This window comes from Muscardinus avellanarius, assembly GCF_963383645.1.
Source record: "Muscardinus avellanarius genome assembly, chromosome: 21".
NCBI classification, from domain to species: domain Eukaryota; kingdom Metazoa; phylum Chordata; class Mammalia; order Rodentia; family Gliridae; genus Muscardinus; species Muscardinus avellanarius.
This window is the reverse complement of record NC_137807.1, coordinates 16,485,310-16,554,953: the sequence shown is the minus strand read 5'-3', so window position 1 is coordinate 16,554,953 and position 69,644 is coordinate 16,485,310. Positions and strand designations below refer to the sequence as shown.

The 69,644-nt window shown below is 51.5% G+C and overlaps 3 protein-coding genes across 8 annotated transcripts in view; 1 reads left to right on the top strand and 2 right to left on the bottom strand.

Moving 5' to 3' along the window:
* SELENOM (selenoprotein M) overlaps positions 1-2,861 on the bottom strand; it is a 3,077-nt gene extending 216 nt beyond the window's left edge. The window contains exons 1-4 of the mRNA XM_080717693.1: positions 2,662-2,861; positions 1,265-1,300; positions 1,112-1,146; positions 47-125 (exon numbers count right to left, since the gene is read on the bottom strand). Of these exons, the coding sequence (XP_080573819.1) occupies positions 47-125; positions 1,112-1,146; positions 1,265-1,300; positions 2,662-2,790 (279 nt within the window). The 5' untranslated portion in view covers positions 2,791-2,861. The remainder of the gene's footprint in view (positions 1-46; positions 126-1,111; positions 1,147-1,264; positions 1,301-2,661) is intronic.
* Positions 2,862-14,718: 11,857 nt separating this feature from the next.
* On the top strand, positions 14,719-28,563 carry INPP5J (inositol polyphosphate-5-phosphatase J; the record flags this gene model as incomplete). 6 transcript variants are annotated; one of them, XM_080717468.1, is made up of 13 exons in its annotated part: positions 14,719-14,956; positions 17,172-18,307; positions 18,633-18,746; positions 18,838-18,946; positions 19,611-19,727; positions 19,976-20,151; positions 20,478-20,589; positions 20,746-20,855; positions 20,966-21,149; positions 26,443-26,580; positions 26,744-26,821; positions 27,805-27,909; positions 28,057-28,563. In XM_080717468.1, 13 exons carry the CDS (start codon positions 14,852-14,854, stop codon positions 28,561-28,563), a joined length of 2,991 nt encoding a protein of 996 aa, XP_080573594.1. The 6 variants fall into 6 exon arrangements, with proteins under 6 accessions (XP_080573594.1, XP_080573595.1, XP_080573596.1 ...); XM_080717469.1 differs by having other exon boundaries at positions 14,746-14,956; positions 17,190-18,307; XM_080717470.1 differs by having other exon boundaries at positions 14,852-14,956; positions 17,172-17,233.
* A 1,392-nt stretch (positions 28,564-29,955) lies between these two features.
* Positions 29,956-35,058, bottom strand: PLA2G3 (phospholipase A2 group III; the record flags this gene model as incomplete). Its single annotated transcript, XM_080717565.1, has 8 exons — positions 29,956-30,166; positions 30,983-31,099; positions 31,205-31,392; positions 31,496-31,532; positions 32,463-32,729; positions 33,024-33,158; positions 33,361-33,493; positions 34,542-35,058. 8 exons carry the CDS (start codon positions 35,056-35,058, stop codon positions 29,956-29,958), a joined length of 1,605 nt encoding a protein of 534 aa, XP_080573691.1.
* Between the last annotated feature and the right edge of the window lie 34,586 nt (positions 35,059-69,644).

The following is a 69,644-nucleotide window of genomic DNA, read 5'->3' as shown; positions in this document are numbered from 1 at the left end:
CGAGGCCCCGCCCCCGGCCCGCCCGGCCCCGCCCCCGCGCTCTCACCTCCAGCTCCTCATGGCGGTGGCCCAGCAGCACGAGCTCGGGGTCGGCCCCAGGGAGGTGTTTCATCACCAGGTTGTGGCTGCACGGAGTGTTAAGGAGTTTGTATGGTGGTGGGCAGAAAGAGGCGAGGGCCCCTGGGGCCTTGTAGAGGAGGCCACGCTGCTTTCTTTGCGGAACGCTTGCTTTGTGCCCAGGTGGGGCCGGGATCCCCAAAGGCCCGTGAGGAAATTAGGGAGGTCCAGGGCCCTTCTAAGTCCACTAGTCCATCTAACTTGCCTACCCAATTTGGAAACCACTTTCGAATTCTCCCAACAGTCAGTATCAGTCAATTCTACCTGTCCAAGAAAAACGAGTGGTGGCACACACCTGCAATCCCAGTGCTGGGGAGGCTGAGACAGGAGGATCACAGGTTTGCCACCAGCCTGAGCAACTTGGGCCCTACGCACTTAGTGAGACTCAGTTTCAAAATAAAATAATAAAGTAGGGCTGGGGGTGGAGTTCAGTAGAAAAGCCTCCAGCTGGGTGTGGTGGTGCATACTGGTAAACCCGGTACTCGGGAGGCTAAGACAGGAATATCCAACATTCAAAGCCAGCCTCAGCAACTTAAGCAAGACCCTGTTTCCAAATTTAAAAAAAATAGGTCTGAGGGTGTAGCCCAGAGGTAGAAGGCCCCAGTACACACACACACACACACACACACACACACACACACATGTAGAATGCCTCTGGGTTCCATCCCCAGTAACACACACACACACACATTATATATATGTAATATAATATATAATAAAAAAAACTTGGAGATAGAATGCCCCACGTTCAATCCCCAGTACCTAAAAAAGGAGGGCCAGGGTGTAGGTCAGAGGCAGAATGATCCTAGGTTCAATCCCCAGTGCCAAAGTAAAAATAGGGCTTGGGGTATAGCTCAGAGGTAGAATGCCCCTGGGTATAATCTCCAAAGAACCAAAGGACAACCACTGGCCATCTCTACCTGTGGAGTTAAGTGACAGGAAACTCTCCCCGGCCTCCTCACTTCCCCTTCCCAGACCAGGGGATGAAGGATACTAGAGTGGAATGTCCTGAGTGACGAAGGCCTTCACCTGAGAAGGAACCAGAGCATCAGAACGTGACCACATCCCCCCACAGCCCTGCACCCAGCCGTCATCTGGACCCTGCTGCTCACCGCCCCGGGGCTCAGGGGCCTTCCTTCACACTCACCTCCTTCAGGCGGTTCAGCTGTCATCCTCCGCAGGTCTGGAGGGGCACAAAGTGGAGGAGGTCAAGGAGCCCCTCACCTCTCACCTCAGTCACACCCCCAGGTGTGACCCATCCCCCCCCTCCCTGAGTTGACTTGCACAGTTGCCAAGGTATGAAGGAGATGAAGGTCCCTTGTGGGCAGAAGAAACTGTACAGGTGAGAAAGTCAGGTCTGGATACACGAGGAAAAAGGAGGAACAAGCCTGGGGACCCAGGGGCTTGCCAGCCTGGGGCCGTGCCTGAACACCCTACTGATGGTTAATTCCCAACACTCAGGAAACAGAAAAGCTAGCCCTGCCCCTCTCGGAGACCCAGGCCTGGCCTTTCACCCCGGAAACCTCAAGGCAGAGCCTGACCAGGAGAAAACAGCTCCTAACTGCCCTGGGGGCCCCATTAGTGGCACCTGCCATCTGGTCCCTACCCTACCCATGCAGAGCTGGCTCTGCCAGCCACCTGCGGCTCAGCCCCACAGACCATCTGGTTAATTCCGGAACACAGGAGGATGGGTGAGTTCCTCCAGCATCCCTCAGGAAAGGCCTCCTCCCAGAGAAGTCGGACCCAGGACTACCATCCCAGTCTCCTTATTCAGCCTTTTTTCTTTCCTTTTTTTTTTTTTTTTCAGGGTCTTATAAGATGCCGAGGGTCTGGCTAAAATGCTGAGGCCGGCGTCAAGTCTCTGATGCTCCTCTCAAGTACAGGTATTACAGGTGTTCACCATGACACCCAACTCTATTCCCTTTTTTTTTTTTCCCAGACAGAAAACTTAAGGCTCAGAGAGAAGCTGTGCTTGTCCAAGTCACCGTAGCCAGTAGAACTCCAAGGGGGAATTTTGTGGTGGGGAGGAGGAGGGCTATTGTGTAGTATCAGCAAATCCCAGCTCCTTTCCCTGGCTTCTGCAGAGTGAGAGGGGAGATACCCAGAACTCCCCTCCTTCAGGAAAGGGAAGGGTGACTCCCTGGAGCCCCAAGCCCAAGCATTGAAGGGGGGGGGGGATTCTAGGAAAAAGTGGTCTGATGGGGGGCGTGAAGCTGGAGCTTTTTCAAGGAGCAACTTTGGGAGTGTCCGTTTGGACCAGAAAAGAGTCAGGGGCCTGGGCCACCGTGTCCAGAGGCCGCTGTCCAGTGGATGGGGGCAGAGCAGGGCTGGGAACGATGCTAGGCCGCAGGGTGGATGTCTAGGGCTGCCACGGTGGGTGCTGGGCATCCTGGCGCCGGGGAACAGGAGGGATGGACCCGGGGCCATCGGGAGAAAAGGGAGTGGGGGGCTCGGGGCGCTGTGTTTCTGGAGCCGGTGGGGGCCGTAGTCCCGAGGCTGTGGGCTGCAGGCTGGCGGCGGGGGGCGCGGGGCGGGCGCACTCACCTCCACCCGGGCCCGAGCCAGGCCGCGCAGACGGTCCCAGTCCGGCCGGTAAGTGGCGGCGGCGGCGGCGGCCGGGGCCACGAGCGCCGCGAGGAGCAGCAGCGCCGGCAGCGGCGGCCGGCGGCTCATCGGTACCGGGCAGTGATGCGCAGGACGGACGGAAACCACCCGGCCGCTGCGCCACGTCTGGCCCGCCGAGCCGGCTGGGTCCCCGCCGGAGGCCCCGCCCCCGGGCTAGGGCCCCGCCCCGCCGGAGGCCCCGCCCCCCGGGTTAGGGCCCCGCCCCGCCGGAGGCCCCGCCCCCGAGCTAGGGCCCGTCCGCCTGAGGCCCCGCCCCGGGTTAGGGCCACGCCCACCCGGAGGCCCCGCCCCCGAGCTAGGGCCCCGTCCCGCCGGAGGCCCCGCCCCGCTTGAGGCCCCGCCCCCGAGCTAGGGCCCGTCCCGCCGGAGGCCCCGCCCCCGGGCTAGGGCCCCGCCCCCGGGCTAGGGCCCCGCCCCCGGGCTGGCGCAGGGCCTGAAGATCCTCCCCGCGCTGTTCAGCTCGCTCCTGGCCGTGGACCACGCCGCTTCCAGAGTCCCAGGAATGTCCAGGTTCCTTCTGCTTGTGGACACTGTGGACGGTCCTGCAGGGTGCGGCCAGCAGAGGGTGCAGGCGGGGCGCGGACAGACAGGTTTCTGGGTCAGACCCTCCAGTTGCAGATAGGGACACGGAAGCCTTGTTTGTGCATCTGATGTCTGTGGGTGAAATTCCGATGGAGGCCTTGATTCCATGGTAATGGTGCCCACTCCCTGGGAGTTGTGAGGGTAAACGAGTTAACAGACACAAAGCCCGAGAGGAGGGTCGGTGGTCGGGGCTGGCTTTCATGATCAGGCCGTCCTCACCTCGTCCTTGCCGGCCCCAGGAACTGCGGCGCACGGGGTAGGGAGTAGGCTCAGTCCATTTAGTTATGGGTGTGGAATTTAAGCCCCAAACATCTCTAGCCTCGTCTCACCAGATTAAAGATAACTAGATCGGGTTGCCCTTTCCCCTTTACAGGCCGTCAACACACGGAGCAAATACAGGCAGCCCTTTGTCAACTAATCCCGAGTTGAAAATATTTGGAATTGGGCCTGGTGGCGCGTGCCTGTAATCCCAGTACTTAGAAAGCTGAGACAGGAGGATTGCAGGGCCAGGGCCACCTTCAGCAATTTAGTAATCTCCGGGGAAAAAAAATGAAAGAAAGAAAGAGAGAAAGAAAGAAAGAAAGAAAGAGGGAGGGAAAAAATTTGTTTTGTTGTTCATACCTGGGATTGAACCCAGGGGCGTTCTAACTCAGAGCTACACCCCAGCCTGATGTTATTCTTATTTTGAAACAGGGTCTCACTGAGTTGTGGAAAGCCTCACTAAGTTACTGGGACTATCTGGGAACCTGCCATCTTCCTGTCTCAGCCTCCCAAGTACTGGAATTACAAGCATGCACCACCACACCTGGCTTAAGAAATTTTTTTTTTTTTGGTAGTACTGGGGGTTGAACCCAGGATCATTCTGCCATCATGCTACACCTTGGTCCTATTTTTATTCTTTACTTTGAAATAGGGTCTCACTAAGTTGCAGAATACCTTACTAAGTAGCTGAGGCTAGCCATGAACCTGGGATCCTCCTGTTTCAGCCTCCCAAGTACTGGGATTGCAAAGCATGATCCACCACGCCTGGCAAGAAATGATTTTTGCAAGCAAAAATTGCACCTGTACTGAACATTTACAAATTTTTGTGGTTGATGTTATTCCACTATTTACTTATTGTTTACATTGTATTAGGCATTATAAGTCATCTAAAAATGGAGATTGAATTTAGGATTACTCTACCACTAAGTCACACGCCCGGCCCTTTTTATTTTTTATTTTGAAACAAGTCTCATTAAGTTGCTGAGGCTGGCCTCGGATTTTCAGATCTTCCTGTCTCAGCCTCCCAAGTATTGGAATTAGAGGCATGAGCCACTGCACTCAGCTACAGATGGTTAAAGTATACAGTGGAGCCCGGCAAGCGGTGCACACTTGTAATCCCAGTACTGGGGAGGCTGAGACAGGAGGATCACAGGTTTGAGAAATACCTCAGCAAGTAGTGAGACTCTCATCAACCTATTGATTGAGGTCTTGTTTTAAAAATAAAAATAAAAAATAAGGCTGGGGTTGTATCTTGGAGGTAAAATACCCCTGGGTTCAATCTCCAGGAACACACACACACACACACACACACACAGAGTATATGGTACTGGGCATGGTGGCACACATCTGTAATCCCAACATTTTGGAGGCTGACATAGGAGGACCATAGGTTCAAGGCCAGCATGTGGTATCTTAGTGACATCCTGTTTCAAAATAGAAAATAAAAAGATCTGAGGGGGTGTAGCTCAGTGGTAGAAACCACGGTGTTCAATCTCCAGTACCACATACAAAACACTGGATTTTACATAAATAAGTAAATAATTGAATAGAAAAAGATAGATTTATTATGATGATGATGTTTTCTTTCCAATAAAGAAATTACAATTATTAATTTTTTTTTAGTACTGAGAATTGAACCCAAGGGCATTCTACCTCCAAGCTGCACTTCCAGCTCTATTTTTTTTTTTTTTTTTGCGGGTCTGGGGATGGAACCCAGGGGAATTCGACCTCCGAGCTACACCCCCTGCCTTATTCTTTTCTAATCTTTATTTTGAAACCAGGTCTCACTGAGTTGCAGAGGGCCTCATTAAGTAGCTGAGGCTGTTTGCAAACCATGATCCTCTGGTCTCAGCCTCCCGAGTGCTGGGATTACAAGCGTGCGCCACCACGCCTGGATATTTTTATTCTTTTTTTTTGTGTGTGTGGTACTGGGGTTCCTGGAAGCCCTTCTACCTCCGGGCTACACTCCCAGACCTATTTTTACATTTTTATTTGGAAACAGGGTCTCCTAAGCCAGCGCGTGCGGCTGGCTTCGAACCTGCGCGATCCTCCTGTCTCTGCCTCCCAAGCGCGGGGATTACAAGCGTGCGCCACCACGCCCGGCCTATTTTTATTCTTTCTTGTGTGTGTGTATGTGGTACTGAGGGTGGAACCCAGGGGCTTTCTACCTTTGGACTATACTCCCAGACCTATTTTATACTTGATTTGGAAACAGGGTCTCACTAAGTTACTGAGACCTCACTAAGTAGCTGAGGCTGGCTTCGAACCTGTGCGATCCTCCTGTCTCAGCCTCCCAAGTGCTGGGATTACAAGTGTGCGCCACCACGCCCGGCTCTTTATTCTTTATTTTTGAAACAGGATCTCACTAAGGTGCGGAAGGCCTCACTTACAGAACCTGAGGCTGTCCGTGAACCCTGATCCTCCTGTCTCAGTCTTCCAAGAACTGGGATTACAAGCATGCACCACCATGCCTGGCTCATAATTCAAATACTTTCAATGGCCGGACATGTGGGATTACACCTTGTAATCCCAGTACTTGGGAGGCTGAGACAGGAGGATCACAGGTTTGCAGCCAGTCTCAGCAACCTCATGAGTCTCTGCAACTTAGTGAGACCCTGTTTCAAACAAAACACTGAATAGGGCAGGTGTATAGCTCAGAGGTAGAATGCCTCTGGGCTCAATCCCCAGTACCACAATATACATATAATTTTCACTGACTTCTGAAGTTATCCTGGGCCCTAGACACTATGCCTACCTCTGCGCTGTGGGTGAGTCAGGCCTGCACCGAGTCCTTTGCTTGCATCCTACAGTTCCCTAGACTCTAGGGGAAGTATAGTCTATGGCTAGACTATAAAGACATAAAAATAAAACAGGTGTGGCGGTGCACACCTGTAATCTCAATACTTGAAGGACTGAGATAGGAGGATCACAGGTTCAAGGCCAGACCCAGAAATTTAGTGAGCCTTTGTTTCAAAATTAAAAGTAAGGGTTTTACCCTCTCTGGGAACCCCCTCCCTTTGGGAAGCTCCTCTCTCTCTCTCTCTCTCTCTCTCTCTCTCTCTCTCTCTCTCTCTCTCTCCCTCTCTCTCTCTCTCTCTCTTTTGCAGGTAGCGTTAGCCTTGAGAGAAGGCAGAGTGCAATTAAAGGCACGTGGCCCGAGCTACACTCGGGTAGTGACCTGGTGGCCTCTGCTGGACATCAAGGCCGACCAGGGCCCCTAGGGGTGACCTGCACTTTTCTGGCAGATCGCGTAGACTCTGGGAGAAAGCAGTTTGCAACTGATGGCACGTGGCCCGGGATACACTCGGGTAGTGACCTGAAGGCAGCTACTGGACACCAGAGTCCCGACAGCCCTTAGAGGTGTCCTGCCACTTTCCCTATTCCTTTCTGGCAGATCACGTGGACTCTGGGAGAAAGCAGCTTGCAACTGAAGGCATTCGGCTTGGGCTACCCTCAGGTATTGTCCTGAAGGCAGCTGCTGGACTTCAAAGTTCCGACAGCCCCTTTGGGGTGTTCGGCCACTTTTCCCTATTCCCTGCTGCTTCCAATAAAACTTTTACTCCCCTTCAAAAAAAAAAAAAAGTAAAATGGAATTGGGCATGGTGGCACACTCTTGTAATCCCAGCACTTGGGAGGCTAAGACAGGAGGCTCACACAGGTTCAAAGCCAGCCTCAGCTACTTAGTGAGGCTCTCAGCAACTTAGTGAGATTCTGTTTCCAAACAAAATATAAAATAGGTCTGGGAGTATAGCCCAGAGGTAGAAGGCCCCTGGGGTTCCATCCACAGTACCACACACACACAAAAAAAAAGAAAAGAAAAGAAAAGAAAAGGTAAAATGGGCCTGGGGGTGTAGCTCAGATTTATAATGCCCTTGGGTTCAATCCCGTGTGTGTGTGTGTGTGTGTGTGTGTGTGTGTGTGTGTGTGTGTGTCTTACAGCTGTTATTTAATATGTAAATACATAAGGGTATTGTAAATATGATTGGGTAGGCTATCTCTAACACCCTATTTACTGCTTTAGAAGTACAGATTCACCCGTGTGTGTGTGTGTGTGTGTGTGTATTTGTGTGTGTGTATCTGTGTGTGTATCTGTGTGTGTATCTGTGTGTCTGTGTGTGTTTGTGTTATTGGGGCTTGAACCCCTATTTTTTTTTTTTATCTTGAAACAAGGCCTCACTAAGTTGTGGAGAGTCTCTCTGCTAAATTGCTAAGGCTGTCCTCAGATATGCGATCCTCCTGCCTCGGCCTCCCAAGTACTGGGATTACAGATGTGCGCCATCATGCCTGTCTGCAGTTTGACTCAGTAAATCAAAACTCAACAAGTACTCAACCTAGCAATGCCACTTCTCAGAATTGGTCTTGAAGGAATCCCCGGAGAAGGGACCAATTGTTTGGTCAAGGTTGTTTGTCAGGACATGTTCTCATGATGAAAACCTGAACATATAACCTAGACAGGTCATAGCAGGGGATGAGTTAAGTAAGTGGTGGTGGCCGGGCGTGGTGGCGCGCGCTTGGAATCCCCGCACTTGGGAGGCGGAGACAGGAGGATCGCGCAGGTTCGAAGCCTTAGGAGACCCTGTTTCCAGATAAAAATATAAAAAATAGGTCTGGGAGCATAGCCCGGAGGCAGAAGGGCTTCCAGGAACTCCAGTACCAAAATAAATAAATAAATAAATAAATAAATAAATAAATAAATAAATAAATAAATAAATAAATAAAAAATAATAATAAGTGATGGTGCCTCCATAGGATGGAAAACCGTGCAGTCGTCTGAAATGATGCAGCCTGGTGTTGAGTGACATGGAGGTGTTCAGAATTACAGTATTAAATGACAGCAAAAACACCATGAAACAGCAATTTGTAATATTGGTTGGAAGTGCTGGTCCTCTGAGCTACACATCACAGAAGCCCCCATTTAAACGGTCTTAAACAATAAAGAGTATCTGTTCGGCTCAAACAATTTTGTGTGTGTGTGTGTGTGTGTGTAGTAGTAGAGATTGAATCCAGGGGCATTCTACCTCTGAGCTATACCCTCAACCATATTTTATTAAAAATAAAAAAGCCGGGCGTGGTGGCGCACACTTGTAATCCCCGCGCTTGGGAGGCAAAGACAGGAGGATCGCGCAGGTTCGAAGCCAGCCGCGCGCGCTGGCTTGGGAGACCCTGTTTCCAAAATAAAAATGTAAAAAAATAGGTCTGGGAGTGTAGCCCGGAGGTAGAAGGGCTTCCAGGAACCCCAGTACCACCAAAAAAATAAATAAATAAATAAATAAATAAATAAATAAATAAATAAATAAATATAAAAATAAAAAATAAAATAAAATAAAATAAATAAAAATAAATTTAAAAAAACAGGGTCTTGCTAAGTTTCAGTAAGTTACTGAGGCTGTCTTCCAACCTGTACTCCTCCTGTTTCAGCTTCCCAAATACTGGGGTTACAGGCATGTGCCACCACGCCCAATTTTGTTTTCAAACCAATTTTGTAAGTCCAATAGCTAGCAGGAACTTCAGGTAAGGCGTGATCCAGCTGATGAAGTCACCAAGACCCGGCCTCTCTCTAATCTACTTTGCATATTGTCAGCGTCTCCTTAGCCCAGTGATCTGTCTGGGGTCAGGACCGGCTGACAGCAGTCACCGTGGCCACAAGCTCCTTCATTCACATCTAACTCATCCCCCCACTCCCACATGCTGAGGTTATGCTTCCAGGAAAGAAAACAAGCCTTCTTTTCCAAATCCTCAGCAAAATTCTCCCTGCATATCACCAGTCCCTCCACCATCCAATTGTGTGTCCTGGGACTTGCTCATTGCCCTAGCCAATTGAGACCCACTCCTGCGGCGTGGGCAGGGGCGGCCACTTCCCAGCTCCTGTTAAGGAGATGGGCTGGAATGCATGGTGTGATGGTCACACAGGAGCCAAGATCTCTTTGCCTAGACAAAAAAAAAAAAAAAAAAAAAACTAGAAGGAAACAAACCAAAAAGCGAAAATGAACATCTATTGGGGGATTAAATTATAGGTGATTTTTTTCTCTCTACACTTTTCTCCGTATTCTCTGTAATCAGCATAGACTAACTAACTAGACCGAATTAGTAAACTTTGTTTATAAAAATAGTGGAACATATCCCACTGGCTCCCTCTACTCAAGCCGAGCTACCCAACCACGAGCCCCGGAGTGACTGAAGCCAGAAGCCCCACGTAGCCTGTGGTTTTTCTGCTGACAGAGCCAAACCCCAGTGCCCCGTGGGCCCTTCTTGTTCACTGGACAGATGCCACCAAACCACTTTCATTGCATTAACCTGGACGCTGTGGCCTGTAGGGGCCACAGTTTGGGCTTCTGAGGGCTGACCAGCCAGCCAGTAGAACCAGCAGCAGAGACAGTGGCCACAGCAGGACCTGGAACATTCTGCACCAGCAGCAGGGGTGGCCAAGATCACTGGGACAGATCCCTGCCGGCAGGCCATGCCCGCTGGTGGCAGCTTGTAGTCTAGGCCAGCAGTCCCCCTTGGGTGGGGCAGGGATTGGGGTTTAGTCTGTGATGGGTCAGTTCAGACAAGGTCAAGGTCAGCCCCTAATTTAAGAATGGGTTGAGGGGCTGGGGATATGGCTCAGTGGTAAGTGCCCGCCTAGCATGCAGGAGGCCATGGGTTCAATCCCTAGTATTGAAAAAAAAAAAAAATTATTTGCCAGGCATGATGGCATCCAGCATAATCCCAGTACCTGAAAGGCTTAGACAGGAGGATTTCAAGTTCAAGGCCAGCCTCAGCAACTTGTGAGGCCCTCAGCAACCTGTTTCAAAATATTAAAAATAGCCAGGTGTGGTGCCACACGCCCCGTAATCCCAGTACTTGGGAGGCTGAGATAGGAGGATCACAGGTTCAAAGCCAGCCTCAGCAATTTAGTAAGGCTCTCAGCAACTTAGTAAAATCCTGTTTCCAAATAAAAATTAAGATAGGTTTGGGGTTATAGCCCAGAGGCAGAAGGCCCATGGTTTCTACTCCTAGTACCACAAAAATAAATAGAAATAAAATAGGGTTGGGTGTAGCTTAGCAGTAGAACAACCCTCGGTTCAATCCTCAGTAACATACACACACACACACACACACACACACACACACGCACACGCACACACACACACACACTGGTTTGAGCGCTGAGTCTGCTCTGGAGTCAGGGCACAGAAGATGACTGGGCCTCATCTTCAGCCTGTGACCAGGATCAAGGCTTAGTACATGACGAGGGTCAAAGCTCAGACTCTGACCCGGTTCAGGGCAGAGTCTGCGGAGTCAGGACTCAGTTCGTGACCAGAGTGACTAAAGTCGGCATTACCGAGGGTCAGAAGTCAGTCTGAGATCAGGGTTCAGTCAATGATTAAGCTCAGTTGGTGACCAAGATCAGGGCAGAATCTTCTACTAGAGTCAGTTTTCAGTCTAAAGCCAAGATTTACTCTGGACTAGAGTCATAGACCATTCTGTGACTAGGGCTCAGGCTTGGGCTAGGCTCAAGGCTCAGCCTGGGTCCAGAATCAAGAACTCAAGTTGGAATTAGCCTTTTGTCAGGCTTGGATCAAGGTTCAGTATGCAGCTAGAGTGGGGGCTCATTTTAAGGTGATGGCCGGAGCTTAGTTTTGAGCTGGAATAGTCTTGGCATGAGATCAGGGCTTAGTCAATACCAAGATTATGGCTCAAGTTGGGTACAGTATCAGGGCCATGACCAGGGCTCTATGTTCTTTTCTGAGCCGCGGGAGCCCAGGGCGGGTTAGTCTGGAAGGATTAAGACTCCAGAGGCAGGCTCAGCAGGGTCTGGCCCCTGCAGTAAGCTCTCAGCCTGCAGAGGCCCGGTGTCCTACAGCCTTCTAACCTACATGGCTCTGCTGCTCAAGATCCCCTCGCACCAGAATAAAAATAGCCGCTCACTCAGAGCAGCTGACAGCGGCCTGGGAGGAGGGGGAGCCGAGAGGGAGGAGGGATGCCTGAGCTCAGCCCCAGCTGTGTGACCTTGGCAAAGTCGCTCCTCCTCCAGCCCACTTCCTGATGGGGGGTGAGGATGACACCTTCCCCAGGGGGAGAGAAGGGGCGGTGACATAACTCGTGGCACTTGTTCCCACAGGAGCCTTGGAGTGAAGTTTGGAGCGGAGCCGCGCCTCTGCGCCCTGTTCAACTTCCTGCCTGAGGCTAACCTCCGCCACCTGCCAAAGACCCCGTGTCGCCCACAGCTGCCAGCATGACCTCCCTCGGAAGGGGCTGGGTGGGGTGACCAGGGAAAGAAGAAGAAGGAAAAAGCCGGGGGTATGCCAGACCAGAGTATCAACACCCAAGTTGGGAGGCTGAGACAGGAGGACCTCAAGTTCAAGGCCAGGGCAAGCAACTTAGCAAGACCTCAGCGACTTAGTGACACCATGTTTCAAAATAACAAGTGAAAAAGGGCTGGGAATATAGCTCAGAGGTAGATTGCCCCTAGGTTTAATTCCCAGTATAAAAAGGAGAAGAAGGAGGAAGAGGAAGAGGAAGAGGAGGAGGAGGAGGAGGAGGAGGAGGGAGAAAAGAAGGAGAAATGAAAGAAAGAAAAAGGGAATGAAAGAAGCCTAAGTCGCCGCTCCTGGTGTGCTCCATCTGAGCCAAGAATGCTGGGAGGGCTCGTATCCAAATTTCGCATCTTCTCACAGCCAGAACCTTCCACGCCCTGTGCCTTCGCACCTGCTGTTCTCTTAGCTTCCCAGGGCAATTCTCTCTTTGATTTGGCGCCACAGACTCTCCTTGCAAGCAGGTTCGGTGGTCGTGTCTTCTGCGGGGCAGAATTACCCACTACCTCCCTTGCAGCGCCACCGCACTCTGTCCTCTGCTGGACCAGTTTCTCTATCTAATGGCGGCTTTAGGACCATCCTCAGGGTAACTGTGGAGAGCAAGGGGGGTGACCGTGAGCCACCACTGCCTTCCTTTCCTGTAGCTGGCCCAAACAGCCTGGGGAGTTTCCAGGAAGGGCTGGAGGAGCTGCGCCCTCTGCCTTGGGTACACCACCCCACCCCGCAGAGGAGGGAGGGAGCGCCAGGAGGGGCCTCGGGAGACACAGCCGTCTCCAGGGGGGCGGTTCTCCCTGGCAGCTGCCCCCGGCATGCCGCCCTGAGCCCCGGAGCCTGTTATCAGCCTCCTTAGTCATCAAACCAGGAGCCCAAATATAGCTCCTACCCGCTCCCTTCTCAGTTGGGGTCCGCCCCCCGCACCCTCCCCTTTCCCCTTCCTCCCAGGAATACAGCCACGCCAGGCCTCAGTTTCCGCATCCACTAAATGGGTGGACTAGGGGAGACCAGGAGGAGCATGATGGTAAGAACAGCCTTTTCTGAGAGCTTGCTTATGCCAGGCTCTGTGCTACACTCTCCATGCTTTTCCCCCCATGGGTACTGGGGTTGAACCCAGAGGTGTTCCACTTCTGAGCTACCCCCGACCCTACTTTATATTTTATTTTGAAATAGGATTTGACAAAGTTGCTGAGGGCCTTGCTAAGTCTGGACTCAAACCTGCGATCCTCCTGTCTCAGCCTCCCAAGTACTGGGATCACAGGTGTGTACCACGGTGCTGGGACAGTCCAAAGACTTTTCTAACTCCAGCACTTTAAAATGGCCTGCCTCAGCCGGGCGTGGTGGCGCACACTTGTAATCCCAGCATTCAGGAGGCTGAGACCAGAGGATCGTGGTTTGCAGACAGCCTCAGCTACTTAGCGAGGCCCTCTGCAACTTAGTGAGACCCTGTTTCAAAATAAAGAATAAAAAATAGGACAGGGGTATAGCTCGGAGGTGGAATGCCTCTGGGTTCCAGCCCAGACCTGGGGAAAAAAAAAAAAAAAGGCCTGCCTCTGCCGCTGTGACTTCTAGCCCAGAAATATAGACTAGACCATGGAGCAGAGGCAGGAGGCCCGTCCAGGAGAGGAGGCTGGGATGTATGTCCATGTACCTCACGTGGGAGTGTGTAGGAGCCCGAAGATGCAGGGTGCTGCCGACCAGCAGGGAGCTCTAGGCACAGGACTCGGACAATCTCTGCCTGAACTGGGTGGGTTCACTCCTCTCTAAGCAATTAAACAATTCCAGAGGGATTGGGGTTGCAGGTTCAAGTATAGCCTAAGCAACTTAGCAAGATCCTGTTTCAAAATAAACAATAAAAACAAAAAGTCCTGGAGGTATAGCTCAGAGGTAGAATGCCTCTGGGTTCAATCCCCAGGACAGAAGGAGAAGGAGGAGAGCAGCCAAGGCCTTCCTGGCCAAACCCGACCCTCATCACTTACCACTGCCCTTCCTCCCCTCCCTCCCTCCCTCCCTCCCTCCCTTCCTTCCTTCCTTCCTTCCTTCCTTCCTTCCTTCCTTCCTTCCTTCCGCATTCACTCTCCGAGGCCTGCTGAGACATAAGGCCTGGGCTGGGCCCTGACCACTGGGGCTCCCGGACTGTTTTCTATTCTCCTGCCAAGTGCCCCGGCTGCCGGCTGCCGGGCCTTCTGCATCCCAGTTCCTTTCCCCACACACCGCGACTGGCTCCGGCTGGTCTTGGGCCACTGTTTTCCTCGTTGATGTTTAGGAGGCCTTCCTATTGCACAGGTGACCTTGAGCAAGTTTCCTCGTAGCCACACCCAGAGAGCAGGGCAGAGAAGCGGGGCGCTGGACTGGGACGGGCTGCTGTGGGGCCTCTGAGGGCAGCAAGGTGTCTGCGCAGAGGGGCTGGTGCGAGGCGGAGGTGGGGAGGGCCCCACTGTCTGGAGCCCCAGTGTCTGCTTCTGGTGTGGGAAGAACAGGGGAGGGGGCAGGGGTAGGAGGGGCACCGAGGCCTGGAATTGGGGCAAGGGTGGGGGCCGAGATGAGGCCGGGCTGGCAGGGAGGCAGCAAGGCCAGAGGACCAGGGCAGGGCTCAGGTGTCTCTGAGGCCCTGGCAAGGTGCTGACCTCTGAACCACCTGTCTCTGTCTTCCCTGCAGGTGTGCTGGCCCTGGCCAGGTGCCCGGCAGGAGGGCAGAGGCACACAGAAGGTCCTCTCTAGGTTTCTGGTGGGGCCCTGGGCCAGCCTGCTGGGCACTCCCGGACCCCGCTCCCCGTGGCCCTTCTAAGTTCAGCAGCCAGCTTGAAGGGATCTCAGGGGGTAGCCACCTCCCTCGGGCCACCTCCAGGCTGGGAAGCGGGCTCCTGTGCCTTTAAATCCTCAGCAGGTTGAAACGGCTGATGACATCACTGGTTCCCGGGAGCAGAGGAGCTGGAGCCTGAGCCCGAGGGAGCCCGGGCTGCCGGGCTGCAGACATGGAGGGCCAGAGCAGCAGTGGCAGCAGGAGGCCGGCGACCCGGGCTGGCCTGGGCCCCTTACCTGTGCCCCATGGGGTTTCCCAAACTAGGGCACCCTCCAAGGTAAGACCCCCAAAACCTAGCCCCCATTCCTGATTCCTGGTCTCACACCCCCCACGCTGCAGAACCTTGGTGCCCCTGGCTAAGGGGCTGGCACTCTCTTGTGACCACCAAGAAGGGCCTAGCGAAGAGGTCCCAGGGGGCTGAGGAGCAGGGAGAGGGTGCCCTGCAAGGGATGGAGTGAGCCATCTGCAGGAGCCCCAGGAAGAGCCCTGGTCTGGGGGAGCCAGCTATTCTCCAGCTTTGCTGTGTGACCTTGGGCAAGTTGCTTGTCTTCTCTGAGCCAGTGCAAAACGAGGGGGCTTGCCTCTGAAGACTGGAGCTGTGACATCTGGGATGTCTAAGTTGCTAGCGCTGGAGGCGTGTGGCGGCTGGGGGGAGGGGGCGCACGGTAGGGCACTTGGAGCCGAGGAGGTTTGCCCAAGATGCAGCCTCAAAGAGCTGAGTTTGGGAAGGAAGGTGGAGGCAGAGTTTCAGGTTCTCTGACCCGGGAAGGGCATGGACCGAGGCAGCTGGCTCTCTGGAGGCAGGGATGGGGCCACCCTGGGGCCAGTGTAGACCTTCTTCTGTCCTCCTTGGCAAAGGACACTTTACCCTGTCTTCTGGACACAGGGGACATCATAAACAGAGACAGATGGGGAAGAGAGAACAGGTCCTGCGGCGCCCTGCCACTGTCCCCACCTGCCAGACAGAAAGGGGACGGCTGCCTGCCTGTCCTCGCAGGTGGGGAGGTGGGGGGTCGAGGGCACAACCTGGGTGTGAAGAAGCAGGACACGGATCAGGAATGAATCGCGCCTGGTGCGGATGGGCTCATTCTAGAGCAAACAGCGGGCTTCTAAACGCAGGGAGTATGAGACCAAGACTTCTAGACTATGGCGTGGTCAAGGCCCCTTCACCCAGCCCCTTTGTTCTACAGACGGGGAAACTGAGGCCCCAACACAGAGGGGCTCGCCTCAAGTCACAGAGAGCTGGGCGTCTCTATGAGGCTGGTCCCGTCCCTGCACAGAGCTTTGGGAATGGGTGAGGGCAGAGAGGGATTCGACCAAGGAGTCGGGGGTGTTGACGGGGGGACTCTGAGCACCACAGAGGGAAGGAAGCGTTTTGTTTTGTTTTTGTGGCACTGGGGACCGGAGCCAGGACATTCCACTTCCAAGATACACCCCCAGCCCTTTCTAGTTTTTATTTTGAAACGGGGTCTTGCCAGGTTACCAAGCACCTCCCTCTCTTGCTGAGGCTGTCCTCGAACCTGCGATGCTTCCGTCTCAGCCTCCTTGGTAAAGGACACTTTGCCAAGTAGTCAGGCAAGCAGGTATCCCCTTTATGTCTGGCAGGTGGGGACAGTGGCAGGGTAAGGTGTCCTTTGCCAAGGAGGTCAGAAAACCTGGGATTACAGGTGTGCACCACCATGCCTGGCTTGGGTTCAGACTTGTGTGTGTGTGTGTGTGTGTGTGTGTGTGTGTGTGTGTGTGTGGTACTGGGGTTCCTGGAAACCCTTCTACCTCCAGGCTACACTCCTCTATTTTTTATATTTTTATTTGGAAACAGGGTCTCTTAATCCAGCGCGGCTGGCTTCGAACCTGCATGATCCTCCTGTCTCCGCCTCCCAAGCGCGGGGATTACAAGCGTGCACCACCACGCCCGGCCTGGGTTCAGACTTTTAAACATATTTTCTAGATGGGAGGCTGAGACAGGAAGATCGTAGGTGAGAGGATAGCCGTAGCAACTTAGTGAACCCTGTTTCAAAATAAAAATAAATAAAAGGACTGGAGGTGTAGCTCAGAGGTAAAACACCCTGGGTTCAATTCCAGTACTGATAAATTTTAAAAAGGCTAGAGCAGTGTACCCAGTATGGGCAGACCTGGGTCTACTGAACTATAGACTGCAGTGAAGGTTGCCGGGGAAGGCTGTTCAGGGCAGGAATGGAGCAGGTGCTATCCAGGAAGACCAGGGAGACCTCTGATTCAGGTTCATGCTCTGCCTTATTGGAGTCAGGATCTCCATCCCTCCATCCGTTAAAGGAGTTCTAGACTTCAAGGAGGGGATGGGGCTCCATGTCCTGTCTCCCCCAAGAGGCCATCTGACAATGGATTGGGGGAGATAATAATAAGAGCTTCCTTGGGAAGACGCGCCTTTCTTGGCTAGCTGGAGTCAGCTGGGGTCTCTGTGAAAGCCGAGGCTCAGCTGGATCGCTCTGAATCACCCACTTGTCCTCTCCAAGGTGGACTCAGGTTTTCAGCTCCCAGCAAAGAAGAATGCAGCTTCAGTGCCCTCAGAACCAAGGTTGGCTCTGGCCCCTGTGGGGCCCCGAGCAGCCGTGTCACCTTCCACGGAGGGGCCAAGGCAGGCGCTGGCCTCTCCACGGCCTGTCCTGCCACCACTGTCTACCCCTGGAGAACAGAAAAGGGCTCCTGCCCACCGCAGCCCCCGCCCGGCTCCGACGACTGTGGGCCAGCTGGTGGTGTCTGCCTCTGCCGGACCGAAGCTCCTCCCAGCGACCTCAGGCTCAGGCCCAGCTCCAGCATCCCTGGGCCAGCTGGTGGTGTCTGCCTCCGCTGTGCCGAGGCCTCCCCGGGCCACCCTGGCTCCATCTTCTCGGGACCAGTTGTCACCCACTTCTGTGGGACCCAAGCCAGCACTGGCAGCCTCCGGCCTGAGCCTGGCACTGGCTTCTCAGGAGCAGCCCCTCCAGTCCCCCTCCAGCCCTTCACCAGTGCCCAGTCCAGTTCTGTCCCCCTCTCAGGAGCAGACCTTGGCTCCAGTATCCAAGGCAGTAGCCTCAGCTCCTATGGGATGGACACCAGCTAGACAGAGGGATGTCCCAGCCCCCAGACCTCTCCCTGCTTCCGAGGGGCACCTCCAGCCTCCAGCTCAGGCAGCTGGTCCTACAGGTACCCCATCCTTGATGCAGACCTCTCCAGACTCCCAGCTCCCCTCTTCCTTCCGAGCTCGACCTGAGGCCCCCCGTAACATCCCGGAGGATCCCATCCTGCCGCGGCCACCCCAGAACCTGCCTTTGGATATGGGCCAGAGTCCTCCAGAACCTGGTACCCGCTCCCCTGGACTTCTGTCCCCTACCTTCCGGCCAGGGAACTCCTTAGGCCAGACTGTGCCCCCACCTCTGCCCAAGCCCCCTCGATCCCCCAGCCGCTCCCCCAGCCGCTCTCCCTGCGCCACCCCGACCCCTGAGGTGGCAGTCCCCAGGCCTGGAGCCCAGGGTGCAGGGCCTGGCAGGTGCCCAAGCCCTAACCTTCTGGTTCAAGAAGCCCCAGCGCCAGTCAGTGTCTCTCCTACGTCCACCGTGCCATCCTCTTCTTGGTCAGCTCAGCCTACCTGCAAGAGTGACCCTGGATTCCGGTGAGGGGCCGCTCCCAAGAAAGGCTATTGGCTGGGAGCTCTGAGGCTAGACTGTCTTCCAGGGTGATGGTCTACTTTGACTCAGTTTACCTCCCTGAGGATGTGTCCTGGGGGGGGGGATTCTGGGCACACTCTGGGACTCCCAGAGACAGCAGGTCTTGCTAAGGGACCGCTCCTTCCTTAGTTTATATCCCCGGGGGGAATGCTGGGCCCATTGAGGGTTATTCTAAGCGCTTCCCCGGTCACACTTCCCCAGGGAGGGCCCAGTGGGAGGAGGGGAAGGTGGGAAGTGTGCCAGCACTAAACCCTCCTGTGCCCTACCCAGGATCACTGTGGTCACCTGGAACGTGGGCACCGCCATGCCCCCAGACGATGTCACATCCCTCCTCCACCTGGGCGGTGGCAATGACAGCGATGGCGCAGACATGATCGCTATAGGGTGAGGGGCCGGGTGCATGGGCCCCTCCTGACCTTCCCGGGGGCAGGGCTTTCTAGGACACCCCTCCGATCCCGCGACCACCCAACCCCAGGTTGCAGGAGGTGAACTCCATGATCAACAAGCGTCTAAAGGATGCTCTCTTCACGGACCAGTGGAGCGAGCTCTTCATGGACGCCCTGGGGCCCTTCAACTTTGTGCTGGTAATGCCCCCTCACCACCGCCATCTTTGCACCGGGTTCTGGGGCTCTGCCCCCTCTCTGTCCTGCCTCATGAGGGACTTCTGGGCAAATGTGGCCGGGTTCATGAAATAGGAGGCTGGCAGAGTGCAGACCTTGAGGACGGGTGTGGTGGCACCTGCCTGTAATCCCAGTACTTGGGAGGCTGAGAGCAGAGGAGCTCAGGTTTGAGGAGTCTCCGTAAGTAGCGAGACTCTCAACAACCTAGCGAATCCTTGTTTCAAAATAAAATAGGGGTCGGGTGTGGTGGCGCATGCTTGTAATCCCCGTGCTTGGGAGGCAGAGACAGGAGGGTCGGGTCGTGCAGGTTCGAAGCCAGCCTTGCTGGCTTAAGAGACCCTGTTTCCAAATAAAAGAATATAGGTCTGGAAGTGTAGCCTGGAGGTAGAAAGGTTTCCAGGAACCCCAGTACCACCAAATAATAATAATAGCAATTAATAATAATAATAATAATAATAATAATAATAATAAATAGGCTAGGGGTGTAGCTCAGAGGTAGAATGCCCCTGGTTTCAACCCCCAGGAACACACACACACACACACACACACACACACACACACACACACACGAAGGGGAAAGGCTGGCAGGAGGCCGTCCCCAGCCACTTGGCTCCCTCTTGGCCCTCAGGTCAGTACGGTGAGGATGCAGGGCGTCATCCTTCTGCTGTTCGCCAAGTACTACCACCTGCCCTTCCTGAGGGACGTGCAGACCGACTGTACACGCACGGGCCTGGGAGGCTACTGGGTGAGCCGGGAAGGCGGGGAGGCGCGGGAGGGATGGGCCAAGGGGACCCTCCACGACACGCGGAGGCCTCCCCCCACGCGGCGCCCCTCACCCTGCCCAGGGCTCTCCAAGCACCGCCCAACACCCTCCCAAAGTAGACCCGCCCCTATCCTCCCCCCACCGGGTCTGTCCCAGGACCCCGCCGAGCCCCCGCCCTCTCCTCTCCTTCCCCGCCCCGTCCCCTGGCCGACCCGCCACCTGCCTCTCAGGGCAACAAGGGCGGCGTGAGCGTGCGCTTGGCGGCCTTCGGGCACATGCTCTGCTTCCTGAACTGCCACCTGCCCGCTCACATGGACAAGGCGGAGCAGCGCAAGGACAACTTTCAAACCATCCTGAGCCTCCAGCAATTCCAGGGGCCCGGCGCGCACGGCATCCTGGATCACGAGTATGGACAGGGCGGGCCAGCGGAGCTTGGGCGGGGCTCTGAGGGTACCAGAATATCCACCTGCGGGGGGGTCCCACCGGGGTGCATGACCACCCATAGAGACGCGAAGGCAGGTGGCGGGCAGGTGGAGAGGGGCGGAGCTTGCAAGGTGGGACCTGGCCGAGGGGGAGGCCTGGCTGAGGCTCGCGCATCCCCTCCGCTCCTCCGCTGGCTGAAGATGCTGGTGCCACCCACCCACTGGCATCTCTAGAGGCCCCAGCGCTGTGGGGTTGGATGGGGGCCAGGATGGATCACCCCATGAGCCCCCTGACCCCAACCCGCCACAGCCTTGTGTTCTGGTTTGGGGACCTGAACTTCCGTATTGAGAGTTACGACCTGCACTTTGTCAAGTTCGCCATCGACAGCGACCAGCTCCATCAACTCTGGGAAAAGGACCAGGTGGGGAACCCTAGCCCCCAGCCCTAACCCCCCAAGTACATAGCGCATGTCGCACCTGGACTTTTTAGGCTGGCCCTGCTCTCCCCTGCCCCACCCCTTCTCCCCTGCTGGAAGGCTCAGGCTGATGTCCAGCCCGGCCCCTCTGGACCTCCACAGCTCAACATGGCCAAGAGCACCTGGCCCATTCTGAAGGGCTTCCAGGAGGGGCCCCTGAACTTCGCGCCCACCTTCAAGTTTGATGTGGGGACCAACAAATACGATACCAGGTGAGCGCTGGGGTGAGAGGAGCTGGCTGTCTGGGAGACCATGGGAAGGGGCAGGAGCCAGGTTGGGGTTAAGGCATAGCCCCTGGAACTCAGGCGGCCGCCCACCACAGCGCCAAGAAGCGCAAGCCAGCCTGGACCGACCGGATTCTGTGGAAGGTCAAGCCGCCGGGCGGGGGTCCCAGCCCCTCAGGACGGGAGAGCCACCGGCTCCAGGTGACCCAGCACAGCTACCGCAGCCACATGGAATACACAGTCAGTGACCACAAGCCTGTGGCTGCCCAGTTTGTCCTGCAGGTGAGTCCTCCCCTGTGATATACCGGGGCCCAGCCTGGCTTCCTTCTGCACCTGGCCTTAGCCGCCTTCATTTGTGGGGGTGGGTTATGATGTCCATCTTCGGACGAGGTGAGGCTCAGAGACGCAGATTGCTTGCCCAAGGTTGCACAGCTAGTGAGAAGAGTTAGGGTTTGAACCTAAAGTGTTCTGATTGTAGTGTGTGCCTTTTCCACTAAACCTAGACTGACTCCCTTCTTCCAAGAAAGGCTTAAGGCAACATATTAAAAGCTATATCTAAGCCGGGCGTGGTGGCGCACGCTTGTAATCCCAGCATTCGGGAGGCTGAGACCTGGAGGATCACAGTTTGCGAACAGCCTCAGCTACTTAGTGAGGCCCTCTGCAACTCAGTGAGACCCGGTTTCAAAATAAAGAATAAAAAATAGGGCAGGGGGTGTAGCTCGGAGGTCGAATGCCCCTGGGTTACATCCCCAGACCCGCAAAAAAAAAAAAAAAGCTATATCTACCACCTTGTACCCCATTAAGATATATGACTTCAGTGCACCAATATATATATATATATATATATATATATATATATATATTTTTTTTTTTTTTTTTTTTTTTTGGTGGTACTGGGGATGAAACCCTTCTACCTCCAGGCTACACTCCCAGACCTATTTCATATTTTATTTGGAAACAGGGTCTCTTAACCAAGCGGAGGCTGGCTTCAAACCTGCGCGATCCTCCTGTCTCCGCTTCCTCCTGTCTCCGCTTCCCAAGCATGGGGATTACAAGCGTGCGCTACCACGCCCGGGCTCAATAAATTTTTTTTAATGTAAAAAAAAAAAAGTTATATAACCCGAAACAGGGCATGGTGACATAGGCTTGTAATTCCAGTACTTGGGAGACTGAGACAGGAGGATCACAGGTTCAAGACCAGCCTTAGGAATTTAGTGAGGCTCTCAGCAACTTAGTGAGACCCTGTTTCCAAATAAAATATAATATAGGTCTGGGAGTATGGCCTGGAGGTAGAAAGTCCCTGGGTTCCACCTCCAGTAACCCCCCAACACACACACACACACACACACACACACACACACACACACACAGTTATATAATGCAAAACAGAGCATGGTGACATAAGCTTCTAATCCCAGTACTTGAGAGGCTGAGACAGGAGGATCATAGGTTTAAGACCAGCCTCAGCAACTTAGCAAGACCCTGCTTCAAAATAAAAAATAAAATCAGGCCAGGGGTGTAGCTTGGAGGTAGAATGCCCTTGAGTTCAATCCCCAGTACCACACACACACACAAATGTTATATATCTAGGTGCAGTGGTATATGCCTATGATCCCAGCTACGAGGAGGTTAAGGCCAGAGAATCACAAGTTCAAAGCCAGCCTGGGCAACCTAGCAAGGCTCTGTCACAAAATAAAACAAAAAGGATTGGGGAAGCCGGGCGTGGTGGCACATGCTTGTAATCCCAACATTCGGGAAGCTGAAACAGGAGGATTGCAATTCACGGCTAACCTCAGCCACTTATTGAGGCCCTTTGCAACTCAGTGAGACCTTCTTTCAAAAAATAAAGAATAGAGCTGGGCATGGTGGTGCACGCTTGTAATCCCAGTATTTGGGAGGCTGAGACAGGAAGATGGCAGTTCGCAGACAGCCTCAGCTACTTTGTAAGTGAGGCCCTTTGTAACTCTGTGAAACCCTATTTCAAAATAAAGAGTACAAACTAGGGTTGGAGGTGTAGCTCGTAGGTAGAATGCCCCTGGGTTCCATCCCCAGCACCACACACACACACACACAAAAAGGACTGGGGATATAGCTCAGTGGTAGGGCGTCCCTAGATTCACCTCCCAGTACCGAAAGAAGAAGGAGGAGGAGGAGGAGGAGGAGGAGGAGGAGGAGGAGGAGGAGGAGGAGGAGGAGGCAGACGGGGTCTACTTCAGTGGTAGAGCATGTGTGAGGCCTGAGTTTAATTCTTAGTATAGAAAGAAAGAAAGAAAGAAAGAAAGAAAGAAAGAAAGAAAGAAAGAAAGAAAGAAAGATTGTTTCTGTACTGAACATGTATAGACTTTTTCTTGTCTTTTTTGTTTGTGTGTGCGTGTATGTGTGCGCTGGGGATTCTACTTCCAGGCTATACCCCTAGCCCTGTTTTATTTTTTATTTGGAAACAAGGCCTCCCTAAGCAGCTGAGAGCCTCACTTAGTAGCTGAGGCTGGCTTCTAACCTGTGCGATCCTCATGTCTCAGCCTCCCAAGCGCTGCGGTTACAAGCGTGCGCCACCAAACCCAGCTTTTTTCTCGTAATTTTTCTTAATATAGTATAACAACTATTTACACAGCATCTGCATTGTGCTGGGGATTATAAGTAATCTAGAGATGATTTAAAATATACACGAGATTGCACAAGATTATCTGCATGTACTATATGTTATATGAGGGACTCAAACATCCTCAGATTTTGGTATCCACTAGAGGTCCTGGAACTACTTCCCTGCCGATCCCGAGGGATGACTGACTGTATTGCATTTAGGACTGAGGGTCCTGGTTACCAAAGTATGAAGGGAAAATCCAGTTGGGTGCGGCGGCATACACCTGTGATCTGACCGACTAGTGAGGCTGAGGCAGGAGGATCACAAGTCCAAGGCCAGTCTGAGCAATTTAGTAAGACACTGTCTCAAAATAAGGAAATAAATTTAAAGAAGGGTTGGGATGATATTCAACGGAAGAGCACCCCTGGGTCCAACCCTAAATACTTTTATTTATTTTTTTTTGCGGGTCTGAGGATGGAACCCCAGGGGCATTCGACCTCCGAGCTACACCCCCTGCCCTATATTTTATTCTTTATTTTGAAACTGGGTCTCATTGAGTTGCAGAGGGCCTCACTAAGTAGCTGAGGCTGTCCGCGAACCGCAATTCTCCAGTCTCAGCCTCCCGAATGCTGGGATTACAAGCGTGCGCCACCACGCCCAGCAATACTTTTTTTTTTTTTTAAAGGGGGGATGAACACCAGGCGTGGTGGTGCACACTTGTAATCCCAGCATTTGGGAGGCTGAGACTGGAGGATCGCGGTGTGTGGACAGCCTCAGCTACTTAGTGAGGCCCTTTGCAACCCAGTGAGACTCTGTTTCAAGAAAATAAAAAGACTGAAAAATAGGGCTGAGGGTGTAGCTTGGAGGTAGAATGCTCCTGGGTTCCATCCCCAGTACAAAAAAAAAAAAAAAAAATGTGGCGGGATGAGCCAGGCGTGGTGGCGCACGCTTGTAATCCCAGCATTCGGGAGCTGAGACAGGAGGATCACGGTTCGCGGACAGCCTCAGCTACTACTTAGTGAGGCCCTCTGCAACTCAGTGAGACCCTGTTTCAAAATAAAGAATAAAAAATAGGGCTGGGGGTGTAGCTTGGAGGTAGAATGCTCCTGGGTTCCATCCCAGACCCACAAAAAATAAAAATAAAAAGGGGGGATGTTCATGGTAGAATGTCAGAACTGGATGTGAATATCGATGTAGTCCAAGTCCCGGTGATTCTGTGGGGATACCTGAGGCTCCTGATGGGCAGGCATCTGTCCCAAGCCACAGAAAGGCTTGGAGGTAGAAGTAGAGCCGTGTAGATTCTACCTCTCCGACTCTGAAACCCAACTCGGGCTTCTCTCCCTTGATCTGATAAGAAGGGGCCCTGCAGGCTGGCTGCACAGAATGTCTTTCCTGGTAGCTATCGTGCAGTCAGTCGGTGGGCCTTAGGCTGACGTTAGCTGGGAATGGAGCTGTGCCTGTGCGTGGCCTCCGGTGGCCCTGGGCAGAGACCTTAGACATGAGGTTTTGCCCTCAACGGGGACCTCACCTTGAGAACCAGTTCTTTTGGAGAACTGGGACAGAACGCTTGCCTAGCAGGTACAGGGCCCTGAGTCTGACCCTCAGCACCACAAACACACAGAACAGTAACAACACAAGTCCTTTGGGCACCCTGCTCTGCTTTTACACTTTCTCCAGGACTCTGTCCTTCAAAATGGGCTGCCTGCCGAGTGCCTGCTACACGCTGGCCCTGTGTGGGTTCTTAGCATGTGTCTCCCTTTCAGTGCCCTGAGATATCTACATTCTCCCCATTTTACTGGTAAGAGAAACTGAGGCTCCGAGAACCTTAAGCCTCTTGCCCACAGCAATGCTGTCAGAATAGGGCCTATCAGGATTTTCATATATGTGGGGATGTACTAGTAACTGAAACCCGGGCACTTTACCAGTAAACTATACCCCCCAGCCCTTTTTCTTTTTCATTTTGAGATAGGGTCTCCCAAGCTTTTGAGGCCGGCCCTAAATTTGTGATCCTCCTGTCTCAGCCTCCCAAGTACTGGGATTACAGGTCTATGCCACCAAGGCTTGCTGAGCAGGGGCTTTGACCCTGCAAGGGCTTGGAGGCCATTTCCACCAGCCCTTCTGTTAGGAACCCAGGTGAATGTACTGGTTCCTTCTGGAACAGCTTGGCTCAGAGACAGAGGGAAGGAAACCTGAAACCAGATCAACAGGGAGCAGAGGCCTGAGGCTGGCACCACCTGAGCGCTTCCCGGGGGACACAGGTGGAGCTAAAGCCCTGGCTGCCGGCCACCCAGCACCACCCAGCCAGCCCCCCCACCCCCCGCCACCTGTGGGCAGGTCTGTGGATCCTGGGAGAAGGATACTCGTGGTTATCATGTGTCTTTCTGGGCACCCGCTCGTGGCCTCTTCTTGCCTGCTCCGGTGTATTCCGTAGAATACAGAATTATTGCATAGAGCACCCAGTGCACTTTAGGACTTTACCTGTCTCTGCTAAGACATAGGCAAGTCATTTACTGAGCACCTGCTGTCATACTGGGAGGTTTATGGGAAGCTTTGCAAAGGAAGAGTATCTCGCTAAATCTGCAGAACCGCCCCCAAGGCAAATAAGAGCCTCTAAGTTTACAGACAAGGGCCCTGGCATTCAGAGGGGCCAAGGGGCTCACCCACTGCGTCTCCCGCCAGCGGCACTGCCAGAGCCAGATATCATGTCTCCAATCCCAGTCCTTAGGAGTCTGAGACAGGAGGATTGCAGATTTGAGGCCAGTCTCAGCAACTTAGTGAGACCCCCAGCAATTTAGCCAGACACTGTCTCAAAATAAGAAAATAAAATAGGGCTGGAGGTGTAGCTCAGAAGTAGAATGCCCCCGGGTTCAATCCCCAGTACTAAAAATAAATAAATAAAAAAAATTGCACTGATCGCGGCCCAGGAGCCCCGGAGGAGTGGGGTGCTGGGGGGCCTCTCCTGATATTGCCCGCTGGCCCTGCTTTGCCGGGCAGTTTGCCTTCAGGGACGACATACCGCTGGTGCGGCTGGAGGTGACCGATGAGTGGGTGCGGCCAGAGCAGGCTGTGGTGAGGTATCGCGTGGAAACCGTGTTCCCCCGCAGCTCCTGGGACTGGATCGGCTTGTACCGGGTGAGAGGGCCAGGGAGGTCGGCTTCTTAGGGGAGGAAGGGGCCTGGAGGAGCCGCGGGGCACCCAGGGATGATCACGGGGGCTTGTTCAGCTTGATGCTACCACCCCCAGAGGCTGCTGGGATCAGGCAGCAAGGGGCACAATCCGATTCCTCTCGTCCCAGGTGGGTTTCCGCCACTGCAAGGACTACGTGGCTTATGTGTGGGCCAAGCATGAAGATGTCGATGGGAATACCTACCAGGTATTTAAAAGGGCTGGGGTTATGATGGAGTATGTGGAAGGCTGAGACTGGAAGATCACAGGTTCGAGGCCAGCCTCATCATTAGCAAGACCCTCAGTAAATGAGAGAGACCCTGTTTCAAAATTAAAAATGAGCTCGACGTGGTGGCGCACCCTTGTAATCCCCGCGCTTGGGAGACTGAGACAGGAGGATCGCGCAGGTTCAAAGCCAGCCTCAGCTACTTAGTGAGGCCCTCAGCAATTTAGTGAGACTCTGTTTCCAAACAAAATATAAAATAGGTCTAGGAGTATAGCCCGGAGGTAGAAAAGCCCCTGGGTTCCACCCCCCCAGTATTACCAAAAAATAATAATAATAAGGTTGGGGGTGTAGCTCAGAGGTTGAATGTTCTTTGGTTCAGTCCCCAGTACTGGGGGGAAAAAAATAGGACTGAGGTTCTAGCTCAGAGGTAGAATGCCTCTGGGTTCAATCCCCAGCATCCCCCAAAATAAATAAATAAACAAATAAATAATCAGGTGGGGGAGGGAGGAGTCAGGGAGGAGTCAGGTGTGGAGATACACGCCCATCATCCCAATACTTGGGAGGCTGAGACAGGAGGGTCCACAGGTTCATGGCCAGCCTCAGGTACTTAGCGAGGCTCACAGCCACTTAGTGAGACCTTGTTTCCAAGTAAAAATTTTAAATAGAGCTGGGGATGTAGCTTCAAGATAGAATGCCCCTGGGTTCAATCTCCGGTACCATGCGTGCATGCACACACTTACACACACTTACACACACACACACACACACACACACACACACACACACACACACAATCTTTTTAAGATAACAAGGCTCCCAGGTTCAATTCTCAATACCAAAAACTGGTGGGGGCTAAGTGGGGAGAAGCCTCCATTGCCCCAGGGACCCCAGGGATCAGCCTTGGGGTTCTAACGCTGCCCCCCGACTCTAATCCCAACTTGGACCTCTACTCCTGGGCCCACCAGGTAACTTTCAGTGAGGAATCTCTGCCCAAAGGCCACGGAGACTTCATCCTGGGCTATTACAGCCACAACCACAGTATTCTCATCGGTGTCACTGAGCCCTTCCAGGTAAGTAGGTCAGACTGCAGCATCAGAGGATGCCAGAAAGGCCCTGCTCGCACACCACGCCCTCTGCTTCGGGCTCCACCCTCCCCACCCTCTGCCACCTCCCCAGGGCCTCGGGAGGCCCCAGTGACCCACATCCCCCGCCCCTAGATCTCGCTGCCTGCCTCAGAGTCGTCCAGCAGCAGCACAGACAGCTCCGGCACCAGCTCAGAGGGCGAGGACGACAGCACCCTGGAGCTGCTCGCACCCAAGTCCCGCAGCCCCAGCCCCGGCAAGTCCAAGCGGCACCGGAGCCGCAGCCCGGGTCTGGCCCGCTTCCCTAGTCTCGCCCTCCGGCCATCATCCCGCGAGCGCCGCGGTGCCAGCCGGAGCCCCTCACCTCAGAGCCGCCGGCTGCCCCGGGGAACCCCGGATAGGGGTGATGCTGGAGGCAGCTGGGGCAGTAGCGAGGAGGGGACCCCCGGGCTGTCCAGCCCCTGGGCCTTCCCACCATCTGTGCCGCGAAGCCTGGGCCTACTGCCAGCCTTGCGCCTGGAGACCGCAGATCCCGGTGGCGGCGGCTCCTGGGGACCTGATCGGGAGGCCCCGGACCCTGACAGCCTATCTCCCAGTCCCCACGGCCGGCAGGGGCTGGAGGAAGGGGGCCTGGGGCCATGAACAGGGGGTGTGCAGATGGGCCCAGGCGGCCCCACTCTGCCTCCACCCCGCGCAAACCTACCTGCCTCTCCTGCTGCGGCTCCAGCTCTCAGTCCCTGCCACTGTCCTGGCCAGGGGTGGCCAACTGGGCTCCCCTCAGACTCAGTCCTAGCACCTCAACTGTGACAATCAGCAAAGCCCCGCCTGGGTTCCCATCTGGGGTGGTGGGGGTACTCCGGCAGATACCCCAGTCCCAGAGGGAGGTCTTCCATCAGGAATTAAAATCTCCAGCTTCACTCACGGTTCATTTCTAACTCGGGAGCAGGCTGGGGTTGGGGGTGGTCGGTCAGAAGCAAGGCCAAGAGGCGAGGGGTTGCCAAGGACCGACACTTACCAAGCACCAACTGTGTGGGGACATCCCACCCTCTCCTTTAATCTATGCTACAACCCTGTGGGCTCAGCAGCATCCTTAGACCCATTTCACAGGTGAAAAACTGAGGTCTCTAAGAGATTCAATCAGCCTCTCAAGACCAGAGCAGAGCTGGGGCTAGAGCTGAGTGGGAGAGAACTTGCCTAGCATGCAGGAGGCCCTGGCTTCCATCTCCAGGACAGCAGGAAGAAAAAAATATCAGACAAGGAAGCACAGTCTGGCTGTTAGAGGGAAGGAAAGTTTACTAGGAGTCGAGTGCTGTCTAGTGTTGTGTGTATGTGTATATGTCAGTTCATTTCATCCTCGGCAAGACTATGAGGTAGCTCGTGTTTACAATCTCCGTTTTCAGAGGAAGAAACCAAGGCAGAGTAAGGGGAGGGCGGTTCCCTGCCCAGGGACACCTGACAGCTTTCAGGCAGAAAGAATGGTCCAGGTCTGGGCTGAGAAGGTTGCAGCAGCTATTGAGAGAAGGGCCCCTGTGAGAGAAGAGGAGCTGAGGGGTCTCCCCCAGTGCCCCCCATCCTGGATCCAGAGGCAGGCACTCCGAGACACCCCTAATTCTTCATCTGCCACCGCAGGCCTCACAGCCGGGTGCTCGGGCTCCCCTAGGCAGATTCTTGAGACATACCAGTTTTGTAGCATGGCCCTACATGTACCTCCTCCTGGTACCCCCTGGGGTTGTCCCAATAAGTTTCTCCCCATTTCCACCTGCGTGAAGCTCACGGGCAAGGCCAAGGCCCCGGGCATCAGAGTGAGCCTCCCAAATTCCGCTTTCAGGCACAGAGGGGTCGGGTCACCAGCTCAAGGCCACCCAGTGCAGCCGGAGGCGGGGTCCAGCACTTGGGCCTTGATCCCTCTCCAGCCTCTTGGTGTCCATAGAGCCCCTGCCCTGCCATGATCTAGCCCATGAAGAGGCTGAGACGCCCAGGGCCTGGCAAAGCCGGAGACAAGGTCCAAGCTGGCGTCCTGAGGTGCTGAGGCCACTAGTCCTCCAACTTCTGCTGCCGGCCGAGCCTCCGGGCTGCCTGGGCTAGCTGCAGGCACTGGTTGTAGAATGAGAAGGCAGACCCTGGGGGTCCTGGGGGCCACGCCCGCCCCTCACTCGTGCCTTTATCCTGGGGTTGGAGGTGTCTCCCCTGAAGCCGCCGCAAGTGCCGAGCTGACACCTTCATGGCCCTGGGGTCTTCGGAACAGCTGTGGGACAGAAGAGGGAGCAGGCGGTCAGGGCTGGCAGAATCCCCTTCTGCAGAGTAGGCCCAGAGAGAAGCAGGGCTGGGGCTGGGGCCACAGCAAGACAGAGGGTGGGCTTATGCCTAGAAGGGGGCAGAATAGATATCCCAGATCCCAGAGGTCTGGGATCTACTAGCTGGCTGTGGCTACCTAAACCAGTCTGGGCCTCAGTTTCCTTATCTGTATAATGGGAATTCTAAGAGACTATCTTTTGAGAGTCAGAATCTAAGGAGGCTGTGGTTTAGCAGTACGAGTTACTTTTTTTTTTTTCTACTGGGGATTGAACCCAGGGGCATACCACCTCTGAGCCACACCCCCAGCAGCCCTTTTTATTTTTTATTTTGAAACAGGGTCTCATTAAGTTGCTGAAGGCCTTGCCAAGTTTCTAATGCTGGTCTCAAACCTGCGCTCCTCCTGTCTCAGCCTCCAGAGTACTAGAATTACAGGTGTGTGCCACCACGTCCAGCTACATGACACATTTTACTGTGAGCCCAGCAGGTCTATGTACATCCCATGAGCTATTTCCTTGGCTGCTACAACCATTTTACAGACATGGAAACCGAGGCTTGGGAAGATAAATCAACTTGTCACAGACACACAGGTGTTAAACAGCAGAGCTAAGAGGTACCCCAGTGGGCTGGCTAGATGTAAAGCTGGACTCGGGATCGCAGGGCATAGGGGGCCCCTAGTCCTCTCCCCACCCCCTTAGCCCAGGCACACAGTGGGGTACAGGTGACCCAGCCCTGGGGGAAAGCCCACCATCCCCCACCCCGCTCTTACCCCGTGTCCTTCGCACAGTCCAGTGGGGGGACCAGCTTGAAGCAGGTGGTGCCCAGCAGTTCCCAAAGCCTGCTGGCGCCTTCAGGCGGGCTGTGGAGCCTCAGGAAGCGTGCCAGACTGAGGGCGGAGGCAGGGTCAGGCCGAGGCAGGACCCCGCCGGCCAGGTGCCCCATCTCAGCACCTGGCCGCAGGCAGCCCACCCCCAGGGCCCCCAGGCCTCACCGGTAAGTGCAGTTACAATGGAAGAGGGGCCCCGGGGCGCTGTTGAGCAACTGGAACTTGGTCTCCTGGGGCCTAATCTGGTGCTCACACAGGTCCAAGTGGCGGAGGCTGCGGCAGGCCCTGCGGGCACCTGGGGGACAGGGGTGGGGTGAGAAGGGCCCAGTCCAGCAGGGAGGCCCCACCAGAGCCTGCCGCCACCCAGGAGAAAGGCCAGCACAGGGCCCAGGAGCAAACAGCCTCTGTCCTCCGGCCCTGTGCTCTCGGCGGGTTGCCCGTGTGGATGGACCTTACGCGGACACAGAAGCCCCACCAGCTGGACGCCGGGGTGCTGAGGGTGGGCAGAGGCTGCTAACAGGCTGGGAGAGGCAGGGGAGGAGAGTGTGCAAAGCGCAGGGGCGAGAGAGGGCAGCTGCACGGTTAGTTTTGCTGTTTCTGTGGTCCTGGGGATGGAACCCAAACACCCTACTGCTAAGCAACATGTAGCTCCTATAGGCTGCACTTGAACCCAGTGACTGTGTGCGTTGGTGTGTGTGTGTGTGTGTGTGTGTGTGTGTGTGTGTGTGTGCGTGCGTGCTATGGTTCAACCCAGAGGCATTCTACCTCTGAGCTACACTCCCAGCCCTACTTATTTGGAAACAGGGTCTTGCTAAATTGCCGAGGCTGGCTGTAAATATATGGTCCTCCTGTCTCAGCTTCCCAAGTACTGGGATTACAGGCGTGCATGACGCCCAGCCCGAATGAAATGTATGGAACTGGAGTTTTGACTGGGGGTGGAGGTCTCAGGGCCACCGGGCACTGGAACTTTCGTCAGCTGAGATGAGAAGGTGACGTGAAGCCCGGTTCGGTGGCACATATCTGTAATTCCAGCACGTAGGCAGATAAGACCGGAGGACTGCAGGTTCGAGGCCTGCCTCAGCGATTTAGAGAGACCCTCGGTAACCCTGTTTCAAAAGTTAAAAAAAGAAAAAGGGCTGCTGTGTCGCTCAGAGGTAGAATGCCACCAGGTTCAATCCTCATTACTAAAAAATAAAAAAGAAACCATGAGAGCAGGGGGGAGGAGCGCCACAGGTAGGAAGTGACCTGGTCAGGTTTGTAGATTATGAAAATTCCTCGCTGCAGGATGATTTGACGGGAAAGGCTGAGATACCTGGGAGACATTTGGAGCAGAAGGAGCTACGCATGCCCTCAGATGCACACAGAGGACACCCCCTCGTAGCAGGAACCCCCAGGCCAAGTTCTGAGCTTACCATGCAGATACCGGGGGGCCCCATTCTGGGCTGTGGGGACCACATTCGGCGTGGAGGGGGCCACAGGGGGCTGAGAGGCTGCGGCGCTGGCTGGCCTGGGGTGCCTGGTCTCTTTCTGCTGTGGCCGCCTCTTCCAAGGGCGCCGCTCTTCTTGTAGTTCGGTGGGGGCTGCGCTCTGGGAGCTGGGGGCCGGGGAGCTGGCTGGGGAGTTCCAGGAAGTGTTGTAGTGGGTCCTGGGCTGGAGTTGGGCGATGGGCACTGAGCCATATGTCCTACACCTGGAAGGTAGCAGTTGGTGACCGAGAATCCCTGCTCCCCAAGCATCCATGGTGCTTCCCAGAAGCCCCCCGAGGGTCACGCCCACAGAGTAAAAGTCTCTGCCCATCCCATCCCCACCCCACCCCACTAGGTTGCAATAGGCGCCCAGGAAGACTGCATCCTGGCCCCAGCCCTAAGAAGAGCCCAGCTGCTAAGACCTCACTCCCTGGAGGACAGACCCAGCCCTCCCTGTCAGGCTTGGAGCGCGGGGTCCCCTGATGCCTGGGGACGCAGCTCAGCTGGCAGCCACGTACCCTCCCCACCAGTACCACGCCACACAGGCCTCCTTCTCCTCCAACACAAAGCAGGGGATCTCCAGCACGTTGAAGAAGGCCACGCCCACGATGTCGGAGACCCAGTCCCGCTGGCTTCTCAGGCACTGCCGGAACCTGGCCCAGAGGCGGAGTTCAGGTCAGAGAGTCCTGGCCCCCCCGCCGCCCCCGCCAGCCAGCGATCCTCTCTCAGGCCTCGGGTTCCCCACCTGTGCCGTGGGGTCCCGGCTGGCTGATCTTTAGAGTTCCAGGTATACACCCAGGGATTGGTAACTCTGCCCCGTCCCTGGACCCCAGGCCCACCCTGCCTGCTGCCAACCTGGCATCACAGTCGCAGTGGGAGATGGTGTGGAAGCGGAAGTTCCGGATGCCATAGTTGTACTCTAAGGGAGAGATGTGCTGTGGGCAGCGGTCATGTTCCCGGCAGCAGAGATCCGGGCCCTGGAAGATCCCTGCGTGGAGGGAGGGGACACCAGCTCAGCAGGTCCTGGGCACCACCCACCAGCTAGAGACACCAGCCACTGACAGAGTCCTGGTTCTCACCCCAACCCCGCCTACACCCCCAGGTGGGCTCAGACCAGGAGAGCTCAGGGGTTCAAAGCTTACAGAGGACAGCAGGCTGCAGCCCCCCTTAGAAAAACCCTGGGGCCAAGCAGCTCACCTGTGAAAACATCTCCCTTGGGAGAACTGGGCCCCCAGGGTTCCAAGAGGACGCCCTAGTTGTGTGCGTAATGGAAGGGCACAGGCAGGTGCCGCCTATGTGTGGTACTGTGGTGGTGCTGGGCATTTGAGCTATACTCCCTTCCCTGTTTTGTTTCTATTTTGAAACAGGATCTTGCTGAGGCTGGTCTGAAACCTGGGAGCCTCCTGTCTCAGCCTCCCAAGTACTGGGATTATGGGTATTCACTACCTTGCCCAGCTAGGGTACAGCCTTTCCTACTGGGACACGGAGGCAACTGCCAGGATGCCAACCTGCCCCACTCGGGTGCCAAGTCCCCCGCCCCTGGCCCCTACCCACAGGCAGGCAGCAATCCACCATGATGCAGGCACCAGTGCCCTTTACTAAGCGTTTCCCCAGTGCCTGGCACCTCCCACGCCTGGCTCAGATGCCTGCAAGGGAAGAGCGAGGGGAGGGGACTTGCGCGCTGTGGCAGAATTAGAACCCAGAGCCCTGGGGCTCGGCACCCGCTCCACTAGAACCTCTTATTTTTATTTAATTTAATTATTTCTGTACTGGAGATTGAACGCAGCAGGGTTCTACCCCTGAGCTGAGGTCTGCCCCCTCCCTCAGATGGTGATTAATGAAGACTCCCAGGTCCCCACCCAGGACCTCATATAAGCGTCCCTTGAGGAAACTCACAGTCACTCCCGTTTTACAGATAAGTAAATTGAGGCTCAGAGTGTTTAAGTCACACCCCTAAGGACACACAGCCTGGGAGAGTGGGGCCCCAGCTGCACCCCGCGCCTCCCCCTCAGGCACCATTGCGCCCTGCGGCTCACCCAGCTCCGAGGAGTTCCCGGCCGAGTCCCCGACTCCACACCACAGCGTGCCGGGCACAGTCCAGCCTCTCTTGGCTCGCCGCAGGTGCTCTCTGCCGGGTGGTCGGCTCTGCCCTGCGGCTCGCTTCTGCCTGGCCCCCGCTGGACTCTCCTCGGTCCCTCGGCAGGTGTCCCACTGACTCTGGAGCGTGGCCAGTGCTCTCTGCAGCTCGGGCCCCAGGGTGTGGAGGAAGGCGCCCCGGGTGGCCTCGTGGGCACAGAGGACACGGAAGGCTGCCATGAGCCCAGGCTCATCAAGCCGGCGACACACCCGCAGCAGCCTGCGCGCATCCCAGCTGGCATGGAACAGGGCCAGTCCTTGGGCATCCTCGCCCAGGAAGCTCAGGGACCCCAGAGGGCTCCCGGGAAGGGACCTGGCCAAATGGCAGGAGGTGCTGTCCCAGTGGAGGGCAGTGGAGCCCCCTGGAGACACCCCCAGGAAGCCCAGCAACCCCAGCAACGCTGCCAGGACCCCCATGCTGCCCGAGTCCAGCCCGATCAGACAAAGCCCCCTGACGCCCGCCCTGGTGGCCCACGAGGCAGCCGCGGAGCGGAAGCAGCTCGGTGGCGAGTGGCAGGACCAATGAATGGAGCTGCGGGAGGAGGAGGAAGGAGGCTGGAGTATGGGGTGATCTTGGGCTTGTAACCGAATCCACCAGCCGGGCGGGCTGCTGATTGGCTGAGGACTGCACTTGCCGGCCTGGGCCTCCCTCACCCTGCCCCTCCCAGGCCGCCACTCACCTGCCACCAGCCCGCCTGGAGGGTCTGCAGGAGTCCAAGCCTAGGGCCACGAGGGCAGGGGGAGGTGGGGTTCTGAGCCTCCCTGGGAGGATACAGGGCTTGGGGCTTGGAGCCCCCAGAACCTGCCCTTGTCCCCTTACCCAGTGACAGCTGCCACACCCACCCCATCAGATTGGCAGGAGGCCATGGACCTGAGCCAGGGCCCTGCACAGTGGGTGAGGGCAGGGCTGGGCTCTGGGGCTACCACCCTGGGAGTTCCCACAGCTCCTGGGAAAGGAAGTGGCTGGCCTGGGGACAGGGATCTAAGAACCAGGATGCTCCCCCGATTCTGGTTCTTAGAAAGACACAGCATAGCCCTGAGATGGTGCCCAAGGTTCCCCACTTCTTGGGACTCCAAGCACAAGCCTGGCCTGAAGGGGGGGGGGGCATACTGCCCCAGCAAGCCTCAAAACCACACAGAGCAGGGCGAGGCTCTGATTCGAAGGGACTGTGCTCCCCAGAGGAGCAGAGAGTGGCCCAGGGGACCAGGTCTGTGGTCACGTCTATCCCTGGGCTGTAGCTATCTGGGGGACCAGGCAGGCATCGGAGGCTCGCCAGGAGACAGGGTCTCTCCCCTGGGAAGGGCTCACCCTGCACTTGTCCCTAGCTGTCATATCATTCAGTGAAGGTGGGTGTGGACGTCCGCAGCACAGATGCAGAAACGAGGCTTGGCAGGGGTGGGGAAGCCTCAGAGGACAGTCGGCCCAGCCGGAGGCTAGAGGCCGGGGTGCAGCTCCTGGGGCGTGGGCTGGCCAGCATCGTGACTGGGTCTGTCTGCCCTCTGCCTGTCACTTTACTGCTGCTCCAACATTCCATCAGTCTCCAGAGCTGGAGCAGAGCTGAGGAGGAGCAGCAGGACCTGTAGTGGAGGAGGAAGGAGGGCTGGGTTTTGCTTTGGGGGGCTTGAACCCAGGGGCATTCTACCTCCAAGTCTTTTTTTTTTTAAACAGGGTCTTGCTGTGTTGCTGGTGGTCTGGCTCAGTTGCTGAGGCTGGCCTGAAGACTGCCATCCTCCTGTCTCAGCCTCCCGGGTACTGAGATCACAGGGTACACCGCTGCACCCAGATGGACAAGCCCATCTTGTGGCTTCAATATAATCAGCCAGGGCCTGTGATCCAAAGGGCCGTAGCCGGGGAGAGTGAAGGCAAGATAAAAAAAGACGGGCAAGGAGCCAAACACCTTCTCTCCAGAGATTTCCGAAAGGGATTTGAAGAAGAGCATCTGGCAGCAGGGGTGGGAGGGATTGGGGCTTCCCAAGGGCAGGGGCACATCTGAACCAGGGTGAATCCCTCTGGGAAGAATTCTGACATATTTGAGGAAGGAAATAATTCCAGGTGCAGCGGTGTACACCTGCAATCCCAGTACTTATGAGGCTGAGACAGGAGGATTGCAGGTTCCAGGCCAACACTCACCAATTTAGGGAAATCCTGTTAAAAAGTAAAAAGGACTGTTTGGGTGTGGTGGCGCATGCTGGTAATCCCAGTACTTGAGAGGCTGAGACAGAGGACGGCAGATTCTCAGGTTTGAAGCCAACCTCAGCAACTTAGCAAGATCCTGTTTCAAAATAAAATAAATAAGGCCGGGCTTGGTGGCACATGCTTGTAATCCTAGTACTTGGGAGGCTGAGACAGGAAGATCACAGGTTCGTGGCCAGCCTCAGAAACGTGTGAGGCCCTCCGTAACTTAGTGAGACCCTGTTTCAAAATAAAGAATAAAAAATTGGGCTGGAGGGCTGGGCATGGTGGCCCACGCTTGTAATCCCCGCACTTGGGAGGCAGAGACAGGAGGATCGTGCAGGTTCAAAGCCAGCCTTGCTGGCTTAAGAGACCCTGTTTCCAAATAAAAATATAAAATATGTCTGGGGGTATAGCTCGGAGGTAGAAGGGCTTCCAGGAACCCCAGTACCACCAAAATAAATAAATAAATAAATAAATAATTGGGCTGGGAGTATAGTTCAGAGGTAGAATGCCCCTAGGTTCTATCCCTAGTACCACAAAAAATAAATAAATAAAAATAAAATAAAGTAAAATGAATAAACAACAACAAAGAAAAGGGGTTAGGGAGCTGGGTGCGGTGGCACACACTTGCAATCACAGTACTTGGAAGGCTGAGACAGGAGGATCCCAGCTCTGTAGCTACTTAGTGAGGCCCTCTGAAACTTAGTGAGACCTTGTTTCAAAATAAAGAATAAAAAGTAGGGCTGGGGGTGTAGCTTGGAGGTAGAATGCCCCTGGGTTCTATCCTACTACTGCAAAAAAAAAAAGGGGGAGTAGAGATGTAACTCAGAGATAGAATTCCTTGGATTCAATCCACAGTACCAAAAAAGGGAGGACTGGGGGTGTAGCTTAATGATAGAACCCCCCCACCCCTGCCCAGGTTCAATCGCCAATAAAAAACAAAACTAAAGCAGGACGTGGTGGCACTCGCTTGTCATCCCAGCATTTGGGAGGCTGAGTCAAGAGGATGTAGTTCGTGGACAGCCTCAACTACTTAATGAGGCTCTTTGCAATTCAGTGAGACCCTGTTTCAAAAAAATAAAAAAATAAAAAATAGGGCTGAGGGTGTCACTCAGAGGTAGGATGCACCTGGGTTCCATCCCCAGTACTGCAAAAAAAAAAAAAAAAAAAAAAAAAAAACCCAAACCCTAAATAAACAAAAACATCATTCTGGTACCTTCTCAGGAACTGCCATCCACCTCTGCCCCCTCTTCCATATTACAGATCCCGTCCTTCCCCATCATCCTGGGAGGCTGGGAGGTATCCTGAGAGAACCCCCGGGCTTCTGAGATCACACAGACCCAGCGGGAGTCTCAACACTGTGTGACCCTGGGCTTAGAAGTCAGCTCCTCTAAGCCAGGCGTGGTGGCGCACGCTTAGCAATCCCAGCATTTGGGAGGCTGAGACAGGAGGATTGTGCAGGTTTGAAACCAGCCTCAGCTACTTAGTGAGGCCTTTTGCAACTCAGTGAGACCCTGTTTCAAAATAACGAATAAAAAATAGGGCTGGGGGTGTCGCTCAGAGGTAGAATGCCCCTGGGTTCCGTCCCCAGTACTGCAAAAAAAATAAATAAATAAAAAAGAAGTCAGCTCCTCTGCTGAGACTGGTGGTACACCACTATGGTAATCCACCATTGTTTGTAGTCCCAATATTGGGGGAGCTGAGAGAAGTTCGAGGTCAGCCTTAGCAGCTTAGTGAGAACCTGTTTCAAAAATAGGATCTTGGATTGTCGGGCATGGTGGCATACGCTTGTAATCCCCGCGCTTGGGAGGCGGAGACAGGAGGATCGCGCAGGTTTGAAGCCAGCCACACTGGCTTAAGAGACCCTGTTTCTAAATAAAAATATAAAAATTAGGTCTGGGAGTGTAGCCCAGAGATAGAAAGGTTTCCAGGAACAAAAAAAAAAAAAAAAAGAAAGAAAAAAAGAAAAAAAGATCTTGGGTGAATTTATTCAAACCACCCCTCTCCCATGCTACTCCTGAATGGCATGGGGCTGTAACTGCTTTCTGTATTTCTTTTTAATAAACTTATTTAAATCTTCAAAAAAAATAGGATCTTGCTAAGAGGTAAACTGCCCCTGGGTTCAATCCTCAGGACTGAAAAAAATAAAAATAAAAATAAATCGGAGCCTTAGTTTCCTCTCTGTACGCTGAACGTAATGGTGCGGTCATCTCCCAGGGTGTTGGGCGAGGCTCAGCACAGTGCCTGGCATCCAAACATTGTCTCCAAAGCGTCTGCATAGCCCTGGGCAGGAAGTGGTTAACCCAGAAGGCAGTCCCCATGGCCAGTCATGGGGATGGGGAACCCGGGCCTGGGCTGTGGCTGGCTGGGGAGCTCCTGCGTGTCCCTGGCCCTCCTGGGCCTCAGTTTCCTCCTCTGTGCAGCAATGCTCAGCGGGAGGGTGGCAGGCCAGAGCCTGCTGGGGCTAGGAAGAGTGTGTCACTGTGTTTTCCAATCACACTCCACCCTGGCGGCCACGTCAGTCATATCAGTTAGCCTCCAGGACAGGCCGGGGCCTCACCTCCCACCTGGGGCCCCTCGATGACGAGGATGGGCCCAAACCAGCAGGACAGGACGGGGTAAGCTCTCCCTGCGTCCTGCCCACCCACTGGGTGGGGCCCGAGAGTGGGGTAGGGGTCCGTGGGGGACGGCGTGCCTCCCTACCCTGCTCCCTCCATCGCAGGCATTCTTGGTCACTGCGGCTTCTCTCACCTTGAGCTCCCTGAGCAGCCCACTGACTTCGCCCCCTTTCCCTGCCTCTCCCTCCACTTCCTCGCCATTCCCATCTTTTTCTTTCCTCTGTTTGCAGGTTGTCCCTGGCCCTCCCTCTGCTTCCTCTCCTCTCTCTCTGACTCCCTCCGCTCTAATTTCTCTATTATTTTTTGGGTCCTTACATCTCTACTCTCTGTGGCCCTTATCCCTTTCCCTCTTCTTCCTTCCTTCCTTCCTTCCTTCATTCTTTTTTTTCTTTTCTTGTTTTTGTTGGAACTGGAGATTGAATCCAGAGGTATTCTACCTTGGAGCTACACCCCCAGCCTTTTCATTTTTTGTTTTGAAAAAGGGTCTCCCTAGGTTGCTAAGGGTCTTGTTATGTTTGAGCTTGTTCTAGAACCTGCCATCTTCCTGTCTCGGCCTCCCGAGTACTGGGATTATAAGCATGTGCCACCACACCCAGTTTGTTCTTTCTTAGTTTCTTTCTTTCTCTCTTTCTCGCTTTCTTTTTTCTTTTTTGCATTACCAGGGTCCAACCCCAGGACTTCATGCAGGATAGGCACTCTATACCACTGAGCTACATCTCTAGTTCCCCTCCTTTAAAAAAAATTAGTGTGTGTGTGTGTGTGTGTGTGTGTGTGTGTGTTACTGGGGATTGAACCCAGGGCGTTCTACCTCTGGGTCATATACCTCATTCTATTTTATTTTCATTTTGAAACAGAGTCTCACTAGATTGATAAGTCTCACTACTTACTGAAGCCAGCCCAAACCTGCAATCCTCCTGTCTCAGCCTCCTACGTACTGGAATTACAGGCATTCACCCCCACACCTGGTTTTATTTTTTAATTAATTAATTAATTTGGTGGTACTGGGGTTCCTGGAAACCCTTCTACCTCCGGGCTACACTCCCAGACCCATTTTTTTTATATTTTTAATTGGAAACAGGGTCTCTTAAGCCAGCGAGGCTGGCTTCGAACCTGCGCAATCCTCCTGTCTCCGCCTCCCAAGCACGGGGATTACAGGCGTGCGCCACCACACCCAGCTTATTTTTTATTTTTTGAAACAGGTTCTTGCTAAATTGCTCAGGGTCTTCCCAATTTGCTAAGGCCGGTCTTGAACCTGCGGTCCTCCTCTTTGGCTTCCCAAGTCCGGGATTACAGCCATGTGCCACCACACCTGGCTTCCTTTGCTTCGTTCATGCGTGCATGCCCCTTCTTTTGTGGTCCCGCTTCTCCCTCTCTCCTAATTCTTCTTTCTTCTTCCTTTCCGGCTGCCCTCCCCTTCCAGTCCCCCCATCCCCACTGCACCTCAGAGAGCCTTCGGCGTGCCCCACCCTTCCCCGCCATCTCCCAGCCATGACCTCATCTGAGGCTGGCAACCCGGCCCCTCCCTGGGAGACAGGTGTGGCTTCTCAGCCTCAGAGGAGATAGTCGGAGGGGTGACTTGCTGGAATCACCCAGCAGATCGAGAGAGAGAGAGATCAGGTCTGATTCCTCTGGCCAGTGTGGAGACCTCTCGGGTTCAAGGGCCTCCTCGCTCTGGCATTTGGAGCTGGCCCTCACAGCCTTCCCCAGGAGGCGGAGGCCCTGCAGCTCCTAGTGCCTGGAGGACACTGGGGCAGGCGGTGCCTAGCTCCAGAGCACGCTGGCTGGTGTCCATTCAACTACAAATAGTTTCTGAGTTTACTACGTGCCTGGCGCCGGGAGAGACTCTGGAGATGACATGCGCGCCAGAGAGGCAGAGAGGGGACCGTGCTGCTGGAGGTGGGCGAACTCATCCTCATCCGCTGCCGGAATGGGGTCGTGTCCGCGGGTTGACCAGGAAAGCAGCCCAAGAGCACTTAGGAGTACAGGAGATAGACTGGGGGAAATGCCCGTAGAGGGCAGGAGCGGAAGCAGGACCGGCAGGGGGGCTTTGAGCGTTTCAGCTCTGACATCTCAGGAAAGCCAAGGAAGGGGAGGACGTTGGTAGGAAGAGTCACCCATCCCACTGACAGGGAGCTCTGGGACAAAAGTTTCCCCTAGAGGAGCCCAGCTGGGCAGGAACAGCCAGGCCCACCCTGGTGACCTGGCTGTGCATTTCATGGGCTGGGGGCTTCCCAGGAGGACAGTAGGCTCTGATCCAGGGCTCCTGCGGGTCCCAAAGGTGCTGCGGCTGGGGGCTGTCAGCCAGCTGCTCTGTTGTACCACATCCGAGACCAAGCGACCCATTTGGCTGGGGCAGCACCTGTTGAGGACCAGGAGAGGAAGCTCAGCGCGGATGAGGAAGCCAGAGGCAGCCTTCTTCCAGGAATTCCCAGGCTTTCGGATGGGAATCTGTGCGTACAGGACCATGCCTCTCAGATTCCCAGGTAGGATTCAGTGCCCAGCACACCTGATCTCAATAAGTGCAGCCCTAAGTCTGAGGAAATAGAGAACGACACCCAAATAAATATCTCAGTAAATGGGAAGAAACACATTACACTCAATTCGAAAGTTTATTGAACCGGCTGGGCGTGGTGGTGCACGCTTGTAATCCCAGCATTTGGGAGGCTGAGTTAGGTGGATGTTGGTTTACAGACAGCCTTAACTACTTAGTGAGGTCCTTTGCAACTTAGACCGTGTTTCAAAATAAAAAGAATTAAAAAAATAGGGCTGGGGGTGTAGCTCGGAGGTAGAATGCTCCTGGGTTCAATCCGCAGTAACACGAAAAATAAAAAAAGTTTATTAAACCAAAATAGGTGAGAGGAGTCAGGCATGGTAGCACATACCTGTAAACCCCAGTACTTGGAAGGCTGAGACAAGATCACAGGTTGAAAGCCAGCCTCAGCAATTTAGTGAGACCCTGTTTCAAAATAAAAAGACTAAAAAGGGCTTAGGGTGTAGCTCAGTGGTAAACTGTCCCTGGGTTCAAGCCCCAGTACTGGAAGAAGAAGGAAGGAAGGAAGGAAGGAAGGAAGGAAGGAAGGGAAAATGAGCCAGGCACAGCAGCACACACCCGTAATCCTAGTAATTGTAAAGTGGAGATAGGAGGATCACTGATTTGAGGCCAGCCTCAGTAAGTTAGTGAGATCCTTTTCAAAATAAAAATAATATATAAAAAATAAAAAATAGCTCTGAGGTAAAACTTCCCTGGGTTAAATCTCTAGTGCCATTAAAGAAGGAGGAGGAGGAAGAGGAGGAAGAAGAGAAGAAAAAGCAGGAAAGAAGAAAGGAAGGTCCAGAGATTACAGAACCCATTCTATTCCATTGAGCAGCATTAGAAGCTGTGGTGGCTTAAAAATACACGCACAGTGCCAGGTGTGGAGGTGCACACGTAAGATCCCATTGCCTCCAGGGTCGGAGGCAGGAGGATTGCAAATTTGAGGCCAGCCTGGGCAACTTAGCAAGACTTTGTCACATGAAGCTTGGACAAACACTGCAGAAACCACACACACACACACACACACACACACACACACACACACACACGAGTAAACTCAAATTCTCTGATGCTCTTCACCTTCAAATAAAGAAGACTGAGTCAGGCGTGGTAGTGCAAGTTTGTCATCCCAGTACTTGGGAGGCTGAGACAGGAGGATCACAGGTTCGCAGCCAGCCTCAGATACTTAGTGAGGGCCCCTCTCTGCAATTTAGTGAGACCCTGCTTCCAAATAAGGAATAAAAAAAATAGGGCTAGGGTGTAGCCCAGAGGTAGAATGTCCCTGGGTTCAGTCCAGTACTGCAAAACACACACACACACACACACACACACACACACACACACACAAAAAAAAAAAAAACAAAAAAAAAAAAACGGAGGTGCCTAAAACCCCTCTATTGAGCATAAGCTATATTTAGTGACTTGCTTCTAACAAATAAAATGTGGGGAAGGGCTGTAATTTCTGAGGCGAGCTCCTGAAAGCTGCTCTGCACTCCTTCCTCCTGCTCTGGGATGGCTCACCCTGGGCAAGCTGGGCCATTGTCATGCAAGCAGCCTCCAAGAGGCCCGTGAGATGAGGGGACAACCCTGGAAGCACAGCCTCCACCCAGCCAAGCTCTTACAGAGCGCGGCCCGTCTGACGTCTCTCTGCGCATGTGACAGCATTTGGGAGATATAATTCCCATACCATACAATTTGGTGCGTGTGTGCGTGTGTGTGTGTGTGTGCGCGCGCGCATGTGTTTCTAAGGATTGAACCCAGGGCCACTCTACCTCTGAGCTACACCCCAGCCCTTTTTTCTTCATTAATTATTTATTTATTTATTTATTTGTAGTACTGGGGATTAAACCCAGGGACAGTCTACCTCTGAGCGGCACCCCTAGGTCAATTTTATTATTTATTTGGAAACAGGGTCTTGCTAGGTTCCTGAGAGTCTCTCTCTGTGTTGCTGAGGCTGGCCTTGAACCTGTGGTTCTCCAGTCTCAGCCTCCCAAGTAATGGGATTACAGGTGCGAGTCACCACACCTGGCTTCAATCCACTCATTCAAAGTATACAACGTCTAGCCGGGTGTGGTGGCGCACGCTTGTAATCCCAGTGCTTGGGAAACTGAGACAGAAGGATCGCAGATTCCAAGCCAGCCTCAGCTACTTAGCAAAACCCTGTTTCCAAGTAAAAAACAAAGTGGATCTGGGAGTATAACTCAGAGGTAGAACATCCCTGGGTTTAATCCCGAGTACCTCAGCCTCTGTTTACTGCAGTGTGGTAAGTAAAAAGAGCACACTCTAAAAATCATAAATAGCTGGGCATGGTGGCGCACACCTGTAATCCCAGTTCTTGAGAGGCTGAGACAGGAGGACTGACTGCAAGTTCAAAGACAACCTCAGCAACTTAGGCCCTTAGTAACTTAAGGAGACCCTGTTTCAAAATAAAAAAATAAAATAGAGCCAGGCATGGTGGTGCACACTTTTAATCCCCGCCCTTGGGAGGCGGAGACAGGAGGATCGCACGGGTTGGAAGCCAGCCTCAGCTACTGAGTGAGGCTCTCAGCAACTTAGTGAGACCCTGTTTCCAAATAAAATATAAAATGGGTCTGGGAGTATAGCCCGGAGGTAGAAAGCCTCTGGGTTCCACCTCCAGTACCACCAAAAAAAAAAAAAAAAAAATGCAAAATAGACCCCGGAGTGTAGCCTACAGGTAGAAGGGTTCCATCCCCAGTACCACCAAAACAAAAAATAATAAAAAAATAAAAAAAATAAAAATAGAGCTGAGGGTGTAACTTGAAGGTAGTAATACCCCTTGGTTTGATCCCCAGTGCTAAAAAAAAAAAAAAATTAGAGATAGAATGCCTCTGAGTTCAATCCCTACTACCACACAAAAAAGAAAATATCATAAATAGATGAATAGTGGAGTAAATGCACGAGCCAGGGACACAGCCATTCATTATCACTTGAGACTATCACGCACTGTACATAATTGTCTGTGCTACACCTCTGTATGACTGGCCGAGCCGCAGGCGCGTACGCCCAGCGTCACCACAGCACACGAGCAGTGTGTGCCCACGGCAGGAGGGCGGGTCTGGCATCGCGAGGCCACAGGGGTTGTCCAGTCATCCTGACATTTTTTTTTCTTTTGGCACTGGGGATTGAGCCCAGGGCTGCTCTGGCACTGAGCTACATCTCCAGCCTTTTCTGTCCCCCCCCCTTTTTTTTTTCCAGACAGGGTCTTACTAAATTGCCCAGACTGCCGGGCGTGGGGGCGCACGCTTGTAATCCCAGCATTCGGGAGGCTGAGCCTGGAGGATCGCGGTTCGCGGACAGCCTCAGCTACTTAGTGAGGCCCTCTGCAACTCAGTGATACCGTTTCAAAATAAAGAATAAAAAATAGGGCAGGGGATATAGCTCGGAGGTCAAATACCCCTGGCTTCTATCCCAGAACCACTAAAAAAAAAAAAAAAAAAAAAAAAAAAAGCAGGGCAAGTGGTATAGCTCAGAGGTTGAATACCCCTGGGTTCCATCCCCAGATCCACATAAATAAATAAATAAATAAATAAATAAATAAATAAATAAATAAGTAGCCCAGACTGGCCTGTAATTTGCCATCCTCCTACCTTGGCCTCCTGGTAGCTGAGATTACAGGTGTGTGTCACCATGTCTGGCTCGGTGCTCATGTTCTGAGACATTCATGGTGTAGGTACCTCGTCGTCAGCTGTTACGTGACGTTAAGTGTATGTAGATGTACACAGCAGATGGTCTTTACTGACAGGCCTCTTGCATGTAGTATGGCATTCCCGAGGTTGTACAAGAGCAAAGGTGCAGCAGTTAACACTACTTTATTCTTCTGGGTTTTTTTGGTGCTGGGAGCCGAACCCAAAGGCGTTCTGCCTCTGAGCGACACCTCCAACCCTGTTTTACCTTCTTATTTTGAAATAGGATCTCACCAAATTGTGGAGGCTGGACTCAACCTGTGATCCTCTTGTCTCAGCCTCTCAAGTACTGGGATTACAGGTGTGTGCCACTAAGCCCGACAATGTCTGTTGTTTTGAAATTCAGAGTTTTGGAATTTTTTAATGTAGCAATAGATAACTAACATAAAAACATTCCATTAATGCTGGGCATGGTGGCATATGCCTAGAACACTGGGATCTGGGACACTGAGACAGGAGGATTGTAGGATTCAAGACTGCACTCAGAAATTTAGCAAGACTCTCAGCAACCTGGCGAGACCCTGTTTTGAAATAAAAATAAAAAGTGGGGTGGGATTGTAGCTTGGAGGTAGAATGACTCTCTGTTCAATCCCTAGGATGAGAGAGAGAGAGAGAGAGAGAGAGAGAGAGAGAGAGAGAGAGAGAGAACAACAATCCAGCCAAACAAACAAAAATAGTAGCTAGGAGCATAACTCAGAATACTCCTGGGTTCAATCCCCAGCACCCCCATCTCCTGACAAAAAAAGAAAGAAAAAGAGAAAAAAAGATATTCCATTAAAATGAGAAACATACCCTGAGTACCTACAATTAATGCTCCTAAAAGTCTCAGCCAATGTAATAACACAAGAAAAAGAAATAAAAGCGATCACATAAGCCGGGCGTGGTGGCGCACGCTTGTCATCCCAGCATTCGGGAGGCTGAGACCTGGAGGATCGCGGTTCGCAGACAGCCTCAGCTACTTAGTGAGGCCCTCTGCAACTCAGTGAGACCTGGTTTCAAAATAAAGAATAAAAAGTAGGGCAAGAGGTGTAGCTCGGAGGTCAAATGCCCCTGGGTTCCATCCCCAGACCCGCAAAAAAAAAAAAAAAAAAAAAAGCGATCACATATAGAAAGGAAGACACAGAATTGTCACTGTAGATTCTCTAAGCATGAACTAAGCCCGGGCTGCCTGGGGTTTAGTCCGGCCTTTCCTATGTTCTCTGCGATCCTAGGCATGTTTTCCTGCCTCTTTGGACCTTTGTTGGCAAAATGGGAATCATGAAAGAACCTAAGACCTGAGGACCCGTGTGTGGGCACCGTGAGGTCTGGCCAGGAGGTCATGCCAGAGGAGGACCAGGGGCAAAGGAAGAGAAACCCCTGACCACCGCCTGCCCAGGAGGACTCGGCTCCAGCAACCCACAGGGGCCCTCTTCCCTCGCCCCATAAGAAAACCCAGCCTGTAAGGAGGTGGGCCCCCGACTCATGGGCTCTCCCAGGCCAGCTGCTCCATCCAGGTTTTATTCCTAAAGAAAGCCCGTTCCCTACTTTTGGACTGTTTCTTTCCTTCCTCCCTTCCTTCCTTCCTTCCTTCCCTCCTCCTCCTCTTCTCCTTCTCTTTCTCCTTCTCCTTCTCCTTTTTCTTTCTTTCTTTTTTTTTTTTTTTTGGTGGTACTGGGGTTCTTGGAAGCCCTTCTACCTCCGGGCTACACTCCCAGACCTATTTTTACATATATTTTTTAATTTGGAAACAGGGTCTCTTAAGCCAGCAAGGCTGGCTTTGAACTTGCGCAATCTCCTGTCTCCGCCTCTCAACCGTGGAGATTACAATCGTGCACCACCACACCCGGCTATGATTCTTCTTTTTATTCAGTACTGGGAATGGAACCCAGGGCCATTCTACCTCTGAACTATACCCCCAGTCTTATTTTTTATTCTTTATTTTGAAACAGGGTCTCACTAAGTTGCAGAGGGCCTCACTAAGTAGTTGAGGCTGTAGGTGAACCGCGATCCTCCTGTCTCAGCCTCCCAAGTACTGAGATTATAAGCATGCGCCACCACGCCTGGCTCAGCTATGTTTTTTTCTCTTTCTTTCTTTGTTTCTTTCTTTTTCTTTCCTCTTTCTTTCTTTCTTTCTTTCTTTTTTTCTTTTTTTTTTATGCAGTACTAGGGATAGAACCCAGGGGCATTCTACCTCTGAGCTACACCCCAGCCCTATTTTTTATTCTTTATTTGAAACAGGGTCTCACTGAGTTGCAGAGGGCCTCACTAAGTAGCTGAGGCTGTCCGCGAACCGCGATCCTCCTGTCTCAGCTTCCCAAATGCTGGATTACAAACGTGTGCCACCACGTCGGGCATGATTTCTATCCCCCCATGTACTCCAATAGTATGAGTGTAGTAAAGTGTTTTGGTGACTGACACACAGCTTCATTTAAACTGGGGGCCGGCCGGGCGTGGTGGCGCACACTTGTCATCCCAGCATCTGGGAGGCTGAGACCGGAGGCTCGCGGTTCACGGACAGCCTCAGCTACTTAGTGAGGCCCTCTGCAACTCAGTGAGATCCGGTTTCAAAATAAAGAATAAAAAATTGGGCAGGAGATGTAGCTCAGAGGTCGAATGCCTCTGGGCTCCACCCCCAGACCTGCAAAAATAAAAAAAAAATAAAAATAAATAAACTGGGGGCTTACGGGCAGGAGCCAGGCAGGATGGCATTCCAGCTGACTTGATCAGCTGACTTCCTCAGCTGCGGAGCGTGGGCTCCTCTCATTTCTCCAGAAGATTCCAGCCCTTTAGTGGGGTTCTGAGAAGCCCAGAAGATTCTGACCCATGCTGAACGTTCCATCCCCAGCTCACTGGGCAGCCTTGGGTAACCCTCTTGCTTTGGTTAATGATATAGTCTACGGATTGGGATCCTCACGCCTACCTTTCTATGTCAGTCAGTTTTTCCTTTCTATGATAAAATACCCGAGATAATTGTTTTAGTACTGGGGATTGAATCCAGAGGCATTCTACCTTTGAGTTACACCTCTAGCCATTATTTTTATTATTATTATTATTATTAATCATTATTATTATTATTTTACTTTTTTGGGGGTCTGGGGATGGAACCCGGGGGCATTTGACCTCCGAGCCACATCCCTTGCCATATTTTTATTCTTTTATTTTGAAGCAGGGTCTCACTAAGTTGCGGAGGGCCTCACTAAGTAGCTGAGGCTGTCCGCGAACCGCGATCCTCCAGTTTCAGCCTCCCGAATGCTGGGATTACAAGCGGGTGCCACCACGCCCGGCTTTATTCTACATTTTTGAAACAGGGTGTTGCTAAGTTGCTGAGACCGGTCTTGAACCTCCATCCTCCTGTCTCAGTCTCCCAAGTCCTAGGATTACCGGAGTGGACCACCACACCTGGTGCGGATTTTTTGATTAGTTCAATTCTCATTCAACTGGGGGTCCTGTGTCCTTTGTCTTGTTTGCTTTGCTTTGCTGCACCCTGCCCAGCAGGGCAGGGCAAGGACACAGGGCAGGCACTCTCCCCACTTCACAGTGGAGGCCCCCTGGCCCAAAGCTCCGCTCCTTGCCACCCTCTTCCTTCTCTGCAGGGCTCCGTGGCTGCGCTTCAACCCGGGCTCCTGGCCGTCTCTCTTGGAGACACTCTGGGGATGTAACTCCTGCTGCAGAATTCAAAGGGCAGGCGAGGGGGAACATAGCGGCAGGAAGAAGCTCCGAGGAGGCTGGGCTGTGGCTCCGTGGGGGCACTCGCGGCCCTGGGTGATGCGGAGCGTGAGACAGAGGGAGAGGGAGAGGTTCGGGGGAGGCCAGAAAATGAAATTGGGCTCCTGGTTAACTCTCCTGTTTCTACAGCCAAGAACTTAAATTCTCCAGCCCAATTTTCTTGTTTGTTTGGTTGGATTTTGGTCCTTCTTGTTTTTTTTTTTTTTAACTTTTATTTTTTGGTACTGTAGATTAAACTCAAAGTAATTGTACCTTTGAGCTACACCCTCAGCCCCTCTCCCTTTTCTTTTTCCTTTCTTTCTCTTCCTTCCTTCCTTTCTTTCTTTCTTTCTTTCTTTCTTTCTTTCTTTCTTTCTTTCTTTTTTTTTGTGTGTGTGGTACTGGGGGTGGAACCCAGGGGTTTTCTACCTCTGAGCTACACTCCCAGACCTATTTTATATTTTATTTGGAAACAGGGTCTCACTAAGTTGCTGAGAGCCTCACTCAGTACTGGGGATGGAACCCAGGGCCATTCTACCTCTGAACTCAGCTGAGGCTGGCTTCGAGCCTGCGCGATCCTCCTGTCTCAGCCTCCCAAGCGCGGGGATTACAAGCGTGCGCCACCATGCCCAGCTAGCCCTCTCCCTTTTCTAAATCTTGAAACAGGGTCTTATTAGGTTGCTGAGGCTGTCCTGTCTCAGCCTCCCAAGTACTGGGATTACAGGCTTGCACCACCACGCCTGGCACCCCCAGCACGTTTTATTTTTTATTTTTGAAACAAGGTCTTGCTAAATTGTGAGGGCCTTGTTAAATTGCTGAGGCTGACCATGAACCTGTGATTACAGGTGTGCGTCACCACACCCATCAAACACATTTTCTTTTTCTTTTATTCCGGCACTGTAAATTGAACCCAGGCGCATTCTACCTCCAAGCTACACCCCCAGCCCTATTTTTTATTTTGAAACAGGGGCTCACTGAGTAGCTGAGGCTGGCGGCGAGCCTGGATCCTCCTGTCTCAGCCTCCCAAGTACTGGGATTACAAGCATGTGCCACCATGCAGGGTTTCTCAAACACATTTCCATTTGTGAATTTGCCCAGGGCAGAGGGGAGTTGGAGCTCGGGGGCCCCTTTCTGAGCCTCCTGACACTCCAGGCTCTCCTCGCTCTGGGACAGGGTACAAGAGGGTCTGGAGATCAGCTCCTTTGTGTCCAGACCTGGGGGAACAGGAAGGCTGGTGGAAAAGCCGGTGGGGCTGCGGGAAGACCCTGGAGTTTGACCCAGCCTTTGCCGCCACCCAGTGGACACCCAGTGCCAGTGCATTCTTGAGAAGCCATCTTTCTGGTTCCTTGTGCCTTCCTTAGTGGGAGTCTACACTTTGACTTGTTATATGACCATGAACAAGCCCTTTTCCCTCTGGCTCTGTTTACTCTCTTGAAATAGGGGTTCTCTAAACTGTAGCCAGTTTTATCTTCCCCCCTCAAAAAAAAAAAACCTTCCCTCCTCTGAGTCTGACCCCCACCCCTCTGAGGATCTGAGCTCGGTTGACCTCACTCACTCCGCACTTTTTGCTCCAATCACACAGAGCTATACTTTTTTTTTTTTTAGAAGGCCTACATCCCCAGCCCTTTTTAAAATTTTGAGACAAGCCGAGCATGGTGGCACACACTTGTAATCCCAGCATTTGGGAGGCTGAGACAGGATAGGGGTTCGAGGACAGCCTCAGCTACTTAGTGAGGCCCTCTGCAATTTAGTGAGACCCTGTTTCAAAATAAGAATAAAAATCCGGATGGGGTGGCGCACGCTTGTAATCCCCGCGCTTGGGAGGCGGAGACAGGAGGATCGTGCAGGTTTGAAGCCAGACTTGCTGGCTTAAGAGACCCTGTTTCCAAATAAAAAATATAAAATGGGTCTGGGAGTGTAGCCCGATGGTAGAAGGGCTTCCAGGAACCCCAGTACCACACAAAAAACCCCCACAAAACCCACACACAAAAGAATAAAAAGTAGGGCTGGCGGTGTCACTATTGGTAGAATGCCCAATACTGCAAAAAATAAAAAGTAAAAATAAATAAAAATTTGAGACAGTGTCTCCCTAAGTTGTCCATGTTAACCAACTACTGAGTAATGTGTTTCAGGTAGCACCTGGGTGCCTGGGCAGAGCTACATTTTCATCCTCAATCACCAGGCTCTCTCAGGGCCTTTGTATACACTGTTCCCTTTGTCTACATCACTCTTGCCCCTCCCTTCTCTGGTTTGTTCCTACTCAGCCCACAGATTTTGGCTTGATCATCCCTCAGGAAGTCCCCCACCGCCATGCCCTGCACCAGGATGGGTTAGCACACTTCCTTGGAGATTGGCTGAGACTGTAGGGGGATGTGGGCTGGGTGCAGCCCAGTGGTGCAGCACTCATTCCTCATGCACGAGGCCCTGGGTTTTATCCCCTAACAAAAAAAAGGGGGTATGTGACCTTGGAAGAGGTCAAACGTTAGCCCAGGGGGCTGAGGGGCACTCTGTAGGTAGCCATGGGTTCAGGGTTCAAATGACCTGATTCCCCATCCCACTCTTGCGGCCGTGACTGTCAGCCAATGGCTCCACTTCTCCAAGTTCCTATTTTCTAGATGAACCAATCAGATTATGTGTGCACCAGCCCTGGACAACAGAACTCTAATGTGGGCCACAAATGTTAACTTCGAATTTTCTATCCATAGCCAGGCGTGGTGGCGCAAGCTTGTTAGCCCAATACGTGGGAGGCCGAAACAGAGGGATCGCAGGTTTGAGAACAGCCTCAGCTACTTAGTGAGGCCCTCTGGAATTTTGTGAGACCCTGTTTCAAAGTAAAGAATAAAAAAATAGGGCTGGGGGTGTAACTCGGAGGTAGAATGTCCCTGGGTTCCATCCCCAGTACCGAAAAAAAAAAAAAAATCTTATGTTTCTTTTACCCTTGCTGTGCATTTTAATTTGGATTCCACATTTCACATTTCAAGGATTCAAAAGCCACAGCCTTTCCAGCTGGAGGCTGAAAGCCACTGTACTGGAAGCACAATGCTCTATTTTAATCTGTGTGGTGGTTACATGGGTGTGTACTTGGGTTAACATTCGTGGAGCTGAATACAAGACTTTGTCCTCTGGGTTATGCAAGTTATATTTAGTCTTGGGGAGGGGGGAAGAGAAATCCCTGGACTTCTTGCCTGAACAAGAAATGGATGGACAAAGGGTGGGGCAATTTCCTGGGGTGGGGAGGCTGCAGGTGAGCAGATGGGGTGCAGGGCTGGCGAAGGCTGAGATACCGAGGGCCTTTGTCCCTTCCTCTTCATTACCCCTGCGTCTGGGGACTGTGCTGGCCTTGGCTGTCCCCTAGTGGTGGGGCTGGTGCTGGAGCCAGGGCTTCCTCCCCAAGGCCTCCATGGGTCACAGTCACACACACTGCTCTCTTGGACCCCACAGTACTAGGCTCTGCTCCCTCCTGCTGCTGAGTTTGAGGGTGTTATCTCTAGCGGAGAGTTCCAGAATTAGTAAAAAACAGCACACCTGTAATCCCTGTACTTGGGAGGCTGAGACAGGAGGATCACAGGTTTGAGGACAACCTCAGCAAGTACTGAGACTCTCATCGGTCTAGCAAGACCCTGTTTCCAAATAAAAAATAAAATAGGGCTGGGGTGTAAGCTCAAAGGCAGAATGTCTCTGGGTTCAATCCCCAGTACCACAAAAAAAAAAAAAAGGAAAGAGAATTTGCAAAAAAATTAAAAGTTAATTAATTGGAGGGGGGCACTGCAGTTTGACCTCAGCAACGAAGGAACATTTCAACAGGATAGGTTTGGAGGCCATGAAAGGCTGAAAATAGAGCTAGGGAGTTTAGGAGGGAGGTAAAAAACACCCGCCGGGTTACCAGAGACGGCCGCTTTATTCGGACCCCACCCAGCACCCTCCGAGGAGTCAGCCGGCCCTGGGGGAAGGGACCTCCGGGGTCTGGAGAGCTGCGCACAGTCCTGATCGGCCGGCTGAGGCACGTGGGGGATCGGAGGCACCGATGTTTCATAGGCATGCCGGTTCTCTTGGGACATCTGGAGTCTCTCAAGCTCAAGTATGTCTCTCAGCACCTGAAGTCTCGCGGTATCTCGCTTCTGGCTTCCAGGGTTCCGCCTCCTGTTCCCGCTGAGAGATCACGTGGGGAAGGGAAGGGACCCGACTTATCAGGCAGATTTTTCTTTTTTAATGGTAATGAGGATTGAACCCGGGAATAGTTTACCTCTGAGCCACACTCGCAGCCCTATAATTTATTTATTTATTTATTTATTTACTTACTTATTTACTTACTTATTTATTTATTTGCAGTACTGGGGATGGAACCCATCCAGGGACATTCAACCTCTGAGCTACACCCTTGGCCCAATTTTCTAGTCTTTTTATTTTTGAAACAGGGGCCTTGCTAAGTAATTGAGGCTGTCTGTGAACCATGATCCTCCAGTCTCAGCTTCCCAAATGCTGGAATTATAAGCGTGCACCACCACACCCGGCTCCCACTGGATATATTTTTGAAGCTGAAGTGCCTTCAGGTTTGGTAGTTTCAATTCTATTATTTCTTCTTTCTTTTTTTCTTTCTTTCTCTCTTTCTTTTTTCTTTTGCAGTACTGGGGATAGAACCCAGGGACATTTTGCCTCTGAGCTACATCCCCAGCCCTATTTTTTATTCTTTATTTTTATTTATTTATTATTATTATTTTTTTTTGGTGGTACTGGGGTTCCTGGAAACCCTTCTACCTCTGGGATACACTCCCAGACCTATTTTATAATACTTTTTTTTTTTTTTCGGGTCTGGGGATGGAACCCAGGGGCATTTGACCTCCAAGCTACACCCCCTCCCCAACTTTTTATTCTTTATTTTGAAACCGGGTCTCACTGAGTTGCAAAGGGCCTCACTAAGTAGCTGAGGCTGGCCGCGAACCACGATCCTCCAATCTCAGCCTCCCAAATGCTGGGATTACAAGCGTGTGCCACCATGCCCGGCTCTATTTTATAATACTTTTTATTTGGAAACAGGGTCTCTTAAACCAGTGCAGCTGGCTTCAAACCTGCGTGATCCTCCTGTCTCTGCCTCCCAAGCGTGGGGATTACAAGCGTGTGCCACCATGTCCGGCGAAAAATTTTTAATAACAAGAACATGATGAAATAAACAGTGCCAGTTCTCTAATGTTAAAGTTTCAGGGATATGGTTTTCGCTCTTCAGGGACAGCCATAAGAATGAGCTCATTTCTGGGGGAAAAAAATCAAACTCTCTCCTTTAGTCTCCTTTAGGTGTGGTGGTGGTACACACCCATCATCCTAGGGCTTGGGGGACTGAGACAGAAGGATTGGAGGTTTGAGGTCAGCCTCAGCAGCTGAGTGAGAATCTGTTTCAAAATAAAATAAAAAGGGCTAAGAGTATAGCTCAGAAGGAGAATACCCCTGGGTTCAATAATTCAATCCCCAGCACACATACACAAAATCAACAAGTTTCTCTTAACTGAAGCTTATGGCAAATTATATATATTTACATATATACATACATTTTTTGAGGGGGGTAGTACTGAGGATTGAACCTAGGGGCCTAGCATTCTACCTTCAAGCCCAGTCCTAATTTATTTTTCATTTTGAAACAGGGCCTCACCAAGTTACTGAGAACCTTGCTACAAGTTGCTGAGGTTGGCCTCAAACTTGAGATCCTCTTGTCTCAGCCTTCCAAACACTAGAATTACGAGCATGCACTGCCATGCCTACTTTAAATAAATACAAAAATTTAAAAATAAAATAAAAGGGGAGCCGGGCGTGGTGGCACACGCTTGTAATCCCAGCATTCGGGAGGCTGAGACAAGAGGATCGAGATTCATGGACAGCCTCAGCTACTTAGCGAGGTCCTCTGCAACTCAGTGACACCCGGTTTCAAAATAAAGAATAAAAAATAGGGCAGGGGGTGTAGCTCGGAGGTCGAATGTCCCTGGGTTCCATCCCCAGACCCACAAGAAAGAAAGAAAGAAAGAAAGAAAGAAAGAAAGAAAGAAAGAAAGAAAGAAAGAAAGACTAAAAAATAGGGCCAGGGGTGTAGCTCGGAGGTAGAATGCCCCTGGGTTCCATCCCCAGACCCAAAATTAAATAAATAAATAAATAAATAAATAAATAAATAAATAAATACGACTGATGGCCGGGCGTGGTGGCGCACGCTTGTAATCCCCGCGCTTGGGAGGCAGAGACAGGAGGATCGTGCAGGTTCGAAGCCAGCCGTGCTGGCTTAAGAGACCCTGTTTCCAAATTTTAAAAAAAGTATAAAAATAGGTCTGGGAGTGTAGCCCGGAGGGGTAGAAGGGTTTCCAGGAACCCCAGTACCACCAAAATAAATAAATAAATAAATAAGACTGAAAGTCTCGCTCACTTCCCGTAACTCTGTGAGCTCGCCCCTCCGTCCTCTTTCCACCATCTTTCTGTGCTGCCATAGTGGTGCGTGTGACTGTCCTGGCCGATGCTCTCAAGAGCATCAGCAGTGCTGAGAAGAGAGTCAGTCGCCAGGTCCTCATGAGGCCGTGCTCCGGAGTCATCGTCCGGCTTCTGGCTGTGATGATGCAGCGTGGTTACACTGGCGAATTTGAAGTCATCGATGACCACAGGGCTGGGGAAATTGTTGTGAACCTCACGGGCAGGTTAAGCAAGTGTGGCGCCATCAGCCCCAGAGGCGGGGCGGCTCAAAGACCTAGAAAAATGGCAGAACAGTCTGCTCCCGTCCCGTCAGTTTGGTTTCACCACGAAGAAGCGAGACAAAAACACACAGGAGGGGAAATCCTGGGACTTTTTTTTTTTTTCCTAGGGATGTGAAATGTGCACAACAAAAGCCTCCATGAAGCCGGGCGTGGTGGCGCACGCTTGTGATCCCCGCGCTTGGGAGGCTGAGACGGGAGGATCGCACAGGTTTGAAGCCAGCCTCAGCTACTTAATGAGGCTCTTAGCAACTTAGTGAGACCCTGTTTCCTAATTTTAAAAAAAAGTATAAAATAGGTCTGAGAGTATAGCGTGGAGGTAGAAAAGTCCCTGGGTTCCACCCCCAGTACCACACACACACAGAAAAAGAAAGAATTGGAAAGAGCTAGGGGTGGAGGTGCACACGTGTAATATCCCAGTGATTGGGAGGCTGAGACAGGAGAATTGCAGGTTCGAGGCCAGGCTTAGCAACCTAGCAAGACCCTGTTTCAAAAACAAAAAATAAGCCGGCGTGGTGGCACACGCTTGTAATCCCCGCGCTTGGGAGGCTGAGACAGGAGGATCGCACACGTTTGAAGCCAACCTCAGCTACTTAGTGAGGCTCTCAGCAACTTAGTGAGACCCTGTTTCCAAATAAAAATATAAAATAGGTCTGGGAGTGTAGCCCGGAGGTAGAAAAGCCCCTGGGTTCCACCCCCAGTACCACCAAAAGAAAAAAAAAAGCCTCCATGGACAAAATAATAATAATAATAATAATAATAATAATAATAAATAAAAATAAAAGGGGCTGGAGTGTAGCTCAGATGTAGAATGTCCTTGGGTTCAATCCCCAGTAGTACACACACACACACATACACACACACACACACAGAAGGAGGGAAGTGTGCACTGAGGCTACAACTCTGATCTGAGTATGAGCCACGATAAGGAAACGCTTGGTCATTTTTGTGGTTTGGACAATGCTCATGTTTTGTCTGGGTTGAGACACGTTTGTGGAGGGTTCTTGTTATGGTTACAGAGCCGCTCTGTTTGATGTGAAGTGCTGTGGAATTTGGGGGTTCAGTCATAGAACACCAACATGCACCTGCGAGCGGTGGCCGCCTCCTGGCTGTCAGAGCTGGGGGCAAAGGCAGGCCTGTGCGACTGGACTCACCCATGGCTTCGGCTGCGAGCTTTTCCCATTTCTTATATTCCCACATCCTTCAGGCCCAACTTCTGCCCGTCCCTGGGATACGTGCAGGCCTCTGATGGACGCTTGTTGAACGCTTCTTGTGTTTAGTCATTGGCCCAGAGGTTTCCTAAATGGCTGCACTGGGATCAGCGTGGCCCACGTGTGACTTCCATCCCCGGGCGCTGTCTGCCCTGCTCTGCCGCTCCCGTCAGCCCTCTTGCTCACCTGTCACCCGGTCACGGTCTGTCTGCTCACACCCAAGTTTTCTTTTGCTGTTGGGTTTATGGTTTGCATTTTTGGATGATTAGTTTACTAAACATGTTTATAAAAACATTAAATCAGTAAGTTTTTTTTGTTTTTTTGTTTTTTTTTTTGGTACTGGGGTTCCTGGAAGCCCTTCTACCTCCAGGCTAAACTCCCAGACTTATTTTTGGAAACAGGGTCTCTTAAATCAGCGCAGCTGGCTTCAAACCTGCGTGATCATCCTGTCTCCGCTTCCCAAGCATGGGGATTACAAGCGTGCGCCACCACGCCAGGCAAATCAATAAGTATTTTTAACTTGTGTGTGTGTGTGTGTGTGTGTGTGTGTGTGTGTGTGTGTGTGTGTGTAAGAGATACTGGGGATAGAACCCAGAAACATGATACCTATGAGCTACACCCCTAACCCTTTTTTTTTTTTTTTTTTTGCAGGTCTGGATGGAACCCAGAGGCATTTGACCTCTGAGCTACACCCCTGCCCAATTTTTTATTCTTTATTTTGAAACCGGGTCTCACTGAGTTGCAGACGACCTCACTAAGTAGTCGAGGCTGTCCGCGAACCGCAATCCTCCGGTCTCAGCCTCCTAAATGCTGGGATTATAAGCGTGCGCCACCACGCCCGGCTTCCCTAACCCTAATTTATTTTTTGTTTTGAAACAGGGTCTAGCTAAGTTGCTAAAAGTCTCACTACTGAGACTGTCTCACTTGCTGAGGCGGTCATCCAACCTATGATCCTTCTGTCTCAGCTTCCTAAGTACTGAGATTACAGGCATGCATCACCACACCCAGGTAAATATTTATTTATTATTAACTGATTGATTGATTGATTTTGTGGTTCTGGTGACTGAACCCAGGGGCATTCTGTCTGACCTAGATCTCCAGTCCTATTTTATTTTTTTTATTTTTGAAACAGGGTATCACTAAGTTGCTGAGGCTGGCTGTGAACCTGTGCTATTCCTGTCTTACCCTCCTAAGTACTGGATTATAAGCACTCGCCACCACACTTGATTTATTTGTTTATTTTGCCATACCAGGGGTTGAACCCAGGGACATTCTACATCCGAGCTACACCCTCAACCCTGTTTCTAAATAAAAATATAAAATAGGTCTGGGAGTGTAGCCCGGAGTTTGAAGGGCTTCCAGGAACCCCAGTACCACCACCACCAAAAAAAAAAAAAAAAAAAAAAAAAAAAAAGTGCAAAGAGGAGCCTATTTCCACAATCCCAGTCCCTGTCCCAGTTGCTAACACACTTTTGGTGTACTTTGTAGCAGCCTGCTTTTATAAGGCCATGCAGATCATTAGCACTACTTTACTAGCATGGTGGTAGCCCTGAATTAGAAGGAGGGGGAGGTGAGGGTCGCTCCCCACAAACTGTCTGCTCTGTTCTCCCCGGCAGCCCTCTGTATTGTCCCTAATAGTTGCAGAATATGCAACACCCCAGCGGAGCAGGAGGTCTTTGAATAGTAACAATTTTTTTCTGACAAAGGGGAATAGAGAAGGGTAGCCCGAATACAGACATCTGTGACATATCCAACATTTAGCTGGAAGTATAAGGTGGCTGGAAATGACCAGAGTCAGGATCTTAAGGGTCTTATCTTTAGCGGGTCTGCCTGCCGGGCCACTTTCCATATCTGGTCTTTCCAAGATCTTGTTCTGGTGCTGGCTTTACGTGTGTCCAATGTATCCAGGCTGATTTTTCAGGAACCTTAATAGAGGTGGGTGTGACAAGGATGACCACCCAGGGACCAGTCCACCGTGGCTCCAGAGACTAGGAAGGCAGTTTCTTTATGTATACCTGGTCTCCGGGTTGGAGGGCATGGAACCACTGCATGGGCTCCCCGGGTCTGCTCTGCTAGTGGCCACTGCGGTCTGGATTTTAGTTTTGACTTTATGCAGAGCCTGTAATGAAACTAAGCAAATCTTTTCAACACCCATCAGGCCAAGGGAATGGGGACGAAGAAAGTCAATTGAGCTCCTTCCATGCTACAAGGGGTCGAAGAGGGGATTAGATCAGTCGATGTTTGAGGTGTCCATGGCTGTCCAAGGGGATCCTGCACATGTTTGTCAGGGATATTTTCTGGAGCATTATCTGGAGCTTGACAGTTTTCAGTCTGTGGGAAAAAAAAGCTTACAATACAGTTTAACAGACATGGCCCCAAAAGTAGGAGCCATGCCACCCATAAGGAACCACACAGGTTTTTAGGCAGCTGTGATGAGCTGGGATAGCTAAATTGGTGTTTTGTCTAATACCCATTTATACATTTTTAACATTTGGGAAGCACAGATATAGCATTACAGTTACTCAGGAGTTAGCTTTTACTTTAGAAGTGAAATTGAAGCTGGGCATGGTGGCGCACGCTTATAATCCCAGGATTTGGGAGGCAGAGACTGGAGGTTCGTGGACAGCCTCGGCTACTTAGTGAGGCTCTCTGCAACTTAGTGAGACCCTGTTTCCAAATAAAATATTAAAAAAAAAGGTCTGGGAGTATAGCCCGAGGGAGAAAGCCTCTGGGTTCTACACCCAGTACCACAAAAAAAAAAAAAAAAAAAAAGAGACCCCGTTTCCAAATAAAAAGTATAAAATAGGTCTGGGAGTATAGCCCAGAGGTTAAAAAAAAAAAGTATAAAATTGGCCTGGGGTATAGTGTTATAGCCCAACTTAAGTTGAATGAGAGACAGGGGAGGCTGGGAAATTTCCAGTAGGAAGCCTTTATTAGCTGGCCAGGGGAGAGGGGATTATAAAGGGAAAACACACACACAGGCAGGCGACCTTGGGATGAACAAGTGCAAGCAATCTTACAGAAGTAGACCTGGCTTTGTCTGTATCTTGTTTAGCGATGCCCTAACAAAGCCGCCAAGCCAAGTTGTTTCATGCTCCTCCTGAGTTTTCCAGGGAGTAACATCCTGCCTAGCCTATGGTACCTGTAGGAAGCAAAGACCAACATCCTGCTTACCCTAGAGTTACATCCTGGAACACGGAGCCCCACTGACATCAAAAGAGGGTATTAGATGTAACAAGCATAGACCAATATCCTGCTTACATCCTAGAACACTCCAGACAAAGTTGCAGTCTTGTCAGACAATATCATTGGGTCTCCCCCCTACCCTCAGCCTCCTGTGCTTAGCTTCAGCCCTTAAACACCCCTTGTAAGTTCAGCTCTGGGTCGCAGTTCAGGACTGAATGGTAGACTGGGTCTTTAGCCTGGCTGAACTGTCCCTAGGCTGGCTGGTCTGTGTCCCTAGCCTGGCAGGTCTGTCACTAGCCTGGCTGGTCTGTCCCTAGGCTGGCTGGTCTGTCCCTAGGCTGGCTGGTCTGTGTCCCTAGCCTGGCTGGTCTGTTCCTAGCCTGGCTGGTCTGTCCCTAGGCTGGCTGGTTTGTTCCTAGCCTGGCTGGTCTGTCCCTAGGCTGGCTGGTCTGTTCCTAGCCTGGCTGGTCTGTTCCTAGCCTGGCTGGTCTGTCCCTAGGCTGGCTGGTCTGTCCCTAGCCTGGCTGGTCTGTTGTCCCTAGCCTGGCTGGTCTGTCCCTAGCCTGGCTGGTCTGTGTCCCTAGCCTGGCTGGTCTGTGTCCCTAGGCTGGCTGGTCTGTCCCTAGCCTGGCTGGTCTGTTGTCCCTAGCCTCGCTAGTCTGTTTTTGACGCGGTCAAATAAACTGATCTTCCAAGTTCAGTTGGTGCTCTTTCTCTGTTCCTGTGACATCGGCCTGGGCACAACAGTTTGGCAAGGCTTAAGGTCTTGACCTTGAACAAAATGATTGTCTTGTACAGAGGGGAAGAAAGGGAGGGGGCTGACAGAAACAAAATGGGTTTTTTTCGGTTCTGCTGGATTCGATCCCAGTAAAACACACACACACACGATTAGAATATGCATTTTTTTTTTTTTTGCACATCTGGGGATGGAACCCAGGGCTATTGGACCTCCGAGCTACACCCCCTGCCCTATTTTTTATTCTTTATTTTGAAACCGGGTGTCACTGAGTTGCAAAGGGCCTCACTAAGTAGCTGAGGCTGTCCGCGAACCGCGATCCTCCAGGTCTCAGCCTCCCGAATGCAGGGATTATAAGCGTGCACATTATGCAGTTTTAAGTCTGAAAATATTTTTATTTTATTTGTTGTAAACTGAAAAAAATCTGTAAGTAAACTGTAAGATCAAAGCTAAAATAAACTATTGGTTTATTTGCGGTACTGGTGATGGAATCCAGGGGCTCTCTACCTCTGAGCTATACTCCTAGCTCGCTCTTTCTTTCTTTCTTTCTTTCTTTCTTTCTTTCTTTCTTTCTTTCTTTCTTTCTTTCTTTCTTTCTTTCTTTCTTTCTTCTTTCTTTCGGTGGTACTGGGAATGGAACCCTGGGGCCTTCTACCTCCGGGCTATAATCCCAGACCTATTTTATATTTTATTTGAAAACAGGGTCTCTTAAACCAGCTGAGGCTGGCTTAGAACCTGTACGATCCTCCTGTCTCTGCCTCCCAAGCGCGGGGATTACAAGCGTGCGCCACCATGCCCGGCCTTTTTTATTCTTTATTTGGAAACAGGGTCTCACTGAGTTGCAAAGGGCCTCACTAAGTAGCTGAGGCTATCTGTGAACTGTGAGCCTCCTGTCACAGCCTCCCAAATGCTGGGATTACAAGTGTACGCCACCATTCCCGGCTTTATTAATTAATTTCTATTAAAAAAAAAAAAAAAGGAAAAGCCACCAATGACCCCTGTGTTCCTTCGCTTCCGGTCCGCAGGTGGAACCTTTGTGCCCCCGGCCTGGGCGGGAGAACTGTGCCTCGGGCGTACCATTTCCGGTCGCGGCCGGAAGTCCCTCCCCGAGGGGCGGCTCCGCGTCAGGTGACGGGAGTCCGCGTAGGAGGGAACGGAGGTCCAGTCTCGCCGACCCTACGAGGCTGCGGGACGGGCTGGTCGGCGGCCTCGGCGGCGCCAGGCAGGTAAGCGAGCGGCGGGGCGGGCGGCGCGTCCGCAGCGACCCGCGCAGCCGGGGCCGGTCCTGTCTTCGCGGGCCGCGACACCTGAGTCCAGGGACGCAGAAACAAGCCCGGCCCTACGCCGGGCCCTCGGTCTCAGAGGGAAGGTCAGCCCGGCTTTGAGTTTTGCTGTCCCTTGAGTACAGATTGGGGAAACTGAGGCCGTGAGAAAGGGCTCCCTCGAGCTACCTGGCCAGGTGAGGACCACTCCGGGCTTTGTTTTTGTCCCCGGTACGGGACCGCCTGTTTCTGGTGGAAGTGAGAGGCAGAGGGACGACGAGCCTGGTGAACAGACTTGGGGTGACAGGAAGAGAGCTGGGTTCCAGACTTCGCCACGGAATGCCAGTTTTGCATTCTAGGCCAAATCTCTTCCCTGTGCAGAGCCTCGTTTCATCGTTCGTAAAACGGGGCAGTGTTTTCTCAAAATAAGATTCTAAACCATCTGCTTTGAAAATCTCTTGGGATACCGACTTTACAGCGCTGGACCCAGATCAGATAATTGGTTTAGAATCTGGGTTCAGAACCCAGGAAACCGTGTTTTGAACGTTCTCCTTTGGGGCCCTACACATCCTGGTATTTGCAGCCCACTAATCTTAAGTGTTTCTGTTGTGGTTATTAGATATCCTTTTTCTCTTTGAGGCAGCTGGAGCCAGTTCAGAAACTTGGAAAGATGTTTAGCCTTGAGCTGGTCGTGGTGGCGTAAGCCTGTAATCCCAGTACTTGGGAGACTGAGACAGGAAGATCTCAGGTAGGAGGATAGCTTCCTCAAGTAGTGCTTCATAAAGCTAGGGAGACCTTTCAACAATAAAAGTAAAATAGGGCCGAGGATGTAGCTCGGAGGTAGAATCCTCTGGGCTCAACCCCCAGTACCACTCACACGCAAAAGTTTAGCCTAGAAAAAAAAGGGTAGAAGGTTAAAAACTGGGGAAAAATTTTATGGAGAAGAAAGCTTTCGTCTCGTTTTCGGGGCTGAAAGAGGCAGAACTAGGGCAAATAGTTGGTTTTACAGAAAGATTTTTATTTAAGAAAAACTTGGTAAAAGAATACTGAGAGGTGATTGATGGGCATTGGGATGGATTGCCTCTTGCAGGTGTAAGGAGGAATGTAAGTATTAGATAAAGCTCTTTTCTGACTTGAAAGTGTCTGATTTTTTTTGTGTGTGTGGTATTGGGAGTTGAACCCAGGGGCTTTCTACCTCCAGGCTATACTCCAGACCTATTTTATATTTTATTTGGAAACAGGGTCTCACTAAGTTGCTGAGAGCCTCACTAAGTAGCTGAGGCTGGCTTTGAACCTGTGCGATCTTCCTGTCTCAGTCTCCTAAGCGTGGGGATTCCAAGCGTGGGCCACCATGCCCGGCCGAAAGTCTCTTATTCTAAGTGGCTATTTTAAATCTTTCTGGTGCTCTGTCTTCAGAGTAAGTATGACTTTTCCCCCCTGCTTTCTCTTGTTGGTACCTCCATCTGCTGGCTTATAAGTAAGGCTGACACACTTGATCTTATGTAATCTCTTCCTGGTATCCTGTGCACCAAAGTTCTAAGGACTTTGGAATGACCCAGCCTCTGATAGAGGTGGCTGAAATGTTTATAGTATCAACAACTAAACGGGGTGCCATCCCTTCAGTTAGTATCTTAATTTGGAATAAGCTAATTTGGCAAGAATAATTTGGACATTTCTCTGAAGACTGTGTGTCTAGGAGAAGCCAGTGAACTCTGGATCCCAGATTGGAGGTCCTCTTGAAGTTGTTCAGGCCAGACTTCTCCCTAGGGTATGAATCTCTCTTTAATCCTCTCTTTCCTCAGCAGTGTGTATGTAGATGTGAGAAGTTTTGCAGTGTATAGGTTAACTTTCTATCCAGCATCTAAAACCAGTTATTTCATTCGGGAGGCTGAGACTGGAGGATCGCGGTTCGCGGACAGCCTCAGCTACTTAGTGAGGCCGTCTGCAACTCAGTGAGACCCAGTTTCAAAATAAAGAATAAAAAATAGGGCAGGGGGTATAGCTCGGAGGTCGAATGCCCCACGGTTCTATCCTAAGACCCGCAAAAAATAAAATAAAAATAAAAATAAATAAGTAAAACCAGTTCTTTTATAGACTTAACTTGCCAGATCTTCACTTGCATGAAATTTGCAGATTATGCTTCTAGCATATCTTTATTTTCTAATCAAATTTCTTTAGATTACTTTTTCAACATTTGTTAGGGTTTTTTTTTTTCTCAATACTGGAGATTGAACCCAGGGGCATTTTATCTCGAGCTACCCTATGTTTTATTCTTTATTTTGAAACAGGGTCTCAGTTGCAAAAGGCTTTACTAAGTAGATGAGGCTGTCTGCGAACTTCCTGTCTCAGCTTCCCAAATGCTGAGATTACAAACTTGCGACAGCACGCCTGGATTTTTTAGATTTTTTTTTTGGGGGGGTCTGCGGATGTAACCCAGGGGCATTTGACCTCTGAGCTACACCCTCTGCTCTATTTTTTATTCTTTATTTTGAAACCAGGTCTCACTGAGTTGCAAAGGGCCTTACTAAGTAGCTGAGGCTGTCTGCAAACTGCAATCCTCTGGTCTCAGCCTCCTGAATGCTGGGATTACAAGCGCGCACCACCATGCCTGGCTTTTAGAATGTTTAAGAGTACTTTTATTGTCTTATGGAGCAGAGATTCTAAATTATCACCCAGTTCTTCTGACTGCCCAAGCTCCCTCCCAAAAAAGTTAGAATTAAGCCAAAAGTTTCTGCTTGTGTTTTCTACTTGTTTGTGTTTCTCAGGGTAAAAAAAAAAAAAAAAAAAAAAAAAAAGTAATGAAATGCTTGTTTAGATTTTATCAGGGTGCTGGGTAAAATGCATTAATTTGTTGGAGTGTTTAAAACCTCTTAATCTGGGAGCTTCATTTATTAAAGAAATACTTGAATCAGAGCTGGGCATGGTGGCACATACCTGTATTCCAAGTACTTGGAAGGTTGAGACAAGAAGATCATAGGTTGAAGGATGTCTCAGCAATGAAGTGAAACTCTCAGCAACCTAGTGAGACCCAGTTTCAAAACAAAAAATAAAACAGGGCTGGGGATATAGCTCCAAACAGAATGCCCCTGGTTTCAATTCTTAGTTACACACGAAGGGAGGGAGGGAGGGAAGGCAGGCAGGCTGGCAGGCTTGAGTCAGTGCTTTAATAAGTGTGTTCTCAGGCCACAGGTCTTGAAGAGTTGCCTCTGAAAAAAGGGTTTGATAATAAATATAAGTTTGGGAAAAGCCAAATACTCTTATCCTTTACTTAGAGTTTCTTGGTGTGTAGTACCACACTAAAGTCATGAGAGGTCCTGCAATAAATAAATGGGCTTTATAAACTAGTATAATAACTTGTTTCACTTGTTTAATGTTGCTAAGCATATTCAATGTGAACCCTTTACTTTTTTTGTGTGTGTGGTACTGGGGCTGGAACCCAGAGGCTATCTACCTCCGGGCTATACTCCCAGACCTATTTTTTGTATTTTATTTGGAAACAGGGTCTCACTAAGTTGCTGAGAGCCTCACTAAGTAGCTGAGGCTGGCTTCGAACCTGTGTGATCCTCCTGTCTCAGCCTCCCAAGCACTGGGATTAAAGTGTGAGCTACCACACCCGGCTTACATTTTTTTTTTTCTTAAATTGAAGCACACATTGGCTAAGTCTGACCTGGAGCCATGGCCTGTGGACCAAATACACCATTTGTTTTTGCCTGGCCTGTGAGCTAAGAATGGCTCTTATATTTTTAAATGAGAAATTAAAAGAAAAATATTTTATGATATATGCCAACTACAGGAAAATCAAATTTCAGTGTCCTTTTCTCCACATCCATTTTGTTTATGTGTTGTCTTTAGCTGCCTTGATGCTACAGCATTGGGGTTGAGTAGTGACCACAAAGACCATGTGTTTAAGGTATTTCCTGTGTGAGGTTCTCTCTCAGCTCATGATCTGCATCTTCTGCATCTTGTACTTTTTTTTGGGGGGGTGGTACTGGGGAGTGAACCTGGGATATTCTACCACCAGCCATATCCCAGCCTTATTTTTAATTTTGAAACAAGGTCTCAGTAGGTTGATGAGCATCTCACTGTTTGCTGAGGCTGTCCTTGAACCTGCAGTCCTCCTGTCTCAGCCTCCCGAGTACCGGGATTATAGGCAAGCGCTACCACATTAAATATTTACGTATTGATCCAATATTTAATACCATATTTAAATATTGATCCGGTATCAGAAGTGACAGCCCAGCAATGAAACAATGAGGAAATAAAATGTGAAGTGCTTGAATTCTGTCAATATATGAACACTTTAAGGCTTATATGTGCTTAAAATTTCTCGCCCCCTCCCCTCCCTTCCTCTCCTCTTGGTTTTTGACCTTTTATTTTAAAATAACTTTAGACTTTAAAAACTTACAAAACTAACCCACAGACTTACTATATTATGCCATTTACTTCTAATGTTAATACTTTGTGTTAAAATTATCTAAACAAGAGATTTTATGTTGATAAAATATTACTAACTAATCTGTAGACTTAAATTTTGCCACTTGACCCAATCCCTTTTCTATTCCAGGCTCCAATTGCAGATCTCATCACACTTACCTGTCAGGTCTCCTTAGTCTTTTCCAAATCTGGGGCAGTTTCTCTGTCTTTGTCTTTCTCTTTTATATCTGTAAACTTTTTTTTTTTTTTTTTTTTTTTTTTTTTTTTTTGGTGGTACTGGGGTTCCTGGAAGCCCTTCTACCTCTGGACTACACTCCCAGACCTATTTTTACATTTTCATTTGGAAACAGGGTCTCCTAAGCCAGCGCGCGCGGCTGGCTTCAAACCTGCGCGATCCTCCTGTCTCTGCCTCCCAAGCGCGGGGATTACAAGCGTGCGCCACCACGCCCGGCACCTGTAAACTTTTGAATAGGACTGGCCAATGATTTTATAGAATGTCTCTCTCTCTTTTTTTTTTTTTTTTTTTTTTTTTTTTTGGTACTGGGGATGGGACCCAGGGGCATTCTACTTCTAAGCTACATTCCCAGCCCTCTTTTATTTTTATTTGGAAACAGGGTCTTGATAGGTTGATTGCTGAGACTGTTCTTGAACCTCTAATCCTCCTGTCTCAGCCTACCAAGTACTGGGATTACAGGTGTGTGCCATCATACCCACCTAAAATTCACCATTTAAAAATGTACAGTTTACAGCCTCAGCTACTTAGTGAGGCACTCCGCAACTTAGTGAGACCCTGTTTCAAAATAAAGAATAATAAATAGGGCAGGGGGTGTAGCTTGGAGGTAGAATGCCATAAAAAATATTACAATTTATAGCCAGGTGCAGTGGCACATGCTTGTCATCCCAACATTTGGGAGGCTGAGACAGAAGGATTGCAGGTTTTCGGCCAGCCTCAGCTACTTAGGCCCTCTGCAACTTAGACCTTGTTCCAAGTAAAGAATAAAAAATAAGGTTGGGGGTGTAGCTTGGAGGTAGAATGTCCCTGGGTTCAATCCCCAGTACCAGAAAATAAAAATGTGCAATTTAGTGGGTTTTAGTATATTCACCAGGTTGTGTAATCGTCACCACTGTATAGTTCTAGGACATTTTCACTACCCAAAAAGAACCCTCTACATGTTAGCAGTCATCTGTATTTTCCCCTTTCCATCTCCTGGCAACCACTAATCTTTTTATCTCTGGATTTGCTTATTCTGGACATTTAATATGAATGGAATCATACAGTATGTGGCCTTTTGTGTCTGGCTTTTATTTATTTATTTTTTTGTACTGGGGATTGAACCCAGGGGCATTCTACCTCGGAGCTCCACCCCCAGCCCTTTTTATTTTTAATTGTTTGAAGAAGGTTTTGGATTAGTCAGCATTTTCGCAGTTGTAATCCCAAGAGCTGACTGTGTAATTTAAAGGAAGATTTACTTGCCCCTGGTGTGGAGATTCTGAGTTCTGTCCATGTGAGGCCAAGGAACGCAGATCCCAGGGCATGACAGTGGGAATCAGAGAGAAGAGTACAGGCTTTGCCAGAAGCAAGAGAGCAAATGAAGAGAAAGGAAATGTATGTGGTCCCCAAGACCACACCCCAGGGCCCCGCCTTCCCTAGCCACCCCTACCAGCCTGGGCCGCTGGTGGAGAAAGCCACTACAAAAGATTTACCCATTGCCTGCCCCACCTTCAACATTACCACCACTGTTTCCACGAGGGCTGAGGGACACCCCAAACCCAAGTCATTACGGGTCCCCTTGGTAGCCCGATGTGGTGGTGCGTGCCTGTAATCCCAGTACCTGAGAGGCTGAGACAGAAGGATTGCAGGTTCAAGACCAGCCTCAGCAACCTAGCAAGAGTCTCAGTAAGCTAGTGAGAACCTTTTTCAAAACAAAAAATAAGAGCTGGGCATGGTGTCACACACTTGTAATCCCAGAATTTGGGAGGCCGAGACAGAAGGATTGCCAGGTTTTCGGCCAGCCTCAGCCACTTAGTGAGGCTCTCTGCACTTAGTGAGAGATCCTCTTAAGTGAGGATCCTCTGAGACAGGAGAATCATGATTCACAGACAGCCTCGGCTACTTAGTGAGGCCCTTTGCAGCTCAGTGAGACTCTGTTTCAAAATAAAGAATAAAAAATTGAGCTGGGGTGTAGCTTAGAGGTAGACTGCCCCTGGGTTCCATCCCCAGTACTGCAAATGAGTGAATGAATGAATGAATGAATGAAATTTTAAAAAGCTGGGTGTGGCCGGGTATGGTGGTGCACGCTTGTAACCCCCACGCCTAGGAGGTGGAGACAGGAGGATCATGCCGGTTCGGAGCCAGCCTTGCCAGCTTAAGAGACCCTGTTTTCAAATTTAAAAAAATATTAAATTGGACTGGGAGTGTAGCCCAGATGTAGAAAGGCTTCCAGGAACCCCAGTACCACCAAGATAAATAAATAAATAAATAAATAAATAAATAAATAAATAAATAGCTGGGTGTGGTAGTGCACTCTTGTAACCCCAGTACTTGGGAGGCTGAGACAGGATTGCAGGTTCATGGCCAGCCTCAGCTATTTAGTGAGGCTCTGCAACTTAGACCATGTTTCAAAATAAAGGATAAAAAGTAGGGCTGGAGGTGTAGCTCAGAGGCAGAATGCCCCTGGGTTCAATCTCCAGTACCGCAAAAAATAAGTAAAGGGCTGAGGCTATATAGTTCAGAGATACA